The 72,089-nt window shown below is 36.0% G+C and overlaps 1 protein-coding gene across 1 annotated transcript; it reads right to left on the bottom strand.

Moving 5' to 3' along the window:
* Window positions 1-502: 502 nt before the first annotated feature.
* On the bottom strand, window positions 503-29,774 carry LOC129271436 (glycine receptor subunit alpha-4-like). The gene is made up of 8 exons (XM_064094914.1): window positions 29,570-29,774; window positions 22,728-22,795; window positions 18,019-18,245; window positions 10,384-10,466; window positions 9,780-9,920; window positions 7,616-7,851; window positions 5,800-5,937; window positions 503-4,175 (listed from the first exon to the last, which is right to left on the bottom strand). The coding sequence occupies exons 1-8, from the start codon at window positions 29,772-29,774 to the stop codon at window positions 3,663-3,665; spliced, it is 1,611 nt and encodes a 536-aa protein (XP_063950984.1). The 3' UTR covers window positions 503-3,662.
* Between the last annotated feature and the right edge of the window lie 42,315 nt (window positions 29,775-72,089).

Consider the following 72,089-nt stretch of genomic DNA (forward strand, 5'->3'; position numbering starts at 1 on the left):
CAAGAAAATAACTAATGCACTTAATCAGTTGTCAATCCAATTGGTATAGTTCTTGGTTGGAAAATTTTGAATAAACCTAATTTCACATAATAAAGCACAAAAGAACAAGTGGGGATATTCATGAAAACATGCCTAGAACTGTTTCACTGGAATGATGCAAATCTTTAAAATTCAATAATTTCATTATTGGTATCCGTTTTTGATCAAATTTCCAGCATTTTGCTCTGCGAATTATACTATATTTATTGAGATATAAATACCTTCAGCCTGGAGCATATCTTTGATGGAAACCGAACAAAAAATTTTTTTTGAATTTATATATTTTCTATAATATTCTATTTGAATTTTTCCACCATCGTGTTATCGTAATTAAGATACTAAAATGCATTAATCCCTGCAGCATGCCCCCCCCCCTCCTACACACACACACCCTCCCACCGACACTCCATTACTGTCGCAATCACATGCTTCAATACAGAATTACAGATAATACATATCACATGTAGTTGCAAGACTTACGGTTTTTAATCAAACTTAGCACTCCTGCAAGAATTTGGAACAATATTGAAATTAGATAATATTAAAAGAAGGTACAATATTACATGCTTTAATACAGGGGTATAAATCAGATGATAATGCAAATCAAATACAATAACATAATATAATAAAGATAAAACAAATATACACATTCTTTATACAGTATTTTCCCAGTAATTGTGATTTAAGACCATCAAATGCATGCATATCAGTGGAACCAAAATGGTCAGCTGAAAGTTATACTCATAATGGATTTTCGATCATTCATTCAATTTTGATAAAATTATTTTTGTAAGTTTTCTTTATGATTTTGATAACGTAGACTAACGCTACGATCCTTTGCGATTGCATTTCCAAGTTTACAATTTTTATGATAACATCTTGATGTAAAAAACACGGTTGGTTTGAGTAATAGCAAAAATGAATTTATGAAGGTGGAAAGGCCGTCAAATATTTCACAGATTTGTAAAGTTTTGTATAGATTTGGAAAGGTTTTTCGCATGCAAGCATCTACCCCATATGTCATTCAATATAGATTCCATAAAATGCAAATTTCTCAGAAAATCGGATATTGTTTTACCTGCGTTTATCAAACATTATCATCGCATAAGAGAGAAACAAATCAACCATTTTAGGCAAATGCAATTATAAATTTGTGGAATTTATATTAACATGACTTTATGGGAAGATGCGTGAATATATCTAACAAACTTAAGTAGCTATATGTCTTCTTTTTTATGGATTTCCGACAAAGTTCGATATTTTTCTTTAAAGTTTTCTTCTTTCACTAATAACCAACTTCTCATCAGAGGTGATTATTGTACATATTGTAATGTCACAGGAAGTAAAATATAATGTATATAATTACTTTGTGAATTGCCATTTGCATTTCCTTTGTTTAGAATTTTTTTTTCATTATTTTGGACTGGGATTGTGAGGAGGCGTAGTCTTAGAGCCCCATCAACATATTTAATGAATACTGCTGAGATTGAACACGATGAACATGTGGAATAAAAAGTAACGGTTGGCGAAGTATGTTACAAGGGCAGGGGCGATCGCCCTCCCTTTTGAATTTTGAAGGAGTCTTAAAAAACGAGGAAGAGGAGAAAAAGGGAAACAACAGACAAAAAAACAGAAGAAAAGGGAATATCGAAAAGATAGGTTGTGTAACTCTATTAATACCCTTATAATCGGGGGGGGGGGACAGGCTGTCTTGCCCCCCCCCCCGCCCTCTTCCCTTCCAAATACTCTGGTGCCCCCCTAATTGTGTTAAACATAACTTCATTATATTTGGTTAATTTTCAAATTTATGTAAGCCATGAGCATAGTGAGAATGCATAGAATGTAAGATAATGCAGAAGGAAGAAATAGAAAAACATCAATATGATTTACAGCATAAAAATAATATCATCGCAATAATGATATAATGAATATATTTACAAGAATATCTCATATATAGTTACAACTTACTTATCATGTCAATTATGATTTAATCACCGACAATCAGCATGGTCAATAAACAACATTGATCAAGAGATATTGTTGCTTTTCTCTTACTACTCTGTATATTTTTGTTTCCACAAGTTTCAATTTAACAAACTTATATCATAGGATTCCTACCAAAGCGGGGTTATCAAAAAGACATTGATATCGCAAAATTATTTCGAGGTGCCAAAGGCGCCTGAATAGACAAAGTCCTGGGTTCGATTCCCTCCACGGCACCTATGCCCATGACCACGAGCAAGGCGAAATGGATAGTGCTTTTTTATCCTACATTCAAATAAATGGAAATGCTATATGCATTTTTGGTTACTATGCGTGCACTTGTTTTACAGAAATGATATCTTTATTCTCTTCAGTTAAAATTTGAAAAAGGAATGGCGTTTCAATCGGAAATGGACGGTATTATTCTGCAAGCGCCCTTTGTGACAAAATGCAGTCTATTTTATTTGTCGTATGGTTTGCTGAATTTCAAACGATGCACAAAGTATGGAGATATTATTCAATAACGCCCAAAGGAAATACATCTCAATGGTATTAATGTACGTGTTTTCAGAGGACCAGTGTCATTGAAGACATTTTAAAGGGCTAGAAAGGGTTACAGTACAACTTAAATGGTGACAGTGCCATTTTCTGTACACGGTGGGATATTTTAAAAGCATGCGCGCTTTAGAGGAAACTGAATTTATTGGTTGATGAAACTGAGACAATGAAATCAAATCAGTTAGCAATTCATTGGAGAAAATGTACCTGTACAGATGCACCTGTTCACTGGTTTTCCCGATCCAGTCACTACAATATCTAACTTTTTCAAACAATATCCGGTTACAAGATATTTATATGACCCACTTTACACTAATTTAACACTCAAAACCAAAATAAGTGTAAACAAGGTGGTAGAATCTTAACAACTTTATTCTATTCAATAATCACTCTCCGGCCCCTTCTACTAGTATGGTCATTTAATTTGGCTAACCTTTTCATGTGTAATGGTATAAATTTCTCGACAAAATAAAGGAATCAATCTGGTTACAGTTAAATACAACAGATTCTTCGAGTTCAGGTTACAAATTCACATGGACATTTTCCTCTTTATGACATACTCAGGAAAATCAAAGTGGTAGGCCAACAACTGGGATAATAACATCGGGGAGTAAAATCGCTTTGATATTCCGAGTCTTCTAACATCAAATTCGCAGCGCGTGCCAAGGTCATTCCATCGTTTGTGAAGTTTTCCTCATATTACCAAAGTCCTATCATTCAGTTGATTCGATTATGTAGTGTCCTTCCTCTTATTTCGACTATTATCTTGATTATCCTTTCCCACCCTTCCTATGTATCTCTTCAAGAGACAATAGCCTCAGTCAATGACACTTATGCATTTTATCATTCATTAATATCTCAATTGCGAATCCTGATGACACCGTCAAAATCAACTTTTGTTAACATCATCGATCCTACGTCCTCGACTGTGGGAGGGATGTGCGCTGTCAGGTGCTGGAACACATCTGATAGAAGGCGTCTTGAAAGGTTGTACTAAAATGCTCACAATGGTCTAAATAGTCCAGGAACTTTTGCCAGCGCTTAATATAAGTTTGAGCAGCAAACGCACCTATCATACGTCATCATTGTAAAGTAGACACCGAACGCCTGTTTAGATAATACGACCAGTACGCGACGGAAAGGAGGAGGAACGTCAAGGGGAAGAAGACGCGGGCCGTTTGGTCGATTCGCAGTGCCAGCAGTTTGGAACTCCGATGCGAGCCCTGAGAAGGCGAAGATGATGACGAAGAAGACTTGAAGAGCCCAAAGAAAACAGGGTGTTCTTTTTCTCCTGGGACGTGACAGTCTCTGCGGTTGTTCGGGGTGTACGATACTCCATGCTCCACGTCCTCATCGAGAGAATCCATTCTGGCGGCGTCGCCGTCGTAGTTGGCGCGGTATTGGTTATTTCGGACGGGTCGGTAGGTCGGTCCGTAGTTGTAATTGGCGAATCGCGGGTCCGGGTAGGGCTTGTTTTCGTCGATGGCGACGATGTAGTCGGTTGATCGACCACTCGGGGCCGAATGATGGTGACGATGATGGTGGTTTGGAGACTCGTTTTCTTGACGGCCCAAACAGCTGCTTGGAAAATTAAACTGCAGGGATTACAAAAATAAGAAGAAACCAAATAAAAATCAGAAGTTAAAGAATGTAAGCATGACAAGTGTATTATTTTGTATATTCACAGTTTGCAACGTTAATAGAATGAACAAAAGAATTCCTCAAATTACTGATGTGCTTATACTTTGTGGTTGAATTGCCTTATTTTGTTCTCTTATAATTAGTACTAACATCAGCTTGGTACTGATAATTTCTAGTTGCCATAGGCGGCGGAAGCGGGGGGGGGGACAGGGGGGACGTGTCCCCCCTAAATTTTAGGTGGGGGGGCGGTCCCCCCCTAAATTTTTTGTTGATAACCTTTTTTTTTTTTGGCATGTCAAAAAAATTTGGTGGTCCCCCCTAAAATTGTTGGCTTCCGCCGCCAATGCTAGTTGCACATGCTGAATGAATATGTTCTGCTTTTAAAAAGAGATGTAAGTATAATACACTATATCTATAACAAGTTTACAATTAGCAAATCAGATTGAAAGACGTCAATAACTTTAAACTTGTTATTACTGTATTTATTATCGGAACAAATTGTATGAAACGGACCCCGGTGCAATTGGGTAAAGACTTTAGTACAAACGATCGTCATTTACAGATATTTACGAACCGGTTAATTCCCCGAGTTATGTAACACATATTATTTCTAGATATGAAGAGTTTGGTTGCAAAGGGGGTTAGGTCCACTTAGGACCATTCCGAGAAAAATCATGTATTTTATTCTCACTTATTGCAACATTCTTATGAGAAACTAAATTGTCCTCATGTACTACCCTATCATGTGAACATAAAATTGGGTATAAAATAAATCTACCCGTCTTCAACTTTTTATATATATTTTTTTATACATTATAATTGTTTAGACCTAACCCCTTTTGCAAGCAAACTGAAATGAATCAAATCTCTTTTGAATAAAAAAGTGATTTTTCTTTGCCACTTGTATTCACGTTTTAATGTGAATTTCAAATTTTCTTTGGTATCATCAGAGAGACTAAAAATCTATAGGTTTGAGACAGAAAACAATAAAATTTATGAAAAATGGACCTAACACCTTTTGACCAATGAGCTCTTCAGAAGAGTTTGGTTGCAAAAGTGGTTAGGTCCACTCCAAGAAAATCACTTTTTTTTATTCTCCCATATTGCAATATTCTTATGTGAAACTATATTTTCATGATACCTACCATGTGAACATAAAATTGGGTATAAAAGAAATTTACTGTCTTCATATTTTTTAAAATATTTTTTTCCAAAATATTTCTTTGTGGACCTAAACCCTTTTGCAACCAAACTGAAATGGTCCTAACCCCTTATGAAAAAGAAATTATTTTTCTTTGCCATTTTTGTTCACTTTTTAATGGGAATTTCAACTTCTCTTTGGCATCATCTTATAGAGCTACTAAAAATATATACATTGAGACCAAAAAAAAATCAAATGTGATGAAAAATGGACCTAACCCCTTTTGCAAATGAGCTCTTCATATATGGGTGAAACCCTCAAGCATATGGCTCTTCTGTGCCCAAATCCCTATAACCATCATCCTCCCCTGCTTGGTATGACATATAAAGATTCATGATAATTATCCACTGCTTAATAACCACAAAATATACTCCTACCTTTTTGTTACTTTTTCTCAATACTTTTTGTCTTTGTCTCTCTGTTCTGTCCTTTGTCCATAGATAGTGAACGACGGAGTATTCAAATAAGCTGGCTATGGCGAAAGCTAAACAAGCATCAAACCAAATATCGATGGCCTAGAAAAAAACAGAGAGAAAGAAAATAAGCACACAGCATGTTATTCACCATTCACTGCTCATTATACACGTACCGCACTAAAGTACAATTTAGTTTACCTTCCAATCTATTTTTGGCAATACCCATTATCGTTTAATGACCACTTTGTCCAGAACAGCTTAGTCTAAGGATCCTTTTTTTAAATAGTTCAGATAAAATGAAAATGTGCAAAATAATTAGTAAACCAAATAGTGAAAGAGAATTAGCATGAGTCGATCTTAGACCAAGTTTTCTATATACCAAACAACAATTAGATCAGAGTGATAGTAGACCTTATGAGTTTATCTCAAGTGGTATTAGATTATCTCAGTAGTAGACCAAGAGTAATAACCCCCACGACATTTTCTCCTGCAACAATGTTGCTCTTAAAATATGGAAAATATGCATACTAAGCCAACAAGACACCATGCAACCTCAAGCAATGCCCTAACATATATCATAATCCTTACACTATACTAAATCAATAATTAGGCCTTCCCTGCACTACCCTAACCTTATGTCTAAGACTATTAGAGGCGGGAGAAACTGGTCACATGTGCAAAATAATGAAGGATCGCCGTCATCTTCACGTCGTGTTGAACTTGACCGCGGTCAGTTCATATCTACTTTAGAAAGTGCAATTCAAAACACTACCCGTACAATGGCCAATGTAAATTTGTTCTTTTAACTAGTGTCTCTCCATTTGATTTCAAGACAGCTGGTGAACAAAAAGCTTCAAAGTTCTCCGAGTCATGCCAAGCTCATGTCCTTTCAAGACGTTGTCAATTAGCTACAAGATAGATAACTGACTTGATTTGGGTCGTTACAAAACAAAACAAACAATAAAACGAAGTTCGTGTTGCAAGGAGAGCATCTTTCCTATTCAATCTGCCCTAAACCATCAATGCATTCATGGCAGTCATTGAAGATTTTTAGAGAAAATAAGAAAGAGAAGGTTCAACTATGCTACCTTTATTATGCTACCCAATACCATACAAGAAGCACGTTTAAAAGGTACAACATTGTATCTTTCTGGCTTTAGATCACCTTCATAATGGTGCATCTTTGCACCTTTCATACCAAAAAGGTGCCAAATATGGACATGTGGAAGCTGCTCCAAGTGTGAAATTGATAACTGTAACAATCTAAACTTTTTGCTTTGACTTTATTACTGTTTTTTGCAATACCGAAATCAAAACCGGCAAAGGTGTGATGGTGTAGTCCGACCAGACACCGAGCAGAGCGAAAGTGTTCGTCTATAATAATCATAATAACGGTATATTTACCCAGGGTAGCCACTTCAGTTCCGAAAACTGTTCTCACAGCGGGCCCTGCTATTAGTATTACCCGGCTAAAAGGCTACCTATTCAGGTGCACACAGCTTTTTGAGGAATTACTTCCTGCCGGTACCCATTTACCTCACCTGGGTCGAGTGCAGCACACTGTGGATGAATTCATTGCTGAAGGAAATTACGCCATGGCTGGGATTTGAACCCACGACCATCTGTTTCACAGTCCGGAGACTAATCAACTGGGCCACGACGCTCCACACTACATGACTCCCTTCAAATTGTTATCAATATCTAGCTATCTTCTTCTTACACACCAACGTTTAATACCAAAAGGCGAAAAGGGGGATAGTAAATCCGATTCACAAACCTTCGTATAGGAAACTTTAGGCAGGCCGGCGAAGCCAGCGTAACCTGTCGTGGTGGTGGTCATCGTCAGGATAGTAGTGACGCCGAGAGAGACCCGGGCGGCAGCCTGACTGATGTCGATCCAGAAGGATACCCAGGAGATGATGACGAGGAGAGCGGTAGGCATGTAGGCCTGCACCACGTAGAAGGTGAGTTCCCGGATGAGCACGAAAGAGAACTCGATACACGAATAGTTGCCTGCATGATGAGAGGGAGAGATAGTCTTGAGGTGATGGTATTTACAATACCAATGGCAATGATTTCATTGGATCAGAGGCAATAGTCCTCTCAGCCATTGATGCATTGTAATGGCGAAAGTGTGTTATAAAATCAATCAATTAAAATTTGAAAAGATGACTTTTAGGCCTATCCCGAATGGAAAATACACACTGCCTTATAGTGTGTCCACGGTTTGTTCACAGTGTGGAACACAATGTGAAATCACCTTCACACAGTGTGGAACCCAACGTGAAATCAATTTCACATTGTTACATTTGAACATTTTAACAGTGCGAACACACTGAGAATACCCACAATGCCAAGGTGTCCACAGCCGTGTGCATTTGGGTAATTTCAAGTCTGGTGTTGGCATTGGTGTTGGTGTTGGAATTTTGATTGCTTCCCCTAGCTCCAAATTCTATTCTGAGTTTGTAAAACTGATTCAGATCACTTCATTGACATATCAAAAACTAGTGAGTGACTTTTCAGGACCATCTTCGTTTTATGTTTTTTAGTGTTTTACTCGTGTAAAAATTGACTTAACACCAACACCAATAGGTCAACACTGAACTTGAAATCACACATTGTAACAGTGCGAATTCATAGTCCACCATGAGAACACAGCGTTTCATAATTATCTTAGGCCTACTTTAAATTACCAAAAACAAAATAAATACTTGCAAAAATGACAAGAATCTGGAATATTTTCGCCAATAAAATTTTTCCAATTAGACAAGCATTTAGCCATTCTTTGAGGAGTACATTTTGAAATAGGCCTACCCCTCCGATAAGGTATATATTCAAACACACAGAATTGCTTACAGTCACACACTAACTCCACAAGAATCAACCAATTAATTATTTCGAAAGTTTTAGAGTTGGTTTCGTCGGTGTGACTGAAGCATCAGCGTGATGAGAGAGGCCTTGATTTATCGAATCCTCCAGAATTTGTATAATGAATACACCCCTCCACACACCCTCAACCAAACACACCCCTCCCATCCTGGTTTTACCACTTGGCTAATGAAAGGAGTGTGGTCAATTCTTAAAAAGGGGTAGATTCAGGATTTCATGAATAAGGGAGCGCGTGAATTTGGTGACATTTTAAAAATTTACCTTCCAAGGAGGAATTTCTCCTAAATGAGTATGACACTCCCTTTTGCCTTTTTGGAAAGAACAAGGTGTGACACAATGTGAACGCAAACTGACGATGTGGAAGTCCTCTGACATCGAACGGGTGCATTCTCACGCAGCTACTATATGCCACCTATTCTTAATTCAGTTTTAATTTAAACACTGATCGTGGTTTATCTTTGGATAGCCCATTGTGAAACAATTTTTTTTAACTGTACAGGTACAGGTGGAGCGTTGTGGCCCAGTGGATTAGTCTTCTGACTTTGAAATAGTGGGTCGTGGGTTCGAATCCCAGCCATGGCATAATTTCCTTCAGCAAGAAATTTATCCACACTGCTGCACTCAACCCATGTGAGGTGAATGGGTACTCGGCTGCATTAATTCCTTGAATGCATGAGCGCTGAAAGGCAGCTCTAGAATCTAGATAAAGCTGAGGTAATATAATATTTTCTAGATAGATGGCGCTACATAAATGCCTATTATTATTATTTTATCAGCCCATTCGACGCTAAAATCATTCATAGCAGTACAGTCTAGGAATGATAACTTGATGATAATAGTTGCCAGGGGGAAAATGAAAAGTAACATTAGAAACATTTTGACATTTTGGGCTTCCCATCACTTTATACCATGGCCTAAGCCCAGATTTCCGAATACGTTCGAGTGTCACACATTGTGTACTTTCAAGCAGGGCTGTGCAGCCTTTGCGCAGGGGAGGGGTCACAGTCCTGCCCACGTGTCTCCTTCCCATCAAGTGCGCCCCTCCCCCTTACCTGTGGTGTAAAATAGATCGGTGCAAGGTCCATGACTGAGTTCAGGTATAACACTGAACTGAGGCAACATAATGCCTGTGTTGAGGACGACTGCTTCGGGCTCCTTCCATTCGAGCGTTAACTCATTATCTGTACTCTGATCTGGAAGAAGGAAAAAGCAAAAACAAATAACGAAAAGCGTCTCTTTTTTATCACGTCATCACATGCAGGCGTAGCCACGTTACTTTGAATATCATTACAAGCATAATCCCATATGTTTTACTTTTTTTCAAACGTGTGGGGATTTCCCTCTTTTTATTCAGTAAATCCTCTTGGATATTCTGTCTGAAAGCAAGCGTCTAAATCTGAAATGAAATAACCTTATCAAAAAAAAAGCTGAGAAAATTTCCTCATATGGAAAAGATTAACTTGATACATTAGATAGGTAAAATCACCAAAGAAAATCGAATTAAATTTCTGTTTTGAGCTCTTTTAATAAAGTCCTCTTTCCTTGTTGTCTAAATGTCTGTTAAAAGTTGATTAAGCTGTAAAGTTTTTAATGAAAACACTAAGTATTTAAACCATCTGGAATCGATTGTAAATTTAACCACAAAAATATACTCACAACTTTCCACGACAGTTTTGCATCGTTGCATGTCCATGGGAAAAGCTTCAAAATTCATTCGACACGAGAGAACCAATGTCAATCTGGAGAATATATGATAAGTGAATTATAATTGAATCGTTCATAAATATTGGATCAACTATTGACAAAATACACATGTCGATTTTGTGTACAGAGATGCCCTTAAAGGTCAAGTCCACCTCATAAAAATGTTGATTTGAATCAACAAAGAAAAATCAAACAAGCATAAAGCTGAAAATTTCATCAAAATCGGATGTAAAATAAGAAAGCTATGACATTTTAAAGTTTCGCTTATTTTTCTCAAAATAGTTATATGCACAATTTAGTCACATGAAAATGAGAGTATGTCCCTCAATCACTATTTCTTTTGTTTTTTATTGTTTGAATTATACAATATTTCAATTTTTACAGATTTGACATTAAGGACCATCTTGACTGAACCATATAATGTTAAACAATGGTAATTCCACATGTTCAGGGAGAAATAAAACTTTGTTTCACAGGACAATGAGGAGAAAACTAGAAAATATCATATTTCATATAATAAAATACAAAAGAAAAAGTGAGTGAGTGATGTCATCAGTTCCCTCATTTGCATACCGACCGGGATGTGCATATAACTATTATGTGAAATTAAGTGAAACTTTAAAATGTCATAACTTTCTTATTTTACATCCGATTTTGATGAAATTTTCAGTGTTATGCTCGTTGGATTTTTCTTTTTTTATTCAAATCAATATTTTGTTGGAGTGGACTTGTCCTTTAATGGTCAAATTTACATTGGATAAATGATAATTTTTCGTCAAGGTAGTCGGTGTTTCAGAAATATAATTTTCATAATGCAAGGGAGATTGCCAGCACGGTCGTATGTTGGCGAAATTTGCACCGGGGATGGAGAATGCATAAAGTGTTCAGAATTTATGAAGGCCTGTTTGTACTCGTGCCTTTCCATTTTGGGGGTAGAATCTCTTAAATGTCAAGTCCACCCAGAAAAAGTTTATTTGAATCAATAGAGTAAAATCAAATTAGCGTAACGCTGAAAATTTTATCAAAATCAGGTGTAAATTAAGAAAGTCTCGCTTATTTTTCACAAAACAGTTGTATGCACAACTCAGAGACATGCAAATGAGAGAGTGGATGATGTCCCTCACTCACTAATTCTTTTGTTTTTTAATGTTTGACTTGTACAATATTTCATTAATTACAGATTTGACAATACGGACAAACTTGACTAAACCATAAAATAACAATGGTAATTTTTTTAATGCAAAATAACAATGGTAATTTCACATATTCACGAAGGAATAATACTTTGTTCCACAGGACAACGAGGAGAAAATTGGAATAAAATCATATTTCATATAATAAAATACAAAAGAAGTAGTCAGTGGATAATGTCATCAGTCCCGTCATTTGCATACCGACCAGGATGTGCATATATAACTGTTTAGTGAATTTAAGCGAAACTTAAAAATGTCATAACTTTTATTAGTATGCATCTGATTTTAATAAAATTTTCAATATTATGCTTGTTCGATTTTTCTCTTTTTAATCAAATCAGGTTTTTGTTGGGGTGGAATTGTCCTTTAAATACTTGCGATAAAAAAAAAGAATAGAAAGGGGAAGGGTAAAATATGATATCGTTCTTTAAATATTATGTCAAAATCTATCACAACAATAGATTTAAAAGAAATCAAATTCTTGTGCTAGATCGCTGCGCTCGCTCGCAGATTTTTTAAAATTTGCCCCATACGACATTTATGGTCATCTCAAAATGTTTGGCTCATTGCGTCACTGGCACACAAGCTTGCGTTCTCACAAAGTTAAGCTAGTCGAAAGTTGAAAGTAATTTCGGTGTAGAGGTGTTGTGACTCAGTGGATAAGTTTCCGGACTTTGCACCACAAGGTCGGGGGTTCAAATTCCATCGCAGCACTCGCGTCCTTTGGCAAGGCGTTTATCTACATTTGCCACTCTTCATCCAGGTGTAGTAAATAGGTACCCGGTAGGAAGGAATTCCTTGAATGCTCGAGCGCCCGATCAGGGTAGCCATGCTAAAGCCGAGGTATTAGAATGCAGCGCTTTGACAAATTTGTATTAAGCGTAATATGAGTGTTGCATATTATCATGATTACTGCAAATGCAGTTTGATAATTAACCGTCTTAACTTCCTTAGCTTATATCGTTCCCCATTTGAATGATTTCAGCATACTTTGAAAAGTTTTCCAGTGTTCACTTTAGGATAAATCATCCTGAAAAAGAAATATAGCTTCCAACAATAACAGGTGGAATCCAATCGTACGCCAGTGAAAGCAAAAACAATTCCAACCAATGCCAAGTCTTCCCCAAATAGCCTGATATTTTCTTGGGGCACGTAACGAGTCGTACTCATTTATTGATTATTCGCTGCACCTTTTACTGAAGAGGGGCACATGAGAAGAAACGTCTCCCAACCCCACAGGGCAGTCAATTTATTGGGATTACCAAGTTACTGGTTAATTAAAAGAGTTGCTTTTAAAGGTCCCACATCTTAAAGGAGTTTGTTTCATTTTTATTTTATTTTTATATTTTTTAACGTGTCCCAATGATTTGGAATGATGGACGTTATAAATTAACGATGTCTAGGTTGATGATAAAAACAATGATGATAATGATAATAATGATAATGATAATAAACCATTAATTAAAAAAAATAACGGCCTTCCAAACGTCACAATGAACAGATGAAAGAAAATCAAACCATGGTGGTAATAATTTAAACACAATATCTTACATCCGCAACCTTATAAGTTATTTCAAAAGAATCGGTTATGAAATGCTGATTAGCAGATAATTTCCTTTGGGTCCCCCCCCCCCCCACACACACAGACTTTATCTCATTTATCTTGAAAGCATTAATGAACCTGAATACTCGATAGCTTTTGAGAAAAATGGGGGATGGGGGACAATGGCTGCAGAATAAGAAAATCCCATCAAATAAAAGTTTAACCTACATCCTTAAAGAAAGAGGAAACAATTTCAATGAGTTCAATAAAGACGCCTGTGCACCATAAAATTGGGCGCCATGAATGCCAGTCTCCAAGCGGCTAGGATATCGATTACAAGTCATTCAAGTTTCATCGAAATATAAAGAAACCAAACTATCAGCTGAACGTATTAACGTAATATTAAAGTGAAATACTCCCAAGATTTAAGTGATGTGCGGAAGTAAATATTAACTATTTTCAATCAGTAAATGTAGATTCAATTATTATCAAAATTAGTTTTCAAGACGTCAAGACAAGTTGTAGGTGTCTCCAACCAAAACAGGCGACCAAAATGTAGCTATGGTCTTTGTATTGAAAACAAGATAGATTTCGCCCACTTAACTTCTAATTTCATGCGACATTAAAAGTGACGCCGGTATGAAAGAAAATTAATCCTCTTCCAAAATCTAAATTGAAGTAATAGATCAAATATCTGTATCAGGTCAAACAAACAAAAAATGCCGACATTCCAAAAACCTTTCTTCGTGCTATTACGTTCACATGAACACGTCTGCCACCAAAAGAATATTGATCTTCCACATTTCGTGGGACGTTGAATGTCGCTGGTTCGTAACGTTTAATTTCATGCCCAAGATTGGAGAACCAACGCTCAAACAGAATTGTTTGGATTTGCTTGAAATGTTACATTAATCGAGGCAATTTGCAAGGTCAATGACTGTCCTCTTCGAAAAAGGGAACAAGTTAAAGGTTTCTTAATATCGATCGTATTTCCGCATATGGTCGGTACCCACAGCTATATAAACTACGGATTTTTTTCGATAAAGAAAAGCTGAATTAATGAACTCACAGATCATAATATGGCCAGACAAAACTACTGGAAAAATACTAAACCCATTGAGGGCAACATGGTTTACAATTTCGTATTCAGAAGAAGAGCATCAGCTTCACTGAGGAGTCCTCGTTTGAAACAAGAAACATAGGGCCTATATAATTATATTTATATGTGCCGTCTTTCTCTCTGGAGAAACTTCATAATTTTTTTAATCCATTTATTTATTACCAATCATTCCATGGACCCCATGGAAGAACAGTAGAGTCATGTCGACTTAACTGAATAAGGGCTATCCATGGGCTATCCATCCGTTTCGCATTTTTGTGTGTATTTTTTATACGGAAAACAAATACTATACTATACTATAGCCCACACTGTAAAAACTGTGGTGTTAAAAATGACACCAGTTGGTGTTAACAGAGGACCACACCCTGAGGTGTTAAAATTACACCCTCGAGATTTACCATAACACCAAATAGTGTAAATGTAACAACCAAGGTGTTGCAATAACACCTATAGGTGTTAAAATAACACTGTCAATTTAACACCGGTGTAAAATAACTGGTGTGGTCCTCTATGTACACCGGTTAACACCACAGTTTTTGCTGCCCACTAGTAACCACGTTTACTATTCTGTAGTCGAATAAATTTTAGCCTTTGAACTTGTGAACTTGCAGCCAATGGCCACTGAAAATTAAATCCCCCAAATAATTTATTTGATTTCTCTGGCTCGAGTTTGGTTTACTAGACGATTGCTTTATCACTATGTATGCTATGGATCTTGATTGGTGTTAAAACCCTCGGGTCTTTAAACGCCACATACTATACTATTCCTTTAAAGGGGTACTCCGGGCTGAAAATAATGTCTTAATAAGATAGGGCAAGTTCATCGATTAAAACGCTGAAAATAAAAACACTTATATGGATTTCGTTATTAATATTTAATAGATGGGCTGATGGTGCCCTGTCCTTTTTCTTAATTAGATGAAATCACAATTATTTCATAAATGTGTGTGTGTGTGATATGTATCCCTTGTAACATGTTTTTACATGTGGTAGGGATATTAAATTACCAGCTTGCTCATAGCATATTGATGAAGGCATGCATATAACTGCTTCTCCGAAATACTAAAACAAAAACTTCCGATTTTGATTAAGTATTCGGGGGTAGTATCTTGTTTGTCTTATTTTACTTAATAATCTATTTATATCATATTATTTTCAGCCTGAAGTACCCTTTTAAAGATGCTACTTAAGTTTAAACACTCCCGGGGACGATGATGCCAAAGGAGATTTGCTATCTCAGACGACAAGGTGCTTGGTATCGCGATTTTAATCAACCGATTCGCGACGGTAATGATCGATCGTTCAGTCGAGATTTAGATACATCAAAGTGCAAAAACCCGACACTAAATTGGTTGGCGCTTCATCACCTCCTCCTCCACTGAAAATAATTAGACTGCAGATATCGTCTGATTGAACTGATTTCCTACTTTCGAGAAAATTCTGCGCACTTCGGCGCTCAGAACCAAAAGTCATTCCATCATGGATTTTTGAAAGAAACAGATTTACAGTTATATATGAGAGTTCTGGCATACTAGTACGAAGAGCATTTCAGGTTTCATTGATGCAGGCTTCACACTCATGGCCATAAGCAGTGGCGATGGGCACGTATGCCCGCCCCCCCCCCCCCACATCCCTCCCCAACCTAATTTTAGAGCTTACCTTTCTTTAAAATTTCACGAAAATGGACGTGAAGTGCGAACCAAATCCTTCCTTTTCCAACCTATAACTATATTCTTACCACACCTTTCTGATAAGTTCTGTCGCTTTACTGTCTCACTTTATAGTTTAAAAACTTTTACGACCCCCCCCCCCCCTTCCTCCTTGGACACACACAAACATTTGCAGAATGCCTTGTCACGGTAGGGTAGACCAATATTTGTCTCCAAATGGACACAAGAATACGAAGAATTGCATATCATATAGCAATTTGGTCGTTGGTGAGCAATCGTACGGCCACCAATGGGGTTTTGAGGCTTCAACAAGTTGAAGGGTACCTTGGTGAATTGCGGCTAGGTCTTTTGTTTGTTAGAAAAATAAATCGAAGGCTGTGCAAAATGTAAATTTCATCGCATTCAAGTGCCACGGCATCGACATGGGAGCACTATATCGCTGAAGACAACTGAATATTATGAATATCTTCTTCTTGATTTCTTCATCAGATCATTCTATACTTATTACATTTACCCAACAATAAAAAACAAGTGGAGTGCCTCTGGCAGACTCACCTGCATTACGCGATTCAATATAATAGTAGCAGTGCTGATTTTGAAAAATACTATAAAATGATTATTCACAAAAAACACATTTCAAATAATGATACAATATTATGTTCATTGACCCTAAATGACATTTGACCTAGACCATGTGACCTAAGAATTGTCAGGGATACTTGATTACCCCTATGTCCACATTTCCTAAACTATATCCATAAACTTTGAAAGTTATGACAGCTATTTCATAATTACCCCCCCCCCCCCCGGTAGTAAATGCGAAAACTATCTAATGACATCGAAGGGTAACGCCAATGGGCACCATGAACTAAAAACGTGTATAAAATACTTGGTGTAGTCTTCATAAAACATTGTTTTCGCAGTGTGAAGAACTGAGGAGGCAGTCTTTCAAATGCTTTCTTTGCCAGCTATCATTCCAGCTTGGGAAGACATGACCCGGGGCCGATGAGGGTAATCATGTATTCAACCCCTTTTTCCGATTTACGTGATCCAAAGAAACTGAATCTCACATTCACTGCAGGCGACAGTTTGCGACAATGCACGATCCCCTGATAGTAATCGGTTGCCGCATAATAAGCTATATAGAATGGGCAACATTTCCCGCCAAAATCCAAGAGCGCGCCGAGCGGCAGAAGAGGGGGACCTGACGTCGGAAGGACCTGTTATTTCATCAGGGGTTTCAAATTAAAATAAATGGGCCGAATAAGACAGATTGAAACATTATTAAATGGGAGATATGGACACAAATTATCATAATGGGAAAAATAATGAATAAATGTATATACATGAGTAAAAAAAGGAAACTAAAGAATTAGAGAATAAATGTACATGAGTAAAAAAAGGAAACTAAAGAATTAGAGAATAAATGTACATGAGTAAAAAAAAGGAAACTAAAAAATTAGAGAATAAATGTACATGAGTACAAAAAAACACAGGCAACTCAAGAATTAGTGAAAGTAGAAAGCACATTATGGGGAGAAATAATGTACTAATGTGTTTGAGTAATAAAACAATGATTTTTTTAAAGCTGGAGAGAAGTCAAGATAGATGATTGTAGAGAGTGAAAACGATTGAAAGTGAGAATAAAGAGAAAAATCAAGCGTATAATAGGGGAAGGGAAGTGAATGAATTTAGTGAAATATCATATTCAGCGTCAACAGTTACGGGCGGTAATGTGAAAGATCCGATTTTACGAATTCAAGTTCCAATTTCACGAATAGATCAATGTTGATGTTGGTACAATAAAGTTTGAGTTCCTTATTTTGTGCATTTTCTTTCCTTATTTCAATTACTTCCAATTCGGTCTTCATTGGAAATATATCTTTGAACAAATAGCACAAAATAAACAATTTGTAAGTGATGAGATGAGTATTGCAAGAATATTTTACTTTTTTCTTCTTCCTCTGAATTTCATGTTTCTTAGTTGATAAAAATCAAATGCTTGCCTTTATCAATTAATGCTCTATATCCTTCTTATAAAAAGCTAAAGACTCCACTTACTTCATACTATAATAGATGTCTCCATTTGGATAGATGCGAACTAGTCTGTTTGGTTGCGTGACGTCATGATAATTCGCCTGTTTCTCGTTGGCGAAAAATAAATCCGGAGCCCAGATCTGTTCTATCATGTCTTTCCCGGAACCTAGGTAGGGCAAGTCGGATTTATTTCCGTAGGCCAGTCTCGGATCGTTCCAGTATTCTTTCAATAAGATGGTCATTCCGAAATCCTGGAAGAAAACACATTGCTATTCTTAATCGCTTTCTCTATTTTGGTCGATAGTGAACCTATCACTCGTACATGATTATTATAGCATTCATCAGCGTTTCTTCTTCAAACACTAAAGTAAAAGATGAATGTTAATTCCGTTTAACTTTGTTTGCAATTTATTAGTATTAATTTCCACTTTTCAATTTCATAAGCAATATCATAACATTATTCGTTAAGTATTTAACAAGCGTATATAAGCCTACCTATCATATAAACTGACCTATCGTATAAAAAGGGTTCTAGGACAATTACCCCAAGACAAGTACCCCCCGGACAAATATACCCCCGGACAATTACCCCCCGGACAACTAACCCGGACAACTACCCCCGGACAATTACCCCTGAGGACAATTACCCCCCCGAGGACAATTACCCCCCGGATAATTACCCCCCGGACAATTACCCCCGGACAACTACCCCCCGGACAATTACCCCCCGGACAACTACCCCCGGACAATTACCCCCCCCCCCAGACAATGACCCCCCGAGGACAATTACCCCCGAGGACAATTACCCCCTGGACAATTACCCCGAGGACAATTACCCCCCGGACAAATACCCCCAGAAAATCACCCCTTCTCTCCAGCATCAATGTTAGAATTAAGCAGGACCCATTGTAAGTTTAGGTCGGTGGCACAGGTTTTCGAAATATTTTCTACTTTATCTTTCGTTAATAACTTTTTCTTTCTCTTTTATATTGCTCTTTCTCCTGTTCTCTCACCTTTTTTTTTTCTTTTTTTTTTTGTTTAGCGGCGCCTTCTGCATCATGAAAAATGGGGGGGGGGGGGCTTGCACCCGAAACCTCCCGTTTGGCTATGCATATATACATCAGAAAATTGGCCCTCATACTAAGTTTTCATAGAACAATTGAACACGATTAGTCATAATAACACTAACACTGTCAAGTAGGACCTACAAACCTGTTATTCTAAAACAATTCAACTAACAAGAAGCTAAGAATTATGAAACAATTGGTGCACATTCCAGATTAAGTTGTGGCTTTGTAACTTAATACAGTAAGCTAAAAAACCTTATGCAAAGATAATACACACAAGATCACCTTGTAATTTTACCATTTAGGCCCTAAATGGTAAAATTACAAGGTGTTTTTGTGTGTATTATTCTTGGGTGAAAGCAATTAAACATTAAAAAAGGAAATTACTAAATTGTAAACAATATGACATAATCAAATACAGTGTTTTTTCTATACAAATTGGCAATCATGATAGTATACAATTCGTTTAAGGTGCATTTTAAGGACGGTTTGCTGAAAATATTAATATTTAGACCATAAAACGGATATTTTACAGAGCACTTGAACAAATCAATTTGTAAATCAAACAAAATAATGAATAATGTCCGAGCTGAAATATGCTTTGTATATCGACTTCAAAACTTGATATTTTAAGCTACATATCAGCCTTTTTAGCAAGATATGTATCTCATCGAACAGGCTATGCGATCGCGAAGCGCGAGCGAAAAATTTAATATAGTGACATGAAATATATTTTTCATTTTCATTGTTTCATTTTCATAATTTGTGATTATTATGACTAATCGTGTTCAATTGTTCTATGAAAACTTAGTATGAGGGCCAGTTTACACATTTCTGATGTATATATGCATATCCAAACGGGAGGTTTCGGGTGCAACCCCCCCCCCCCCCCCATTTTTCATGATGCAGAAGGCGCCGCTAAACAAACAAAAAAGGAAAAAGAAGAAAGTGAGAGAACAGGAGAAAGAGCAATATAAAAGAGAAAGAAAAAGTTATCAACGTAAGATAAAGTAGAAAATATTTCGAAAACCTGTGCACCGACCATAACTTAAAATAGGTCCCGCTTAATTCTAACATTGATGCTGGAGAGAAGGGGGGATTTTCTGGGGGTAATTGTCCAGGGGGTAATTGTCCTCGGGGGTAACTGTCCGGGGGTAATTGTCCGGGGGTAGTTGTCCGGGAGTAATTGGCCGGGGGGTAATTGTCTGGGTAGTAGTAGTTGTCCGGCGGGTAATTGTCCGGGGGGTAATTGTCCTCGGGGTAATTGTCCAGGGGGTAGTTGTCCGGGGGGTAATTGTCCTCGGGGGTAATTGTCCGGGGTAGTTGTCCGGGGGGTTATTGTCCGGGGGGTTGTTGTCCTGATCCCTATAAAAAGCGGAATTCCCTCATAATGTTCATTATGATGACTGGAGATTATCTCTAGGTGTGAAAACTTGAAGAGCGAAAGAAAATGAGTTCAAACAAGATGAGGCATGTCCATCCATATTGGGAATTAATTTATAGTTCAATATTCGATCGGTAATTTAATCTTCAAATTAACACGTTCTCTAGTTTAATAACACCCAGTGGCGTAATAAGCCATAAAAAAAATTTTGAAGGGCCAAAAGTGGTGTTGGGGGCATACATTTTAACATTTTTGATACAAAAGTCTACTTTTGCAATAGATTTTGACATAACATTCAAAAAATAATATCACATTCCACCCTTTTCTCTCTTTTTTTTTCTTGGTCTCAATGTTTTTGGAGGGTTCCATGGCCCCCGAGCCCCCTCCCCCTCCATCTGTACGCCAGTGATAACCCCCAACCCAGTTGAGGTTCAGATCCCACAGGGAGAGAGGATGGTAAAATAAAAGTTATAGATTACATCTCCCTCTCCCATCGTTGTACACAGAATGGGGTGAGGGCAAATATAATTATGTACACGCGAGAAAGAGGAGTGGTCGAGCTTATTCAGAGAGCAGATTTGATTTTATTTCATTTTTAATTTTACTTTATATTGTTTGGAGGGTATCTTTAATTTTTTATCTGGTGAACATATGGAAAATCCCCTTGTTACCTCTCCGTCTTCCCACGCTGCCCATTATATATAATTTGTAAGAAAAAAACGAATCCTTGTGTTTAGATTAGTTTTCATAGTGCCCTAACAGTCGGAAACTTATAAATTGATGAGAAAAATAAGATCAGACATTTCGTTTTTATTTAAATGGGCCTCTAATGCATGAACATACACACACACAGACTCCAACATCTTAATTACATACATAAAGTTCATCAATAAAACAATCTCTTTGGAGGTTTTTGCATTATTAAAGACAGGTACAACGGAAAGGGCAAATGGGGGTAAGATTAATGAAGGATCGGGACAGATGGTTCTAAAGGATAGGGGAATAACGAAGAAAATGGTTGAGGTTTTGCTTCATGCTCTGCCGGACCTCGTCACGGCTAGATGCGGCGTCCAACGTAGAACAACAACCTCAGCAAAACGGTCATGACATTCAACTCTACAGCAAAATGACGCCACTATACTGTGCAGTGTGCATGTTCATGCTTAAAGACAATTCATTCCGCCTTAACAAAAAAATCTGAGGATTGTAATGAACAGAGGAACATTAGAACCGTTGTTTTGGGGGCATAAACAAACAAATTCATTTGTACATTGTAATTGTTCCTGTGTTGGTATCATTGTTATCCGAAGGGATAACTCGCGGATACGGAGGGAGAATTGGCGTCACTGTGACTTTGGTCGTAACAAACGCTCAGACTATCAAGGAAAAGGTATAAAACAAGATACAAGTACATCTTCTGCATTGCCTTATCGTAACTTTCCTTGTTTGGTCATGGCAGGCAGACAGGGGGATGAGACGCCCCTCTCCACGTATGTATACACAATTCGAATATTGAGGGGGTGAGGGGGACAGGTCACACCAACAGCCCCTCCCGTCTCTCCTCTCTCCAGAATCACCACCCATGTCTTGTACATACCATGAAAATCCTCAAAATACTGAATGACATTTAAATTCACGCAGGGAACTAACCATGCGTAATTTGACGTCATACCGAACATAGATTTCATAAACTTCTCCGCTATGGGGGCGCTTAATATATTCTGGAAATTGATATTGCATCATGAACGTAATAGACCTACTATGATGTGATAACTAAACTATGCTCAACACAAACTACAAGTGCTATACAAGTATGCGTATATTTATTAATATGTTTAATTCAATCAATTTTTAAAAAAGTTTCAAAATGTTCGATTCTGCTGTAACTGAATATTAAATATGTCAAAGAAGGGTTTTTCATCAGTTGGAGAAAACACCCCGAGTCAGGTTCGGTTTATTTGTGCAATGAAATCTAAGCTGAAAAGTGACCACACTGGAGATCTCCAACACAGACAAGCACATGATTGTAAAAGAGTGTACGATAATCGTTCGAAAACAGATATTTGGGTGATATGCCATGCTTTATGTGTCAATTTATCAGCAATGACACATTTTTTTACAAGAATAATATTTTTGAATACATGATTATAAACACTTTTTTGATCGTTTTATTGGATTCTGATCAAATTAATTTAGATCGTTACCAAAAAATGGCATTTACCTGGACTACATGAAATGAGAAAGATAAAACCGATTGATAGATGGTGTAAATAGATTCTTACCATCGTAATTTCAGTGACGGAATCCAAACTAATGATATTGATACTGCAGGCGACATTCGTAGCTGCTCCTGTACAAAGAAAATAAAAGAAGACACAAACAATGATGATCGACCATCCAATCAAAAATAAAAGCCACTCGATTTCAGAAAATATTGTATTGTAATGAGTAATGAACCTTGAACTTGATTCATTCATTCATTGTCATCATGACTTGTGTTCGATAGATATCAACACAGATTTACACTAACCATTAACTGCGAATGATAAGTAGGCCAACTTCATTTTATCATTCTTATTTTTCTACATTTTAAATTCCATTTCCATTTAGTTCAACCATCAATTTTACAAACTGCAAAGGCATAACATAAAAGCAAAATTGTTTGGCACATACGACTAGAAGGAGAGACTTGAGTAAGGAGCCAGCAAAACACAACATTTTGGTGGTTATGCTTCAAGAGCCCACAAATTTGGTCTTCTTTATTACAAATTTGGTCTTCTTTATTACAAATTTGAACAGTTTTGACGGGAATTGTTCTGGAGCCTCCAATTCCCGTGAATCAGTAAAGATATATACTTCTATTGTGTCGCTTGTGTCTCGATAAAAGTTAGTGCATGTAGAATGAGCTTCATTTTGATTATAGGCCTATTTATGCATGTTTGCAGTATGTACCAGTAATATCATCAGGGGGCCGTTTCATAAAGCTGTTCGTAAGTTAAGAGCGACTTTAAGAACGACTGGTGATCCTTTCTTACGCGCTAAACCATCGCCGATTCAATATACCACTTACCGCAAGAAGGGATCACCAGTCGTTCTTAAAGTCGCTCTTATAAACTTACGAACAGCTTTATGAAACACCCACCAGATATAAGTAGATTTTCTTCTAACTGCGATACTTATTTATAAACATTATGGCCCGTATTCTGAAGTCGGGTTTAAATTAAACTCAGGTTTAAAGTTGTGGTTTAAGTATGGACAGCCAATTGTTACATAAATCACTAACGGTAGAGATATCATATTTCAGCTCATTTGGCTCTCATATCATTCATAATTGTCTAGGAAGTATGTATAGATTATTGTCTTCACCATCGATGAATCAGGAAAGAGCACAGTAAACATAAGAAACGCACAACCTAATAAAGAAAATGATACTTTTGGCTTCCCATACTTAAACCACAACTTTAAACCTGAGTCTAAGTTAAACCTGACTTCAGAATACGGGCCAGTATTCTTAAAACTGAGATACACACTTAAAATTGAGCAAATTTGTTACCCAATTGTTATTTTTTATTACCCAAGTTGGGCAGATTTTAGCCAATAGTTGGGTGGATAGTATATGTTTCCCAGGGTTGGTTGAAAGTTGGGCATTTTTGCCCAACTATTTTAAGAGTGTAAAGTCCCTACCCCAAGAATCTTGAAACCTTTAAAACATAACATGTATAGCCCAATTACGGGATTAAATCATTTCAAGCAAATGAAAAGCCTTCGAAATCGTCAAAATAAATTCCGATCCATGTCGTAATGATCACTATATCATAATTATCATATTTAAGGATTATGCGGAAATTTTATATTTCTTGAGAAGAATAATAACCAAGTAAACGAAAAATGAACACCGTTAAACAGATACGGAATCTTCTCTCTCTCTTAATTCGTCCGTTTTTAGTAGAAAAAAATAGCCGTTTAAATTCAATAAGAAAAGTGGACTTCATTCGAGACGGACATCATTGCTAGACTCATCGAAAGGAAAAAGGGTAAGTATCTATTTCATATTTTCGAATATTTATGTAATTACTTTTACGGACATCGCACTGTAAGTGATATGCGTAAAGAGAGTTCAAATATTCAAGCACAAAAGAAAAATCAATCTTATTTTATTATTTTGTTCTTGGATAAAAAGGATATAACCCAGCCAGTAATCAATACTTTAGAGAAAAGAAATAGCATTTTAAAAAGTATATAACCCAATATACTTTTCAATTGCATAAACTAAACAGAACATGAGATAAAAGTTTATATTTCAAGGATGAAGCCTTGGTACAATCAATTTCTGAAAAGTTCAACAATAAAAATGAGCTCGATCAATAATCTCGATGAAATCTTTATCTTTCAATGTTTAAGTGTGATCCTTTTGGAATTGAGAAAAAAAGGAAAGTATACAGTGCGTATCAAAAAAAAGTTTACACTTTGAAAAAGCCCTGGGAATTAAAAGATATAGAAAATGTGGGTAATTTTTTCACATATAATCTTGGGTTTGGGTCTCATCTATTCAATGAAAGTAAACGTTTTGACAGAATGTTACACTTGAGTGAGCACTGTCCATTTTTGTAAAGCTCGCAGAAATCTGTTTGCGCAGAAATGCTCGTTTTCACGCTGTGTCAAGGGGAAAGGGCGAAATCAAACTTACCCTGCGAAACATTTCTCATACATTTCCCTTGCACTGTTGGTCAATTGAAATAAAAAGGATCCATTCAAGCATTTTGTAACAAATTTGCCACCCAAATTGAAATTTCAGCACTTAGTAAACACAAACTTTACCCTTTTTGTGCCAGCTGGATCTGAGGACATGAACTGAATTTGAACAAAAGTTTATATCTGACATCTCCAGCATTTTTTTCACTAAGTTTTTATAATTTAAAGTGGTTTTACATTTCATTTTTTATTAATACTTGTTTCTCCACACTTTTCCCAAGCTTGACAATGATTAACAAAATGAAAGTCAAGCCTAAGCAATTTCATGTAAATCACAGCTCAGTGTAAAGCAAATATCGTCACGATGGCCTCGGTGTGTGGGGGAGTGGGATGGGGCGCAATGCACTCTTCGAAGTTTTTTTGGCAAGGAAACAAGTTAAAAAATGTAAAAGATATCTTCAGATCAATTTTATTAGCTAAATTCAACGTGTTCTTCATGATTAAGGTCTACTTTTATTCGCATAACTATTTCAAAGTTCTGCGCCAATCATTTTTCACTAACTTTTCAAAAGTAAGTGGTGCTCACTCAAGCGGAAATATTTTTCGTCAGTTATATCGTCATTTGTTCAAATGGATCTGTACCAATGTTAAAATGTGGAAAATGTTCAGGATATTACAAATGTATAATTTTACAGGATTCTCTTCTAAGTGTAAACTTTTTTTGATACGCACTGTATAGCTGTACACTGTTAAAAATAATTTTAACAACGCTGTTTGCTATGTGAATCGCACAATAGTTGTTTATACAGTTTAAAGAAGTGTTTATAATCTTAAACAACCATGCTTAAATTATTGATAATTAAATATTTGAATTTACACTTTGTTGTTTAAGACTTTAAACACTTGTTTAAAATGCTTAAACAACTACTGTGCGATTCACATAGTAAACAGCGTTGTTTAAGTTATTTTCAACATTGTAGATTTATGTGCTCAAGATGATTATTATCTTAAAGCTGCTGTGCAGTATAATATTACTTCCATTAAACATAATAAAGATTCCGTACTTTCAATGATATTAAACATTCAACTTCTACAAATGCTTAATATCATTTTCTTTTGAAAAAATTTTTGATTTAAAAATATGAATTTTACCCTAAGGTCAGATTTATTGCCCTTCCGTTTTATTATTCCCCGTATTGATTATGTAGGTCGTCCCAATGTTTATTTGGTATATATAAAACTACCATCTGAAAGTTTTACTCATTTTATCAGGTAGCTATACCTCCGAAACTGAAGCTAGCATCATCTCTGATCAATGTCGACTTTATTTTGTCTATAAACTTCGATGTGTGATTTAAAAAAGTTCGAATGACAAAATAGAGTTACTCATATACCAGACCAATTAAAATTGAACCATGGTTGTGACGTCATGATACCCTTTGCACCCCCCTTCCCGAGTCTGATACATTCAGTTCCGACTTGGAATAAGACAAATATCAGCAGATTTTTCCTAGCTACCTACAGCCCCTTCAAACTCATTATGATTATTACTATAATTTCAAATCCTATCAAGAGGGTGCCAGCACTAATTTAATTGTTACGGAACATTAGATTTCAAAATTGGGTTAAGGGTTGTGACGTCTTTACGTTTTATTTCATCACTTACGCTAATCCAGGCAGCGAGAAAATATAATTTGCTTTCATTTCAATATTTTGTTCACGTCTTCCCATGTTTTATCAAGGAGCTGATCGTATTAAGCAAAAGAATGGTTCGAAGGGGGATTGAGCCAAGTAGGTTGAATATGTTTTGATGGATGATTTCTAAGTCATCAAAAAACTTGAAAGTTAAAAAATTATGATAATATGAATTACTGACGCGTAGAGGCAGATCCAGATTTCCATAATGGACTTCCAAAACAGGCGACCCAGAAAGTAGGAATTCTTTCGCTCTACGTCATTTTCTCTTTCCGTGGAATCTCACAAGCAAAACAAAAAATAAGAGAGAAAGATGAATAATTGGATTCAGGTTTATTTGTGTTGGCAGAAGACGGGGGTGGAAGACGAGGTAAAATTATCGAATGTTTATCAGTTTATTTCACCTGCTTGGGATGAAGTCATTAGTGTTTGGTGATCGACAGTATTGAGACATGGTAGTTGGCAAATAAATCAATGAAAACTCAAGTAGTCTTGACATTTTGTAGAATCTGAATGCCTCATTATTGATCAAAAGGGACCGAAAGGGACCATCTCTTGTACGAATTGATCAGTTGATGATGTGGCGTTTATTGATCTGAAGCGACTGTCGTTGTTCATGCTGTTGTCTGCGGCGATGGTGGTTGTGTGGTTGTTTTTGCTGCTGATGATGTTGACGAGGATGATGATGAGGATGATGATGATGATCATATTAACGAGGATGATGATGATGATGTTGACGAGTATGACGATGATGGTGGTGATGTTGATGATGTTTACGAGGATGATAATGTTGGCGAGGATGATGATGATGATTATGATGATGACGATGATGATGATGATGATGATGATGGTGGTGGTGGTGGTGATGATGCTGACGACGATGACGATTATGACGACGATGATGATGGTGATAGTAGTGGTGATGATGACAATGATGATGTAATTCAATCGTGACTTGTATAACTGTAACTTTGGTGAATTGAATTCAATTGAATTTATTAAAACGTCACTGGCATCGGCCAATATTTTGTTCGAAACAGTAACATAAAGTCGTACAAAACAAATATACAATTTGAGGAATATAAGCAAAACAATATATAATTACAATATTTCATCAAAACCTAGGTCTACTTTTAGCCAATATATTATGGCATAAATAATAGAAAAGATGGATAAGCATGCAGGGAGAGAGAGAGGGGGGGTAGTGAGGGAGAGAGAGAGAATGTGTGTATATAATGTACTTTCATTCTCACCATGGATCATCCATGTTTTACATAGGCATATAATGCACCGTTGCCCCCCTTCTGTAAAGCCACTTTCCCTCATCTGTTTTGCCTTATATTATTTCTTTTCTTTATTCTTCCCACATTCGTAAAGATATTTCCCCTTATTTCTCCTGTCTAATGGGAGTTAAAGGGATGGTCTTGGCTGAAAACATTTGTATCTGAATAAATAGAGTAAAATTCACAGAGCAAAATGCTGAAAATGTCATCAAAATCGGAAAAAAATAACAAAGTTATTGAATTTTAAAGTTTATCGATATTTTGTGAAAACAGTTATATGCACATCGTAATGAATATTCATTATAGGTGGGCTAATGATGTCACATCCCCACTTTCCCTTTTCTTATGTTAATACATGAAATCACATATGTTTCATTATTTCATACATGTGAAATGATGTGTCTCCAATATGATAAAATAAGTTGCGGCAATAAATAACTAATGCACTTAATCAACTGTCAATCCAATTGTTTTAGTTCTTGGTAGAAAATTTTGAATAAACCTAATTTCATATAATAAAATACAAAAGAACAAGTGGGAATATTACATCATCAGCCCACCTAATGAATATTCATAAAGACACGCCTAGAACTGTTTCACCGGAATAATGCAAATCTTTAATTCAATAACTTTGTTATTTTTTATCCGATTTTGATCAAATTTCGAGCATTTTGCTTTTTATGAATTTTACTCTATTTATAGAGATATAACTATCTCCCGCCTGGACCATCCCTTTAAGGAAACGAGGCGCCGGGGTGGATTTCTTTGATTGTATTTCCCCCCATCATGAAAGAGGATTGTGTATTTGATAGTCTTTTCTTTGTCTCCAAGAGCATAGAAATATTATTTCCCCTTGTGTCTCTTACTCGTTCTTTGTAAATATTATCATGTAAATTTTATTAGTTTATATTGATTTATTTTTTATGAAACATGCTCTGTATAATTTCTTTCCATACTAACATGACAGAAACTTATATCAGTCTCTGGACCGAGTCTCCTTGTTCGTTTTTATTTCATTTATTTGAACAAAATTTGGTCATGATAAGACGACGATAGGAAGTTGTCCTTTGGGACGACAAATGCTTCCACGACAGTTGACAACTAATTTTGTGCCGTCTGGTGTAACCATTTCCATTCTGCGAATGAGTCGTTTTGGGTTTTCTTTTCTTCTTATTTTTCTTTTCTTTTCCTTTTTTTTATTTGTACAGGACATACTCGGAGTGGCGTATTAAAAAAAAACGGATCACGTAACCGAAATTCTCTTAATATCACGTCGTTGTTTTCATCAAAACACATTCACAACAGTCGTAAGAACTAGAGGACCGACGAAACCTCAGACTTAACGCATGCGCAGATGGTTCAAACGTCAATGTCATCGTCGTAGAAGCATGATCGTGCAAAAAGAAGCTCCTTACCAACTTCAAAATCAAGAACATCTTTACATGGGCACTTACCCCCATAGTTTGGCCTGACTCTGCTATCATAGGTTTGAAGTATTTCGTGCAAGATGGCGGATGGTCCGCTGAGACCATGACCGCCACCGGAAGGAGGATCGCTCTGCGATGACATCTCGGACATACAATCTAACCCACCACCAGGCTCGCTCATAGACACTGATGAAGGCTGCGAGTCAGGCGATCTCGCCGTGGCTGATTCCATCTTACTGCAGAAAATAAAACAGCAAAGAAAAAATGTCGAGAAAGTTAAATGGTTGATATTCATTTCATTTCGAATAATTTAACGAATTTTTATTAAAAAAAAGTTTATCATGTTCATTGCCAAAGTAGAGGTTATCATAGTTTTTATCACAAATCTGCATGTTTGAAATTGGATAAGCTTATTATCTTCCAGCATAATAGGCCTAGCTATGTATAACCACAAGAAATGTTGAAAGTCAAAATTCTAATGAATCTATTTGTATTTTCATAAAATGCGATAAACATGTACAAGTACAATGATTTCACATTGATATAATAAAGACATAATATCAACGAAAATCATTCGCGGAAGCATTTGGCATGTTAAAGTGTATTGCACCATCAATCTTAGAACGCTACTTGAATACGGGCGATTCCAGCCCCACTTTGGACCTTTAAAATGAAAAAAGAAAATTGAACTGTGTTATAATATGCATCGGACTGACCGCTTTATAATGTTTACTTGATTGGGAACGCATACAACGGGGAAAGAAATTACGATGATTTTGTCCACATTGGCAAACAACACGTGGCTATATATCTTCCATGTTCGGCACACATACTGTGTTACCGCGATGAAAGACAACGAGATAGCTCAACAGAGATAGGAAAAGTAAAGATCATGATATGCCACAGGATTGGTACGTATGTGACACTGGGGGACCAACAGTGAAGCAAGGAATATATTGATATAATTTAATTGCTAAGTATTTAGGATACATTTAAGACCATTCTTTTAAATGAAAGTAAAGTTTTATATATTGCATATATGTATATATATATATATATATATATATATATATATATACTGTATATATATATATATATATATATATATATATTTGTATACAAAGGCCCGTATTCAGAAGTCAGGTTTAAGTTAAACTCCGGTTTAAAGTTGTGGTTTAAGTATGGACAGCCAAAAGTATCAATTTTTTTTTTATCAAGTTGTACGTTTCTTATATTTGCTGTGCTCTTTCCTGATTCATCGATGGTGAAGGCAGTAATCTATATATACTTCCTAGACAATAATTATGAATGATTTGAGAGCCAAATGAGCTGAAATATTATATCCCTATTGTTAGTGATTTATGTAACAATTGGCTGTCCATACTTAAACCACAACTTTAAACCTGAGTTTAAGTTAAACCCGAATTCAGAATACGGGCCAATGAGTACATATTTGAGCAGTAATTCATTCAGTTCCAACAAAAGTTTATTTTCAAGTATTTTTTTATTATTATTTTCGACGCAAACCTCGAGTTTTCGTCCGGGAAACAAAACTCACAATGAAAAGATATTGAAATAATTTGAAAATATGATATCTTTAAGCAATATTTGGTTAAAATTTCCATCATATTGTTTAATCGTGCCGATATTTCTGCTCATGCGCACTGTTTTCAAAACAATAATTTATTTTCAACATCTTCATATTTCCATTCATATCACCATTAATAAAACTCATCTTTTCCTTATTATCATGAGTTTCGAAGGCATATTTCTGCTCGATTAATTGGCGGTAGAATCAACTAACGAGAAAGAAGGTTCTGTGTATCTCCACGTGTGCTTGCTTGCATCCAGAGGGAACCTTGCAGGTGTTTGTGCATCTATAGAGAAATAGGATTGGGAATAAGATAAGTTGATCGGCCCGAGGTTTAATGATACAAGATAGAGGAAGCTCAGATCAGAAAGGAACTAGAAAAGGGAAACCTATAGAGAATTAGACACACGAGATAATGAAGGAAATTCAGAAGAGAGAGAATGCGGTCGAACGAAGAAGCGGAGGAAGTTACACGAGAATCGGAGAAAATGAATTTCAGACGAATGATTAACGGCAAGTGAAACTATTGGAAGATATAACCGGATGTGGTTGGTATTCCATTAAAATAAAGACGTGGATAAGGTGGGTTGAAAGAGGGTATCACAGACTTAACCAAGAAAATATTAAATCAAAGTATTTTTATTTAATAGTAATATCAAATTTTGCATTTGACTTAAGGAGCAGATTATGGGTAGGCAAATCCTTTGACATGTTTAAGATCCCTTCGGATAATGTCTGCAGTTTTTAGGGGGATAGAAAATCAACTACTTATGCATATAGGAGCAGCTGGCGATCTTTCTATCGACGAATCGATTAGCGAGGGCATGGACGATGACAAGCTTGGATATTCGAATCGGATTGAGAGAATCGTGGATATCTTTGGATGTAGAAGGATGAAAGCGTGAATGATGTTGATAATGAAGGGGGTGAGAAGACGAAAAGCCGGAAGAGGGGGAAAAGGAAGAAGGAGAAGGTAAGAGAAAAGGGGGTGACTGAGATCAGGTACATTTGGAATAGGTACGGTGTAAGGATTAAGAAAGGATATTCATTAATGTTATGGGCTTATAGATTAAACCGAATCTATCAGCGGGGTGGGGTTGTTTATTTCCTGTCGACAGTGACCTAGGTTTTTAACGCTTAAAGAGTGCCAAACCTTCTCTCTCTCTCGTTTTTCAGAGCGGGATCTTAAGGAATAGCAACAGATGTATTGGAAAGGGGAATTTAAATAGCTGTTGGCACACTAAACCCCTTTCTATCATGTCAATATCATAATATGCATTTAAGAGCAAAACTTTTAACCCCAAATCAAATCGATTTAGCTGTACCCTACATCATTGTACACCTTCCGGTCGTTTTGGGGGCAGAGAGTCAATTTGCAGACACTCGAAAGATGTTACTTCGTTGTGGCTAGAAGATCGATCTCCCGAGTCAGGTAGGAAATTGCCCTGATTATCGAGGCACGGTAAGTGATATCCATACGACGCATGGTAAACATCACAGAGGAAATGGGGTGGGACTGAGGGGGGAGACCGAAACAGAAACCAGGGGGCCGATCAACTATTTTACTACAAAAGTCCAGGTATTGAATTTATCAACGTTGGTAAAAAATATTTAAAAAACACTCACTAAAAGTCGTTTAGCAACATTAATTCCTAGTGAACGCATGCATTTGTCTCTGCATTCAGATTCAAATCCGTTTCTTCTTTAGGTTTGCTGGATGATATTTATTTTGAAAAGGTGATATATTGGGGAGGAAAAAGAAGAGGGGACATTTCAAATGTCATTTTAAGTAGAAAAGAGCATCCACCACCGCAGCTAAGTGAAGAAACGTTAAGCATGTTATAGTCAAGTCGAACGCATGACAACTTTCGTCTAATTTTGTTCTGCTATGGAAGTAATTGCTCCTTGTTTGTGCACTGGGTGGACAATATCTTCTAAATCCATGACTGATGTCGCCACACCTGATCTTCTTGCCGAGGGCAGGATGAACCGAGAAGGGATCGTTTCTCCAATCAGGAAAAAATAATAATTCGCAATTTTTTCTCCCTCATAAATTCCTCTCCATATTTCATCGAGCCTTTGATAACCTTGGTATTGCATCAGTACATGGCAAAACGAAAGGTCAAATAAAGGGGAATACTGCATTCACGGGTTATTAACCGCCACTTTTCGGCGCATGCGTGAAAATGTGTTGAGGAAGCATTTTTTTTTTAAATCAAGATTTCTGTCATACGTTTGGAACAACAAGACAAAACTGGATAAATAAATATTTCAACCATCTAAAGTAGATATGAACCGGGCACATGCGATAGCATGAACCGAGTACACGCTCTGGAGTCTTTTGCAGGATTACGGCGATGTTTAAATGAAAATGATAATAAACCAAACGGAAATTATCAATGCGTGCTTCTGAGTGCTAGAAAGTGAATTTTTAACTGATTTCGAGGGTGGTTCAGATAGAAATAGTTTGTTTGTTATATTTTGTTTGTTCTATTTTATTCATTATATTTGCTTCATTGGCATACGTTTGAGGGGGAAGCCATTTTTTCTTTGATCAAAAATTATATTGTTCTGATTCATTTTCACACTCAAAATAATGCAATTTGTATAATGCTTTATTGATTCTTCAAAGGTTAAACATGATCAATATACACTGCTTATTTATTAATGACTGAATTCATATTACCGTGATTATATTAAAACTGTAAAGAAATGGAGTGATAGTAAAGCAGAAAAAGAATAATTTGATAAATTGATACCTCATTTCAATACTCGATACAGTTGCATATAAGTCAGGATGCATTATATAGTTTTTCAGCTAAATATTAATGACAAAAAAAGGAAAGACATCATTTAAGGAAACTCTCCAAATCGTCATAGATAAAGAATGGCTCTCATGGTTGTAAATAATATTTTGACTTATTCTATAGCTTTTTTTGTATTTATCTATAATATAACCATATAACACAAACAGGCCGGTGTCACGGTATTTTGATACATAGTCAAGATGACCTAAAGGGTTTTCTAATAATATGAATATTTAAGAGGTGCATGACCAAGATCTCTCTCTCTCTCTCTCTCTATTTACCTCTCTGATACTCGTCATTTTCCCTTTTTTACTTATTCTTCTTCTTTCTTCTTTATTTTTTTTTCTTTTTACTACTTGAATAACCAAGTGCGTTCGCCTCCCACCACCCCCCCCCCCCTTTCCCCACGTCATTGTATCACCGCCCTGCTGGAACGTCAAGTGTAGTGCATCTTTCTATATACGTATACTTTACAAATAATCGAACATTTAAGCGCCCATCCTCTCTGTTCATTTAATTTTGCTTCCAATTATCAGCAATGATTCCGCAAATAGGAAGGTGAAATCACGGAATAGAAGGATTGAAATGCATATTATGTTACCTCTACACCTCGGCTATCTTGTATCTCTCTAAGCGCGATATGAGAAGAGTGAATTTCGATCCCGCGGGAGAAAGAAGTCCCGGTTCATCTTTGCCCGATTTATATTTTGCTACAATCTCAAGCGAGACTTCAGATTATTTTGTGTCTTTCTTTTCTAATTCAACAGTACGACTAATTTGGATACATCTAAAGGTTAAACAAAATGGTGAAGGGTATGGGTAGTGCTCTAATAAACGGGGGATCCACAATTTACAAGCTTTGCTTTTTAGTGGATCCCCCTCATTTCCATTTATGCTCTATATTATACTGTTTTTTCTGGGTTTTTTTTACGAAGTAAGAATGCCCTTCTGTAAAATTGTACTTGATTTGTATTACTTTATATTACTTTGTATTATGTTTTGAATGGAAATGAAATAAAGAATTGAATTTAAAAAAAAACGTTTTAATTTTTATCATCGAAATCGTAAAAAATTAATATCATTTTATTTCATTCAAAGGCTTTCTAAAAAAGGAATATATCAACGAATAACCACGACAAAGGAACGTGTTTTGCAACCATGGTTAAATTAGAACCGATCGATTGTTCATTAATTGGCACCACACAGTCACGAAGTAGAAGCAGTTGTGTTTATTTATTTTCTCGATATTATTGGCAAAGGAATAAGACAGATAAAAAATATAAAGAAACATACACGAATAAAAATATATATAAATGAAATAAAACAAGTAGAAATGAAGGGAATAAGAGGATAGGCAAAGGTAGTCATTCGATTCCAAATGAATTTGGTTATTGTATTACACACCACTTCATATTGATGAGTTAATTCTTTTCTATTTTTAGTCCACTTGTTTTCAAGCATCATATTAAAGATATTTAATGAAGAATAAAACCATTCTGGATCACCTCTGGATCATAAAATGCCAAGGTGACTCCTTTCATTGCCATAGGTACCGTATTGTAACGGTAACGAGAAAACCAGGTGCACGCTTTTCATTCATGTCATTTTAAATGTTGAAATGGATGACATTCACTGTCCATGTTTAAGATTTCTTCGAGATATGCATTGCTCAATTTTTCTCCTCCTTCGATAACTTGCATATTATAAGTATTTAGAGAACAATATATCCGTAATTTTTAGTAATTACAGAATGATACAGATGGATTTTTTGTTATTTATAGGCATGTTTAATCATCACTGCAGACATCATTGTGGTTAGGAGTATATCTCTTGTCATCATGGCAAAATGGAAGCAAGGACGGCGCAAAGGTTTTTAAACGGATGGTGTCCTGAAGCTATTAATACAGAATTTACCCTATAATGAGGCAAAATATATTGTACATAGTGTATCAAACAGTAAGATCCATCAAAACCTATAAAACGTGATTTTTGAAGACATTAATACATTTTTAAACACGCTCTAGAATGTAAACTGACACTTTCCCATCCCGCGGGGATTCTTATTTGCACGATTCATCACAACTTCACTTCCTTTAATACAGACCTTCGAGAACCTTTCAACATCCTCACTAAACATGCTAAAGGCTGTCCTTGACCATGACTGTCGGTTGTGCATCAGTCGTGCCGATTTGAGGGACGGACGTGGCCATGAAATCACCCTCAAAATCTTGGGACGTCAGCGTGCATGCTCGGCGGACTCTCCTGAACAATAATGGCTGTGTTTACCGAGATGAGTACCTCAAATTGAGGAGACCTTTCATTTAGACCCGAACCGCATTGCATTCAAGAAGTGGCGCCAAATTGGTTCTGGAATACAGACATTTGGCAACTTACAAAGAAGTCTTAAACTTTATGATTTTGTCAATATCTTCTTTCAGAATTTCAAGCGTATTTTACAGTCCACGTTTCTCGATTGCAATCCTTGATATTTACCCTACGTAAGTAGAAGTGTTTTGTGAGCTGTTACAATGATTGCAAAATCGCATTTTGCCATTATAGTCAGAAACTCGTTATCTATATTGAGCTTTCTACTTTCAAAAGCAATAGACTCTCTTTAATACATTATATTTGATATGTAGAATGACAGATTAAATCTTCATGTCGTGAACTTCAGATTAATCTTACAATATGATTTAACACTCATCAATCTTTATTACTTTTGTAGGTGTTTTTTTTCGATCGATTTTTACCCGTTGGTTTACCTATACATGTATATACATATATGATGACTTCCTCCGGATGAGTTCGAATTCCTTTAAGCTACAAAGCGGTAAGATGAGATAAAAGTAAAGTGCATGGTTGTCATTTTGATATCAGGACTATTCATACCTATTTCATTTTATTTCATGAAATACCTTGATTACTCGGTTACTGTCAGCTTACAGGTCGCAGGTGTTCATTAAAAGGAATTCTTCTTACACTGTCATCATGGTCATGACAGAATGGTGTTAATTTTGATTTGATTTCCAGTGGCCCATTGCCTAAAAGTTACTATTTTGGTACGCTTTGCCGTCCAATGGTAACCTCCAGTGGATCCTTGATTTTGATTGGCCTGCTGCGCCCCGTTACTATGGTAACTGTTATGCAATGGGGTTATAAATGATTGAGGCAACCATCCGAACCAATGGCATGATGATACAGAACTTGCATCCCGGCTAAACTTTCTGCTTATAGTCTTAATGTGACTTTGATGGATTTGTAAAATGGTTTTGTAATCACCTGATATCTACGTTTATTGAACAATATTAGAAGGTATCTGTGGTGGATATATATTTTACCAAATGCTATAAAATTAGCTATATGAAAGACCATTCAAGCTGGAAGAAGTTCTTCTGATTTTGTATTCAGTTTAAGAGCGAAGAAATTTCCAGAAAATACATATCATGTGTGATTGATTACGGTTTGCAAAGTTTATTGATATCCATTCAAATGGAATAATTTTGGCCTTCTCAACATTCTTTATAAAGTATTATCTTCATTATGGAAAGGTGCTTAGGAGATTTGGGTTTTATTTAAGCGTGCATTTAACGACAAAATCACGAACTTGGCACAAGACTTCTCTTCGTAACGACTGAGGTATACCTTGGAGGTATCTCTTATATCGAATGGTTTAGATTTGCCCTTAGCTATGCATAGATGAATGGCTCCTCTGACAATTAGAGAAAGAAGATTTGAGAAAATCTAATTTGTTTTAGCTTGACTTCTTTCTCGTGTTTGGTCAAGGCCATGCTTCAAGTTTCCGTTGGTGCACTTTCCAGAGGAAGTGAAAAACCTTGCTCGTTATTTACATACTGAATCGAAAATCAACAATCTGTTTGTGACCTTTCTCTCAGAGTTGTGCATCGGCACCATGTGTGTCTGCACTCAGATGGGCAAACTAACTTCCATTTGAATTGCTCTTCAGGTAAAAGGCATAGATGCTTATCATCAATCGTTATCGGCGTTTGAATGTTTGCCACTTTATCGAATAACCAAATGCCAATGAGAGCGCTTGGGATTATATCCAATAAAGATGGGGATCCACTTTATGCTTCAGACACGAAATGATGTTAGAAAGTGGCACTCCGTCAGTTTGTACCTTGATTTGCGATTTCTTGATCTAATATCCGCCAGGAATTCGATATCTTAGCTTAGGATCTTAGACAGAGCCATATTAGTTGGGTGAATTGCAAAGGCAAGTTTGTCTCAGATTCAGAAGTGAGAGAATAGCAATGGTAATTTTAATAAACAGCTAATTAAACCGGAGGGGGATATTACAGAAAAATACAAATGATTGTGGTTACTCAGAGATATCTCGACAGACTGATTTGTATTTTCTCAAGGTAGCTATTGAAGTCAAATAGCTCCCAATATATGTCATTCTAGATTACTATTACAATAGATACAAAATGAGGATAAGGTGGAGGACACCGCATTAAGGTTTTCATTAAATAAAAGAAGGCAATGAATGTGAAAACGGGGGGTGTATGGAATGAAAATGTAAATAAAGATGAAAGTGAGAGAGGGAAAGTGTGTGTGTGAGCGCGCGCGCGTGTGTGTGTGAGTGTGTGTTGGGGTGTGTGTGAAAGGGTGGGTGTGTGGGTGGGTGTGTGTGTGTGTGCACATCATAGACAAATAACAACGTGTAGACATGGGGCCTGTTGCGTGAAAGACACCTGGCTAATGTTTTGCCAGAGTGATTTTAATGTGTTAAGTAGTGTTAAGTGTCAATGGCATAAGTTTGTTTGTCAGAATTTTCGTTTATTTGCCAGAGTTTTTTTATGGAAAAGTTTTATGCAACAGGCCCATGTACACACATTTTTTTTTCTGGTTCCCACTCTCTCTCTTCCCTTCCTTCTACAAAGTAAAAACGCTGTTTAAAATTTGCATACAACGCATAATCATGAACCTGACAGTAGTTATTTAAACGGTTTAAACAAGTATTTAAAATCTTAAACAACAAAGTTTATTTTGCAATATTTAATTGTCAATAAATTAAGCATGGTTGCTTAAACTATTAAACAATTACTGTATGGTTCATATAGTAAACAGTGTTATATAAATTTGTAAACGAAGATTTTACCGTATATCTCTCTCCCCTCTCTCTCTCTCTATGTCTCTCTATCTACATCTCCCCCCCCCCCTTACATTCGCTAATCGATGCGGAAATAATCCTGGACCACACATACTTAGGTTATAAACATATTTGCAATAGAAAAGGTCATACCCGGCTATAGCAACATAGACTTTCTACATTGCCTATTTCCATTCATCAGGTAATATTTTGAAAACAAGAAGAAAATGTATGACACCCAAGGCATTCACTCGAAAAGGTAATTCTTTATCCCCTCATGGTATAACTGTAATTTGAAGCAATTGTGAAACGAACTGTACACTGGTAAAGTCCCCACTGACCGTTGAATTCATATAAATTTGATTTAAACCTGCATGGAGATAAACAAAACTGTTCCTCATAAAATATTCCACAACCTTAACGATAAAAATGTGTTGACTACAGATTTGAGTGTTAAGCTCTTATATTTGCATTTGCATTTTTGGATACTCTCTTAATCTAAAACAGTTTTATCCGAACAGACTTAGGATCACGGTTGCAAGTGGTTTTTGTGTTGAATTATGAAGAATATAATCCTTTCTTCATTTTTTGTCATAAGTTTTAGCTAATATTACAGTTTTATCCTTTCTTACGATATCATAAAAATCATACACACTTTTTCTTAATGTTTTGCTCAATCATTACCACTGAATTAAATATGTTGTATATTATTTTATAAATCGAAAATGAATAGATATATTCAGATTGTTTCTTGTCTTTTAATATCAAACAAAACTTTATGCCTGTGGGTGACGATAAGGTACAATGTCGGGTTTTGTAGAAAATGTATGTTTGTCAGTTGGCACAGAAATACGTAAGATGGTATGATGAATTCAAGCAAGAAAAAAGAAGAGATGGGGAACGGAGGAGAGAGGAGGGAAGAAATAGGTAGATGAAGATGATGGGAGAAAAAAAAATATGATGGGGAGCTGGTGCCTTTAATTTCTTTTTTTACAGATAAATGGCGTCATACAAATGCTGTTCATCATCGTCGAAATAGGAAATGATGATGTATCATTCCTGTGATATACATACTTATTAAAAAAAAACTGAAGATTACTATCTAGGTTAGATGTTAAAGTACCGTAGAAAGAGGTCTATGAAAGAACATAGTATAGGAGGGAGATCAAAAAGAGAGGAGACGTGAAAGGAGAACATGTTAAGTAATTACGCATCATTCATTATATACAGACTTATTCAAAGGTGACACGATATAGGCCCAGGGGACAATTGCTCCGGGCTTTATTTCGTCTAAGATAGCATTAAGGTTGGGGTTGCAAGAGGGTTTTATGTTAGGATTGTGGATACGTAGGATAGGGTATAGTGTTAAATTCAGGGTTGAAGTTATTCATTCCATTACTTAGTGGAATTTACAGCGGAGCACTTGGCGCCGAGGCAAATGACATGGAACCTATTAAACACACCTGAAGATTGCTATCTACATTAGATATTAAAATACCGTATAAAAAGGTGTATGAAAGAAAATAACGGAGAAATGTGAAAGATACCGTATATTGTTGGAGACATCGTTCTCCCTTCCTGACGAATGAATATTGATCAATTAAAGAAAAAAGTAGATAAACTGAAATAAGTGTGGTAAGTAATAATAAATGAAAGTTAGAGAAGGGAATTGTGTAAAAGGACAGGTAAGTGGCATCATTTTGTATGAAATAGATAAAAGAAATACAACAAAGGGAAGATGAATATATACATCAAGGTCCCGTAACACAAAGGTTAGCTATTAATCGTACGCTTGATTTTCACGATTACTTGTATGTTTTAGTCAATGGAATCAATGTTTCGATTCTTGCAAAGCTTTATACGGGCCCCAGATCCAGAAACTGACTTTAATTAAAAAGAGGCGGTTAATGAGATGAATAAAGGAGGACAGAAATGAATCATTCATTTAATGGTTTATTCATTAGCCATGCATCGCAGTAAAATCTGAATTACACATGCTTTACAGGGTATCAATTGAAAATACATGGTAAGAAAAATACAGAGACAATTGAAATTATTCACATTCATTTGCACAGTAAGTTATTGATAAAGATGAATGAATAACAGGAGAATGCATATGATAAATTGATAAAATCATTCATAATAAAACTTTTAAAACACGATAAGTCAATGGTTATTAAAAAGAATTAAAAATTGCTAAGCATGTACATAAATTAAACGTTTAAGAATTATTTCAGTTACGATTTGTAATATTTATTAAGCACACGTACAAGATTAGGGAGGGCACTGTTTCTAAATCTGATGGTCTTGCATTTGAATTTCTGTATATTGTTTTGCATTTCGAAGAAAATTATCATTTCTTTGAGGAGGTAACCAAGACTGACAGTGATTTTTCTTTTCAAAAGAAGTAGCAAAATGTTGAGCAAGATTTTCTCTTCTGGACAATAAATTGTTAAATATTTTGATAATTTATTTTACATGAGCATTCCATTTTAGGTCTGCTTGGATCATGACGCCAAGTATCTTGCCTACATTAACATAATGTAATGTGAAGATAAACTATATTTATGTTGACCTTTTTGGCTAATCGATTATTGGATACTGTACCTATTTAAAACAAAGTTGTGAATACGTGTTCAACGTCCTCTTACCCCCCCCCCCTCTCTCTCTCTCTCTCTCCCTCTCTCTATCTATCTCCCCCTCCCTCTTTCTTTACGGAAAGGTGAGAGTAGACCAATTTAAGAACAAACTAAACACGGAAGTAGACGAATTGGGTTTCTGTGTTAAAGAAACAGGTTAATCTTATCGTGGTCATGGTATCCAGTGTATGCCAACTGAATCAATAAACTTTGCATAAGGCGTGATGAGAATGGGGTACTCGCTTAAAGGGGTAGGGGCTCTGAAATAAAAAGAGGATTGAGATCAAAATAACCGAATGATCTTTATCAATCTTTCATTTATTCTTATCTATCTACTTCTCAAAAATAAGATCTCCCCTCAGACTCTTTACCCCCCCCCTCCCCCCCCCCCCTCTCTCTCTCTCTCTCCTCATTTTCATTTCTCTTCTCACCTTTTTAAAACTTTATCCTGTTGTTACAAATTGACATAAGCCTTCATTACTGACTTTTGGCATATCTGACGGACCATTATATTCTGTCTCTGTACACTTTTGAAATAGTTGGGCAACAACTTTTAACCAACCATGGGCAACATAATGTCCACACAATTATGGGTTAAAATCTGCCCAAATTAGGTAATAAGAACTAATAAATGGGTAATAAATTTGCTCAATTGGATAATAATTGCCCAAAATATATATATATATATATATATATATATATATATATATATATATATATATATATATATATATATATATATATATATATACGTTACCAACATGTATTACCCAACACAGTGGACAGTATGTTGCCTAACATTTTAAGTGTGTAGGTACCACTTATATAGCGAGAAAAGGAAAAATACCCCTCACCTCGACCATGTCAGCCTTTCGCAGGCACATTTTGGCATACGAGCATCTCTCAACATTGAATTCAGACTTTCGAAAAGAAGCGTATGTTTCATTTCGATATCACCACCAGTGACTGTATCCCTCAGTACCCTTGTAAGAACGCTTTGTAGTGGTAATACATGTACAGTAATCCAAAAACTCTCATCACATCACATTATAATTCCTAATATGCGAATTCTTCTATATGCTCTTTGCCAGCTACGCTCTTTCCATCCGAAATGCTGGAATTTTCTGAGCTGATGAAATTTCAGAATATATTCTATGTCTGACTCAGTGAAAGGAAAACGACATGTATGGTATAATTGTCGCTTATCATTAAGACATCTTATAGTTAAAAGATGAGGTTACATCTCTTCGCCTGGTGACAAGTTGGGATTGCGAGAAAATTTGTTGCAATGATGGGAGTGGGAGAAAGGATGGCCATATGGAGTTGTTAAACAGAGAGGCATGGGAAAATATCTGCAGGGGAATTTTGATTAATTGTGAAATATCATCAGTTTTCATCTGCTAGGTGAAAAATTGTGTGCAGTTTGCACGCGTGTTCTCGACTACAAGCTCTCCTGTCATCCTCGTGTACCAGTAAACCTCTCTTACCCTCTCTTCCCCCTCTCTAACTCACTTTCTCTATTTATTTCCTTCTTTCTCTACCTCTCTCTTTTCGCTCTCTCTCATAAGTATAGTGATCCTGATTATCTTTGATCATTAAAAAGATAGCATACCAAAACGAGAAGGACTAGGGGGTACAGAGGTACTACATGAAGTCAATCAGAAAATCCAATTACTTTAAGGCTCAAACGCTATTAAAGCAGATAACGGACCGCAATGATTGATGGTTGTCAAGTGTGTATGCACCTTTTTATCGTTCTCAGTTTCATATTTCTCTTTTTTCCAGTTCAGATTTTTTCCACTCACTAATATGCTGAGTTTTCTGCATATATTAGCAAACATGGCGATTCTGTATTTCTACTTTACGAAATCATACATCCTCCATCCCTCCCTCTCATTCTTCCTACCTTCTTCTTAGCCTTTCTTTCCCCCTCCCTTATCCCTCTCTTATCCCACTATCTTTTCATTTCTTTCCCATCACCATTCAACAATTCATTTAACGCATTCAAATTCAAAATTTATAAAACAAGATCTAGAGGTTTACTGGAAAACCAAAACTTGTTTCATTAGCAATCATATAGACTTTTTTCATCCGACCCCCTTTACGTTCAGAAATGATTGGTTTGTGTTAATTTAATTCATTTAAAAAGTTCTAATACTTTTTTTATCGTGGTTTGGGCAGTTCATGTATGAAAAAGAGCGAAGAAAATTGGGTGTCAGATACGAAAAGATTGATTATTTAATGGAATAGTCCTAATTACTTTCAAAATGTCTAATTTTTTGGTAAGAGAAATGTTTTTGCTCAGTAAGGGAGGGTTCTAGACAGTTTTTGTTTTTAGATAGTCATGCTGTCCCCCCAGACAAGCCACATAATAATATAGAAATGAGAATGTATATGAATCTCCCATCGCTCATTGGGATGCATAATCACATCGGTATATTGGAACCTCATCAAGTCTACATCTCCTTTGTGGTTGCATTCGAAACGTGATCTTACATCTCAAAATAATACCTCGTGTTTAATTGTCTGCGAGATCCTCATTTTATTCGTATAAAACAAATTGTCTGGTTGAAAAATCCCAGTCCCATCAACTTATTTTCCCGTGGGTTTATTCACCATTTTTTTTTTTTTTTTTTGGGGGGGGATAACTGGCAGAGCAAAGGTGTTAATATATATATATATATATATATATAATAATCATAAATGGTTTAGTAAATGCCGTAGAAATAAAATCTATCATATATATATATATATATATATATATATATATATATATATATTATATATAAATGTGTGAAGTTATACATGTACTACAGCTTTGGCAACTCTTTTATTTAAATATTGTGTGAAAGAAATGGATAAAAAGGGTAGATAGCTCTGGGGAACCTTGATTTAAGCTACGCCTACCATTGTTCTCTTCATCCATTTCTTTCACACTATATATTATATGTTTTATATATATATATTTGGCACTTTTATTTATCAATGAGGCAGCACATACGACACTTATCGAAATCTAAATGTTCTTCGTATTCTAACATTTTAAAGGTAAAAGACAGTAGTTGCAGCAAACAATTATTTCATGAAAAGATCTTTTAAATCATAAATTGTCAAAATATATCATACATCTAGATCTGGTACATTCATGTAAACCTATCTTTGTAAAATCATGAAAATTTAGCTCATAATCGTTAATTTTGACGATCACTAACACAGAAAAGCATTTGTTTGACAGTGTAATTAATATTGCTTCGAAAGATATTTGTCATTTGACGGAATTCCGTGCTTTTTTGCTCATTTCTCAGCAATTACACATTTTTCTTCCAGAGCCACTTGGCACATATTTTTTATTTATACATACAAACACTTGGGTGGTCATTTCTTTGGATTCTGTTCGAGCTCATTTTGAGATCGTTACCACAGCTGATATTTATCTTTAAGGAGAATAACCATTACTGATGTAGTTTCTGCTTCATATCTCACCGCGTATAAAGTAAATGATAAAAGCGCTGTTTAAAAAAATATAAAATGCCGCTTACTACATGATTTTCACATTAGTTGTTCAAATAAGAGTAAAAATTTTAACAACCATGCGTGTTTATTGAAGATTGAATATAGAAAAATCCAACTACAACTTGAAAATAAACAGTGTTGTGTCACATTTTAAATGGCTTTTTTTTTTGCTGTGTATCTAAAATTACCATCCATATATATCAAGATGACATTTCTTTCCTGTTTTGGGTTTATAATTCCAGGTTGGATTATTTTCTTACCTTCCAACACGACCATTCCTTAAAGTGTGCACCCTTGAAAATAGGTGTCAAGTGATTTGTCAGCGGGGAAAACATTTGGTTACGCACAATTGGTCAAAGTAGCGGTAAACATGGTAAAATGAAATATTCAGAAGTTTTCCCTTGACCACATCACGCTTAATGGTATCCGGGATGATTTGATATAAAGTAAAATTGTTCAAAATACGGTGGTCGAGGAGACAAAACAAAAATATCCGTAATCTTCATGGAATATTTTTCTAACTCTTTATATTCACAATCAATCTTGAGTATTAGCATTCCATATCTACTCTTAAAGAATAAGCTAATTTTTTATGTTATATTTTCCATACATGAGTATGTTTTCCAATTGGTGAATGCTGAAATACCCAAAATATATATTTGCGTCAAATAACTCATAAATATAACAATAAAATAGAAGAAAAAAAACATTTTCCAAAATTTTAACGGTTGAAACCAAAAAATAATAATAGCACGCAATAACAAACGATTGGCAATTTTTGTAAAGAACGACATAATCTCCGACAGGGGAGATTCGATAATGTATCAACATTTTCATTGAATTCGAAACGATTTATCAATTTGACATTTATCACCGAATGTTTGAGCCATTGTGTTAAATTCAATTAGAAGGACAGTTGATTACCATGGGAATAATAAATAAGTAAGATGGCCTCAGCTAGAATTGATTGACGACTTATACATAATTGCCTTTTCGTGTGTAGAAGGCTGATTAGCTCTCATCGTATTATGTTATACAAGTCATGTATAGAAGTAGTTTTCTTCTACATACTACCTCCTCTACTACTATACTACTGCGACTACTACTTCTACTACTATACCACTACTATTACTACTATTTCTACTACTACTACAAATACTACTACTACCTCATCAACTACTACTACTAATACTACTAATACTACTACTACTACCTCATCTACTACTAGAGGTACTACTACTACTACTATAAAAACTACTGCTGCTACTATTCTATTACTACTATGCAACGACTGCCGCTACTACTATATACTAATACTACTATGCAACTACTGCTGCTACAACTATACTACTACTACTACTACTAATACTAATTCTAATACTGCTGCTCCAAACAGTTCCTCCTGCTGCTTCTTCTATTACTGGAATACGATAATGAAAATGTTCAACTTAAAGATTTAAGATAAAATTGTATCAGCGAAATTGATCACTGAAGTATAGAAAGGGAAAAAATGTAAGAGGACTTTTTTGGTCTTTTTTCTTTCCTTGATTACAGAAATTGACCATATTTTTTTCTTATTTGCGATCGATAGGGGATTACGGTTTGTGAAGAAGACAACGTCCAGTCTAGAATCATGGGAGTAACAGTAGAGAAATAAGCAAAGAAACATCAACGCATTCCATTCTTTTCTACAGACAAATCCTGCCCAGCGGCGCATGATACCGGACATGGAATAAACATAAGGATAAGCATGAGAGATTATTCATACAACTTTCAAAAGTATACTTGCATTGAATACATTCCTTGGAGCAAAATTCAGCGCCATGTCCATGAAGTCAGCAGCCATGGCATTGACCTAAAAGCACCGGGGGTGGTGTAGCTAATGATAATAAGTGATTTACAAGAATCAACTATTCTTTTTTTTAAGGTTTGGCGCAATGCCTATTATGTTTGCTCAAGAAAGAAGTAGTATGAATCAGGCATGATATTTCGTCCACAGTCCGCGGGTAAACGACATCCGACTAACACGGCCAAGTAGGCCTAATTTATATTTCACGTGTACCATATTCTCCAGCCACGTAATTTCAATATAACATTGAGAACACTCTTAAAAAAGTTGGGAACCACAACAATTGGTTAAAACTTTATCCAATTCTGGGTAGTTTTAAACCAATAATGTGTGCTTTGGGTGAAAACTACACACTCATGGTTGAAAACTACCCAGAGTTGGATAATTTTTTTAACCAATTGTTGTGTGGACATGTTGCCCGACATTTTAAGAGTGAATGAATGAAATACATCAAGCATAATTACCCTGATATTTAGATTTAACATGATAACGCATCCGGTAAAGAGTAAAGAAAGAGAGTTTTGATGAAAAACATGCTTAATATGCTAAAGAACACCGATAACAACATTGGAATTGTCAAAAGGTTATTTAAACCTCGAGCCCTTCATAGTTCATACTGTCTTGTATACCTTTTCATGGCCATTGCTCTTGAAATCAGCGCTTCGAGCAATGTTCTTTGCCAATGCTTAACATCATGTATTATTGGGGTAGACACAGTCTCTTATCACTCCTTTTTTTTAGGAAAGCTTATAGAAAAGCAATGAGATAAGTTTCTATTTTGTTTGACTAAATATATGAGTTAAACAGAACAAAATATGTAGCGTACGAAAAAAAAAAACGTCGGTTTAGGAGTGGTATTAGATATATTTCCTAAGATATAAAAACAAATCACCATCCAGATCCAGAGGGCCGCACCCAGTAAAATTTTAATGGTTTATTTATATAAAATGCCTTGATTGGACACTCCGCATTTATTTATCTATTTATTTATTTATTCATCTATTTTGCTTGCTTGCTTGCTTGCTTGTCAAATTTTTTTGACAAATTTGCACCCCGTGTAAAAGTCCGGCTCTGGATCCGCGAATGGGTATAACAGTGACCTTGTTTTAAGTAGGTGAATAATAATATTTTTTTTTAAGTTTCTCTCCAATTAACATGAATACTATTTCCTTATGTGTCTTCAGAGGGTCCAAAACCGTGCAGCCAAGTTGATTTTCAAAGCTCGTAAGCACGATCATGTTACTCCTCTGTTAAGAGAGTTGCATTGGCTTCCAGTGAAGCAACGTATTGTCTTCAAGACTATGACCATTGTTTTCAAGATTGTCCATGATGAAACTTCACACTACATGATCCGCCTACATCAGTCAGAACGTCCCGGGCTTCGCTCGAGTAGGGACATTACTCTACTCCATATTCCACGGACAAATACTAAACCTGGTGACAATGCTTTTCAGACATGTGCCTCAAGACTCTGGAATGACCTTCCAAGATTTATGCGACTTTCTCCTTCTTTGGAAGTATTTAAGAAACATCTCAAGACTCTGCTTTTTAATCAATAATATTTACATGCATGCATTAGTCATTATAATTTTCTATTCCATCATTGTGTAAAGCGCTGTGAAACGATGATATATTGTAAGAGCGCTATATAAATGAACATATTATTATTATGTGTTTTAATGTGGTGGGTGTCTTGCTCTATTGTAAAGTTTGTTTATGTTGGTGTGTAGGGGTGTGTTGGATGCAATAGGTGGATGTGTGCGTGCGTGTGTGTTTGTGTGTTTCATTGAAAGGAATGGAAGGGTGCATCTGTGTTTGGGTGTGCGTGTGTAATAAAAGAGTCCTGAATTAGGAGAGGTTCTTTTCCTTACACTACAGGATACCCCCCATCAGTGTCCACTCTTGCTACGCCTTTGAACACGCTCAAGAAGCAACTTATTGCTCTTTAGAATGCCTCGGTCTGTCCCTTATCTACTGATAAAGACTGTCTGTCCCCTTTGGCGTCAACGAACATGTCCCTCTTAATATGTTCGCCTGCCGCATAAATATGCAGGATAACTCACAACTTTGTTTAGATCGGAAAAAATCTCGAAAACTATTCTTCTCAGATCACCAATCCCATTTTGCCAACTAGATAAAACTGTTAAATTTCACCCATTCAACATGCATATTCAGCGCTTGAAATTGAATTTGAATGTAGAAGCCAATATTGTATTACGAGTTAACAAACATGTAAAACTGACATCCCATGCGTGGTGTCCAATTGTTAGTAATTAATTATTTATAATTGTTATTAATTTTCTTAAGATGATAGTGCGGGCTCGTTTGTGTTTCTAACTTTTAACAGTCATGAAAATGAGATATCATATATAATCGGTCTCTACAGGGATCGGGGCCCCATTGCATAAAAATACAATTTTTGTAGCTTTGCCATCCAATGGTAACTTGTCTGGAATCCTTGATTTTTTATTGGTTGGTGATCAGTGTTACCATGGTAGTTACCACTGGATGGGATAGTTACCATAATAGTAAATTTTATGCAAACGGGGCCTTGGTGATTTTATATTTTGAATTCCATCCGCTGTGATACAGTCACAACTGTGAAGCCCACTCCAAACCGAAGGATGGTATACACAGCAAAAACTGTGGTATTAACCAGTAAATAGAGGACCACACCAGTTATATTAAATACTCCGGTGTCAAATTTTGTGGTGTTAGTTTAACACATAAAGGTGTTATTACAACACCTTTGGTTGTTTCATTTACACTCTATGGTGCTATGTTCAATTTCTAGGGTGTAATTTTAACGCCTCAGTGCGTGGTCCTCTATTAACACCAACTGGTGTCAGTTTAAACACCATATGTCATTGAAAATGATGTGATACTTTTGATCGGTATGGGATCGGTGTCATTGGTTTGTAACTGCGACATTGCAATCTTCATGACCTGGGCTCCGTCTTACAAAGAGTTGCGTTTGATCCAATCATCATCAAATATAGAAAGCCAGCAATGCCAACATCTAAAGTGCATGTTTGTTCCAAAATGTTTTATAGATGATAATTATGTATATTTATACATTTATCATTGTCTTGACGGTGATAAACGTGCTTCCCCTGTTTACAAAGAACATTGTGCAAATTTTTCTGTAGGAAGAATTATGACAATGTTGGATTTCCATATAGTTTAGGATGATTGGATCAATTGTAACTCTTTGTAAGACGGGACCCAGATATCTATGTAGATTAGACGAAGGAGGTGAGACAGCTCTTCAAAACAGTTCATTTATTCAAATAACATGATTAGATTATGTATCTTCCCGTCCTATCCAGAGATCATTATTTAACAGCTCAACGTCAATAACCGATGTGCTGTTTGATTATTTGCATTCATTTGCAGGTAATTAGACTGTCTTGTAATATATATTTTTAAATCTATTTTCTATTTCATGATTTACTCAGAGCTGAGCTGTACCTTGATGGGTCTTGTAAAGAGTTTGATTCATATTCAAAACTTTTACTACATTTTTCAATATATCTTGATCAAGTGTACTTCAAAACTACTAGCGAGTTTTCGCTTAGCAACCTATGCATGGTATGGGGCTTTCAGCGACGCGGGCCGCTTCAGCAAGCCCTTTTAACATTTATCCTCGACATCAAGAATTGAATTCTTGATGCAAAAATTCGATTATTGTTATTAAAGAATATGAATAAAATTGTTAATAGGGCTTGAAATACGATCGAGCCGCTGAAAGCCCCGTACGTCCCTAAACGAGAGCTCGCTAAATATTCATGATTAATGTAAACTTCATTTGCTCTTTCAACTAAATGAGTAAAAAGAAACATTAGAACTATTATATGTTTAAATTTTGAAAAGCATCTTGCATCAAATGCTCTTCCGTGTCACTCCTACGTCACACTCACGGTCATCTCAACTGTTTGACCTAGCTTCTCAACTGTTAACTTAAACCTAAGATAAAGTGAAGTTCTTTTCGTCTTTTACTTGTAATTTGTCTCACAATGCCTGCGGCTTGAAAATGCACATGATCATTGTATCCAGTCGTTCACGCTCACAATACATTCAATCGTTCAAACCAAAATCGTTCGCGGAAAAAACGTCAATTATCGGAGGTGTTCTATCTGAGGGGTGAGTTATGCTACACCTCGAGTTGTTGCAGCTAGCAACCATGCTATATTACTTACAAGAACCTGAGATGATACATAAAACAAATAAAGAAAAGAACATTGCACGTTCTTATTCGTAACGAAGCTTGAGGGCATAATGTGATCGGAAAAGCAGAGAAGTTTTATTCTCTAAATCTACATTTACGCGTTGCAATGCCTGAGAGGGTTCATCCTTTACGCATTGCTTTTGTGTATGTTTCTGATTGTTTTGTTTTATGGATAAATGTATTATAACAGGCTGATACGAAACGAAATCAAGCTGACTAAAATGCGAGGATATCATAAATAGAGGATAGCTAAAGCAGACATTTATCAGAATTATTTTCTCATTTGTAGATCATAGCATTGGTAAAAATCCGTTCACATATCTCCTCTGGAGACACAATGTTGAGAATTTTATATTTCACGTGAGAACATTCCTGCCTAGATCCATTTGAAGAGAAAAAATACTATTCATATTATATTTCAAAATAGATAACCACTTGTTACCCGCACACACACTTCACTCTCGGGCTCAAAATTACCTTTCTTGATACTATCCCATTGACCAAACCCTTATCTCAATGGCTTCCTACTTTAATACAGGGTTTTCTTCAAAAGCATATTGTGGTGAAAGGGATAATTACTCCCTCCCCATCCCCACACTTACATATTTTTTTATGAACAAATAAAGAGAATCCCTTCCTAAATTATTTCCTATTATTCATTTTTAAATAAAATATTTTTTGCCCTTTTCTCACATTCAAATCTTGGACAAACTAAAGTCCTTCCCGAAATGTGCCCCTTCGCGAAATTGAAGTCTTGACACTCAATTGTTAATTTGAAAAGAGCCAAAGGGGTCAAATCTTCAGCACGGAAAGTTTACCTCACTACAAATCTCATAAAAGCTTTTTCAAGTCAAGATGGCTGGCGAAGATCCGTTGAAAGGCTATTCTCATTACATTCCGAGAATTTCTCGTATGACCAGCCCTCTTCATGATTTCCTTTTTTCCTCCTCAACTCACCTTCTTCCCTCCAGTTTTTGCATTTTCGCACTTTAGTCTTTGGTATTCTTACCATTAGTTTAATTTATCGTTCTCTTAAAATTTCCCTTTCTCTCACTCAATATTTCTCCTCCTCCTACTGCTCCTCTATATCTATCCCCCCCCTCTCTTTTTCCCTCCCCCCCCCCTCTTTACAAAGCTTGTATGTATGTGTGTGTGTGTGTGTGTGTGTGTGCGTGTGTGTGTTCCGATCCCTTATCCTGTTCATGGTGAATGACATCTGTCCCTTTTCAGTTTACCTGTGTAAAAATTTCTCTATATTCACAAGATTATTTGCAGAGTACATCCCCCGAACGATTTTTAATGACTTTTTAAGGTGGAACTAGTGAGAATTTTTTTACGGGAAATATCTTCCGAAAGTGGCGGTGACCCGTGACCTCTTTTCGTTTTTAATTTTCAGAAAATATCCCCCACTCCACCCCGACGAAATTTTCCAGGTACACCACTGCTCCCTGTATCCTCTCATATCTCTGGGAGAGACTTCTTGAATTACCTCCCAGTATATCTATGAGAAATAAAATGAAATTCAACGACTATCTGAAAATCTGGAATGTACTTCTCAATAATAATACCGACGGAAGCGTAATGTACCTGACATGATGCTTGCGTAATTTTTGACGATCTTTTTTTTTCCAGAAAAAAACCTCGGAAGAGACAAAAGGTAGGTCTGGTAAAGGTGACACTAGATCATAACTGTTTGATATCACAGACAAATCAAATAGGGGATTAAGATACTGGTAATTATTTAGGGCAATCATTCTACGCGATGCTATCATCAAACTTTAATACCATTCTGCATATGTTATACCTTTTCCGTCTTCATTTCAGTAATGTCAATTTACCTCCCTTCCATTTAAATGCCAATGTGGATTTCACTTCTTAATCCCTCCTCACGACAATGCCGGAAATGTCTCTAGATGTAATATGGAGCGAGAGGCCCATCCTTCATAATCTGCAGTATTACCATGTGCAATTTTCAAAAGAAAGGGAAGGTTAAGAAGGATGATGTGGGGGAAGGAAGACGTAGAAGTACCATGCGAGTGAGAAAAAAAAAGAAATGTAGAGGGAAGTGAAGAAGATGATGATGAAGCAAGGGAAGAAAAAGAAGAAAAGGAGGGGAAGAACTGTAAGAAGGAGGAGAAGAAGAAGAAGAAGATGATGATGATGGTGATGATGATGATGATGATGATGATAATGATGATGATGATGGTGATGATGAAGGAGAAGCAGAAGAAGGAGAAAAATTGGAATAATATGAAGAAGAAAGAAGAAGAAGAAGATGATGATGATGATGATGATGATGATGATAAAGAAAGAAGAAAAAGAGAACAGAAAAATAAGAAAATGAAGAAGAAGAACAAAAGGAAGAGAAGAAGAAAAAGAAGCAGGATGAGGAGGAGACATGCAGAGTGACTTACCTACAGCAAAACTGCAACACCCACTGAGACATTAAGCTTATTTCTCAGGTTATGCATGGCCTTATTTTTCTGCTGTGTTAAAATCAGCAAGGCAGATTCTCCTTAATATTTACTCCCATCAGAGAAAGCTGAAATCTGCTTATGTATTGATTTTAGAGTGAATTTTTTTATGTTAGCATACATTTGAATGCATAGTTTACTCAAATTCGATAGTTCACATCCGACCAACTTCCATCAGGACAAAAATGGAATGGGTCACCCGTAAAATCGTGCGTAACTGACTAACATCTTTTATTAAAAAAAATGAGTATTGCCTCGTTTAATGTAAGTGCCGACATTGCATAATAATATTATCATCATCGTAATGGATAGGAGGATTCTCTTCTATGTTAACATTGTATATATCATTTGTTACCATTGTATAAAGTCTCTAAAAATAAACTTTTTAAAATAAAGACTTACCGAAGTGGGTCATATATTCTTACTAATTCCTTACCATCACTGCTGAATATTTTCACTGCTAAAAGCACTTGAAAATCTGCGACAAGATCATCTTAATTCAGGTCAGAGTTCAATCAAATCGAGTGCTATACCACAACGTCAATATGGCCGGATAAAGTACAAGTAATCATATATGAATGAAAAACAAAAATAGACATCCCTCGGGGGGTTTCTCTGAAAATTAGCCGACTGTACAAATTTATCGCACCATTAGCCCCAAGTATTGATTATCGTGTGGTGAATACTTTGGGAATGCCGATAGGCAAGATAGGCCAGATTATGTTCATCAATGGGAATCTTCCGAAAGTGATGCCGATTATAGAAAGAAAAATTATCACCACATTAGCAAAATCCTGGTCGAAATTCACAATCAAGCCTACCATTTACAGACGTAGGGTAAAGACTCGTCTGCTTTGTTGTGTTTTACCCATGGTGATATTTATATTTCCTTCCGATGTCACTCTAAATCAATTTTGTTTTTTATTATATTTCCTGTTTTTATATCTACTCATTTGGATTAAACCCTCGCATTACTCTAAGATGAAATTGCAGGCATCCAGGGAGCGTTTAGTGATTTGTCATTGATTTTACTCACAACTATTATAGGCCTTAGGAGATCCTATCGTCTTATCGGCTAGGAAAATAAAACTTTCTCTAATGTGATTCCTCAAAAAAATCTTTTATCAAAATCGTCAGCCAAGATTTGATCACGTTTGAACTTAAAATGCGTTCGAATCCAATTTACCGACCATGCTTTTTTGTATCATATTTCATAACATTGGGCAGTGGGCCCGTTTTGATATTAATAAAAATTAAGATGTCCTTAGGATAACCAGTAATATGACGTTCATCAAGTAGTTGCTACTTCGCGGATAACTCTCAAGAGTAGATATGTATGTGCTTACTGGACAATATTTGTTGAATGAAAATAATCTTGCGAGAAATATGGCGCTCAAAGTGATTATGGTAAATAATTGAAACCTTTCGAATTGAATGCATCGTATTATAACATCATTATTGCCTCGCTCACCTATCGGAGCCCTTGAATAGGCACTTAACTTAATTGAATTCACGTTCCCTACATTAAAAGCAAACCGAATCAATATTCTTTAAACATTTGGTTGGAAAAGGCAAATATGAATGATAACTGGTGTGTTATATTGCATATCACGCAGATATAAATTTTGCGAGATGAATACGAAACTCGCGCACGATATTAATCAATTGTACATATATTAGTATTACTCCCCACCCCTCTCTCCCACACACACGCAATTGCAACTCAAAATTTGTAATTCAAAGATAAAGGTTGTTGCCGTTTTAAATCCTTGTCTGCTCAAGGACAAGATTATCATATCATTGCTTTATGAATATATTTTCACTTCGTTTTATCTATAACTCGTATTTAGCATAGTTACCAACAAGAGAAGTCTGTAGAAAAGTTCAGATGAATAAGACCATAGAGCTATGATAAGACGATTATGAAGAATACGTGATGAGGAAGTCGGAATTCACGTGATAGAGACATAAAGTTTAGAGAGAGTGAGGAAGAGTCTGAAGAGTAAATCGGATTACAATAAAAGTAAAGATTTTGACAGAAAATACAGAGAGCAAATAGGGAAGGGAATGGAAGGGAATGGGTAAATTAAATATTTTGTTTAGATGAGAACGAATATGTTTGCATTTTACTTAAATCAAAGCAAATGGGAACCAGGAGCTTTGCATAGTACCACATCCATTCATTAACTACTTAGATCTGGCCAAGTTGGTATCCCATAATGCAACATATTCCGAGCCACTGCCATTTAGTATTGCAAAAACAAAGCAATACACGACCGAATATGGTCATAACGCAATTACAAGTAGATAACAAATTATTTTCCCCTCAAAACATCTTATTTGAATAAAAATTATAGGATAATTTATTCCATTTATTTCATAAGGCAAATTTTAATATTAGCTATTTAAACCACGCAGTCAATGAGAGATTACACTCAGTGTTGGCAAGTTCGCCCCCCCCCCCTTTAGAATTGAAAAGACGCATGCAGGCAAGAAAATAAAATCATATAATTTTCAAGACATACGGGCAGGTTGCTGGAGGCGATGAGTTGTTATTGAGATTGTCAACCCACCTGGTCAATTACATAGCTGCAGAGAGGTGTGGGGGTAATACCCAGGTGTACATTGGTCACCTGGACAATCAAATTTATATCATTTTGGACATAAAATAAAGAAATTCGCACTTTTTTTAATTCCAGATAATATCTAGGTTCAACAAATAGCGGATATTAATCATTTTTATCATAGATTAAATTCCGATAGTATAAATTATACTATCGGAAGATAGTTTTTTCACAATATTACTACTTATCTTGAACTTTTGTTCCTCTGGAAAAAAATGAATACGTTATGCATACGCCTTTCTAACCCTTTTTCTTTAATTTATGATTTAAAACCTAATTTTTACACAATTTCGCGTGTCATTCATCAGGTAAAAATGAAAACAAAAATGTCAAGCAGAAGGGAACGCTACGCTCCAAATATTCATCATGGAAACTAGTTTCAGAAAGGTCATTACACACACGTCTGTTATTTAGTACTGCCCTTTCACTTGAATTATAAAAATAATTAATTGTATGGCCGTATAAGCAGAAAGAGGCAATAGGGAATCGCCCCTGCATTTTCAAACGTCTAACGAAGAAAGGACTAGATATATAGTCAACTTCATGTTTCATAATGCTAATCCGCTTTTGTAACGACAAATTAGACCTGATCCCTTTATTAATAAATTTCTTGCACATTTTCAGCTGTTCGATAGCCTGCATACAATGTAATGGAGTTTAAGGATAGTCACAGAGGATAAAGTAGGGTGACGCTACAGTGGGACAACACCCCATCCCATGATTTTCAATTAGGGAAAGAAGAGGATAAAAAAAGGAAGTACAAATAGAAAGAACAAAGAAAGAAAGAGAGAAAGAAAGAAAGAAAGAAAGAAAGAAAGAAAGAAAGAAAGAAAGAAAGAAAGAAAGAAAGAAAGAAAGAAAGAAAGAAAGAAAGAAAGAAAGAAAGAAAGAAAGAAAGAAAGAAAGAAAGAAAAAAAAAAAAAAAAAAGAAAGAAAAAAAAAAAAAAAAAAAAAGAAAGAAAGAGAGAGAGAGGGAGAGAGAGAGAAAGAAAGAACGAAAGAAAGAACGAAAGAAAGAAAGAAAGAAAGAAAGAAAGAAAGAAAGAAAGAAAGAAAGAAAGAAAGAAAGAAAGAAAGAAAGAAAGAAAGAAAGAAAGAAAGAAAGAAAGAAAAAAAGAAAGAAAAAAAGAAAGAAAGAGAGAAAGAAAGAGAGAAAGAAAGAAATCAAGAAATCAAGATATCAAGAACGTAAAACAGCGAGTTATTGGTCTTCTTCTTTATTAACCTTATAATGAACCTGCTTGAGAAAAAATAACTCGCTTTGCCCCCCCCCCCTATATCAAAGTACCCTGGCCCCGCCCCATGTATTCAGGTGTTAAGTGGAGGGAAGTGCTTGACTAACGATGACTATGACAACAAAATCAGCCCCAACACTATCATCAATCTGAACAACCTTGCTGAAAATCGTAATAGCCACTGATTATACCACAGAAATAGATTACAAGTATGCAACCATAATGCAAGAGAAGAGGTTATGGGCAGGGTAAGCAGCTGTACTTCCAATAATTGATATTTATTTCGACAACGAACGCCACTTACACGATAACATGGGCCCTTAAGCTGACTAATACATACAAATATCGCATTTCGTTTGGAAATTTGCCTGTTTCATTTCTAACTTGCTTGCGAAAACGAAAAAGCTTTAGAGGATTTTTTTTATTTTCTGATCCGAGGTGACATCATTCTGATGTTATATAGCTTTACTTTCCAGCTTATTCATTTCCATATAGTTTTTGAAAGAAAAAAAAAGTGAGGTACGAATGAAAAAACAACCTAAATTTGTTTGCGATGATGTCGCCATTAATCCACTCAAAAAAGGGGAAGACGTGCAGATAAACGCGATAAATATTTGCGTAATTGGTGTTCTTCAACATAAGTGAAAACACCACGGCTTTAGTGGCCAACCACATTGCACAGCGGAAGTGAACAAACGGGCCTACATCTTTGTACCACAAAGCCACAAGCCTTCGATTATTTTCAACCATCTCATTTCATCTTTATATCACGATAGTACACCTATTGCCTATACATACTTAAAGAAACGATCTGTCAATATGGGAATCGAAGACGAGAAACAGAATGTAGTGCAAAACTTATCAAATCATAATAAATGTGTTATATATCCATATTCCCTTTGACGTTACCACGAGTTATCTCATGACCAAGAAAAAGTCGATTAGTACATATCAGTGGCGTATATGGCGCCATTCTGAAGGCCACAACAAGAAGTAGAAGATTAAGGGGGGATAAAGAAGGGAAACGGAAAGGAAGACAAAAATATTCTATATATACTTTTATCTGATATAGAAACAAAAAGAAACCACATCGTGAAGATTTGAGAATAGCTAGGGGTCTTACATCACCGGTTGGCCACCACCCACCCCCCCCCCCTATACAAAAAAAAGAAAACAGGTTTTAGATTCCGAGAGGGTGTGGAAATGTTGCGCAGAATAATTATTGTTACTGTTTTTTACCACCAATGTTAGACAGGATAGAGAACACGAATAGGAACAAAAATTGACCAACGATGATGTAATTGGATGACTATCTAACTTATGGTAGAATCATGAAAAAGTTTAATTTAAAGAAGACACCTTACACCCCCCCCCCCCCTTGTCATTCGACACCATTCATTCATGAATGACACTAATACGATTGCATTCATGCTTCTCCAAGGACATCCAAGTCACCCACACGAACCAATGTGTTAAAATCAATATCCACTGATTACAACGTCCGAACGTCGGTCTGCAGACGTGGTAGAGAAGGTTCTTACTGGCAGGTATGGATCGTCGGGAAACACTTTGAAACATGTAGGGCCTACTTGTACCCATCAAAAATTGCGGTATACAATGTTTCAAAGTCTGTATTTAGTTTCTGGTAAATAGGATCATTATTTATTTTCAAAGATTGAAACCGTTGTCACATAAAATAAAAGAAAATTCAAAACACACAAGATGCGACCTGATCTCAAGGGCAAAACTTCTGCAATTGAATTGTCTGGATTCAAAACGTCGGAACACAGCAGGAATAGACAACTTTTTTTCGCTGACACAACGTAATGTGAAAGCACCATGAAATAACGCATCCCCTGGAGAATGATATGATTTGAAAATAGTGGACAAAAGCCCATTATACATGATCTCTATGTTAATCCGGATATGTCGCTGACGAGCGTCGCCATCATTCATTCATTTTAAAGGATATTACTTGATCCCTATCCCGCAATGTCTTGACATGAATAATTCATTCCGTTTGCATGATCCGATGTTGATACCAAAGCATCACCTCCCCCGTTGGGGATGCAGACTTTGCGCCGTGTCTCAGCGGGTGACAAGGGTGATGTGAAGGAATAAAGATGAGGTAGCGGCTTTAGCAGTTTAAGGTCGCCCATTATCAAGTCTTCTATATTCCTGTCTGCTTCGGCAAAATTCACAAACAGACACGTTTAGAAAGTTCAACCAAAGACTATGCCATAGTCACAAAGACGTATAGATGGGAGGCTTTGGCTCTGTCCCCCACCCCCCCCCCCCCAAAAAAAAATAATAATAATAATGATAATAATAATAATAATAATGATAATGAAAATAAAATAAAATAAAAATAAAAAATGAATACATAAATGAATAAATAAATAAAAAGTAAATAAAAATTATTTTTAAAAAATCTACAAAATAACAATAAAACACAGCAAATAAAAACACGGCTAAATAGGAAATAAGAAAGGAGCGGAAAAAGGGTGAGATATGATCCTAAAATGATATTTTCATTGAACAAAAAAGGAAACTTTTGCTCGCTGACGACTTTGAAAGAAAAAAAAATCTACGCCACGGAGTGCCTCATTTTTTTTATTACGCAACTGCATGGTCACACCGGCAAAGCTGACTCTAGACCAAACCTATATAGTAAGCTATATCCTATGATATGTCATCGATCAGTATGGAGTCGGTTTCATTCTTGAGGCTGCAGCAATATCCCCAACCCCGATCCTAATCCTCATATTAATTATTATCCAACGCTATATCGCACCCCTAAACATTAATATTTCTTACGAGAAATAAATTAACACTGGTACAATTAGTGTTCCACGAGCGAGAGTGGGGTTACCGCCATGCGAACATGTATTACGAGGATACCTGGATAACAGCGATTGATTACATGGACTGATTCCTGTTATCTGCCAGGAATTTAACTTGCTATACAGCATTCCCTGGGTAGAATTTCTGGCGGTCGATGAGCTGAAATCCTCTCGATCTCTCCAATTTAATTGTAAGTTGTGGTAGGGTCGTCATTTTAATAATATTGTCGTACATGTATGATGTGCCGGATTACTGAACTCCTATATCAAGGCACGGTTTCACAAAGAAACAGGAAAGTGGGAACTCCCACTTCCCTAAAAATAGACAGTCTCGTTTTAGTGTCGCGGCAGTGGTATCTCCGCTGGAAGAATATTGGAGAAACGGATTTCAGGTACACTGTAAAAATTGACGTATCCCTTTACAGGGAAATCGTAATTCCTGACCTATTTTAATAGAGTGATATTTTGGAGGAAAAAAATACTCAATTTCACGGTAAACATCATGGAGTTATTACAAACCCATGGTTAACATGGTAAAAATTGTAAAAATTCGTGTTTTTTTTGTTGCTATTTTCACAGTGAAATTTGGCCTTTTTGGAATTTAAGACAATTTTACGTAAAATTTGGCCGGAATTAATGTTTCAATGTAATTTTCTCGTTAAAAAATGTATTTTTTTAGTGAAGTCATAATATTTACATTGTATGTAGTGTTCGGTCCGAGACTGCCAGACAAGACCTTTACAGAGACCAAGAAAAGAGACACGAGACACACCAGCAGTAGAGGACCGGAACCGAAACGTGTCGCGAGACATCCCACTCTGACAGACTGAAGTAAAGAAGTTAGATTAACCCGTCACTGTGTAGCACCATTACATTAAGAAGTCCTGAAAAGGACTGTTGGTAATCTTCCCTGATTAATTTTTAGCTCTGATCTGATGACAACCATAGCAAAACTGGTTGAAACGTCGATCAAAAAGTAGTTTTCGAGAATAATTACCAACAGTCCTTTAAGGACTATAGGACACGATGCTAACCGTTAACCTAATTATTATCTTTCCATAAAAAACAAAGAAAAAAATCATCGTAATCGTCAAAGTTAACAATCTCTTTCAGTGTCCAGGCCTCCGAGACAAAATTTCCCTTTATAGATACCCTGATCAATACATGCGTCCGAGTCTTAGATGAGACACAAGAAACAATCACTGTCTCGACTTGAGACAGGTCTCGAGACAGAAATAATGTATCAAGACGCCTAACATTGATTTTGTGGGATGAAGGATGCAAGAAATAACAAATTATGGTTGATGCAGTCAAAAATGTAATGTGTACTCATTGAATTGTCCTCTCCGTTTAACTTAATACTGAAAAGGAATTTTGTATTGATCTATGCCTAATAAAACTTGCGTTGAAACTATACAACTTTGAAATTATAATTGTAGTGTTGCTCTCAGCGAATAGTATGATTAATAGTTTGAATATCTATTTTTATCGCGTTTTTTTATCTTTGATGCAAGGCGTTATCATATTCCGTAAATAGGGTAAGTGTGTCCGTACATTCCAGAGTATTATCATTCAATCATACATACCATAATGGAAACCATGTAAGCAAAAAGACATATTTTTTAAACTTTAATTTTTGCTTGGCAAATTTGCTTCAGCATCCCCTGTAAAAAAAAACATCCCCAGGGCCCTGCCCCTCTCTCTATCTCATAATATAGAGGAAACAGTTTCGCCATCCCTGAGTTAAAAATCACAGAGAGGTTCGTCCCTCACACAATGTAGGTGTGTCCTAAAGCTTGAAAGTTTTAGTTACACTGTTAGAATAAATAGTTAAGGGCAATCCCAGTGTTTTAATATCTACTTTAGATTTCCATCGAATTCTGGAGGGCGTACACAGCAAAAACTGTGGTGTTAACCGGTGTACATAAAGGACCACACCAGTTATTTTACACCGGTGTTAAATTGACAGTGTTAGTTTGTGTTATTACAACACCTTTGGTTGTCACATCAACACCCTTTGGTGTTATGTTCAATCCCTAGGGTGTAATTTTAACACCTCAGGGTGTGGTCCTCTATTAACACCAACTGGTGTCAGTTTTAACACCTCAGTTTTTACATGAGTGTGTACATGTTTTGGCGCGTGAATTATTGTGCGTGTGTATGGGCGTGTGTATTCATGTTTATGTCTGTCTCGCCGTCTGTCTGTTATTCTCTCTCCTTAGGCATCCTCGTTTTTTCTTTGCCTCCCTTCCTCTTCCTTTCTTTCTCCCTATCCCTTCCTAAATCTCTCCCCTATCCCTCTCCTCTCCCATTCTCTCTCCCTCTTTCCCTGCCTCCTCCCCCTCTCTCTCTCTCTATCTTTCACTCCCACTCTATCCAATAATTCGTTATTTCAATCGTTATTTTTCTTTCTTCCCGATTCTCTCTCCCACCTCCGATGTCAATGCCCTCCATAATCATAATAAAAATAGATGAAATTGTGTAATGTCCCTACAATTACTCTCCTTCCAGCCACTCACTCTAAACCACAATCAATTGATTCACTATTAATCTTCCATACTTGCCTTATTCTTTGTCAGAGTACGACTGAACAATTTATAGTTTGGTCTCACTTAAGGAAGACCATTTTAGTATTTTCTAACATTTTCTCACTTGCCACTTTGCATTTTGTGGTTGTGGTGTTTCAAGTGCTTTGTATTTACATCTACGACGTGTCAACGAGCCAATTTGAAATGAGATTCCATGGGGTAACTTTTTACGAACACTTTCCACTCCCTGGAGATCATTCGGTAGGTTTACAATGCAGTCGTTTCCCAAATTCTCTTTTTTTTTTTTTTAAGTAGGGCATCTATTTGACACTTAGATGGAGAGTGAAAATAGAATCGTCACAAAATCCCCTACTTTCGAACCCCAAACTTATTGTATGTTACTTGTCTTATAAGGTACAGCCAATGTGTCAGGACATATTCATGATGTGCATTGCAATAAAATTCATACACTACCAGTCTTTAAGCGACAATCACAGAAAGAGAGATTGCTGCATTTTATTTCTGTGACGAACTTGGCCCTTTTAAACGAATCTATCTTTGCAAAAAAAAAACATATTCCTTTTCTGTCAGGATCAGAATTTTACATCAACCAAGAATATTCCCAAGTAGCACCTCGTTGAATCAGAAATAACCCTTCTGAAATTCCATACCCCTTGAGCCTTCTTAAAACTAGAGTTCAATGATTCGGGGACAAGTGCCAAAGATGGATTTAGAAACGTGAACGATACATCTTGTATAAGACGAATAATGAAGAAAAGAAAGATGATACAAACAATATTACCGATGATATATTTCTTTTGTATAATTCAGGCAAAACGCGTATGGCAGTATTGTCACACCATTGTTGACGTCTGTCGTCTTTCATCAGTTTCATAATAGAGGAATGATTCCAGGCCGGCAGCTCACGGCGGTCTTTGGGGAGCGATGCCGATAAGCAAATGTCGTCAAATTGCGCGCACAATCAATCTAAATCTATCCGACTAGTGTCTGCCGGGTGAAGTATACTTAGGCCCTATACATTTTTTTAAAGTTTCAGCCCGACCTTTTTTTCCGTGCTCTCTTTTATGTTCTTCAACGTTTCAAGATGTTTTGTTTTACTGTTTAAAAAAAATGCATTTCTTATTTTATTGACTGTATATTTTCAGAGGCTGGTCATTCTACACTGCAAATGCCCGGCGTTAATTTAACACTAGCCTGATATTTATATCTGAATACACTATAAAGAAGTGTTGAAACAACATTGGTTTGGCTTTAGGCTAACACCAGATAGGCATTAAAGCAATACCAATTAGTGTTAAAACAATATCGGTTTGATTCTAAACAGGTGTTGTTTCAACACTTCTCTCGTGTTTTCCGATATAGAAAGCGAGTTGGTGTTAAATTAATAGCGGCGGTTTTGCAGTGTATTTAGATATCATATAATTAGACCATATTGAACCGCCGTGCCGGGCTTCAAAAGATAAACATGTGAATGTAAATTAATGGAATGCAAAACAATGTGATGCAAAAAATATCTGAAATCGTTATAGTTGACATTTGGAGAGAAAAGAAAGGCTAACTTATAAAATATTATACTTCAGAATGCAACTCAAAACTAGTCATGCTCGTGTGGCATAGTAAATATAATGTATGCAGACTTGATTAATTCTTCGTTATAATTTCCCCCTGTAAAACACATCTTTGAATTTGAATATCGTAGCCATGGTAGCCTCAAGAGGTCTATTGTATATCGAAGTAGGAATGTAGGAAGAAGATGGAAAAGGTTCGTAATTGCATCGTTCATTGTCGAAAAATTCTGTCTATGAAAAAAAAAACTATTTAGAAATCAAAGCGACTTCTCCAATTAAGGTTAATGGCAGAAACGTTTTTCGATCAAGAGCTCATTTTCCAAGAAAGATCTGGTTTCACAAATCCATGGCAAAAACTAACTTACTGTGATTTCCATCGTTTAATATGAAAGTTCAAGACAAGTGTTCGGTTCATAATATAGTCGAGTATGTAGGCTCCAATCCAAAATCAAACGCAAGTTCTAATGTGCCTTTCTGGTTGGTTGAACACTTAGTCACCACTGTTGTTTCGTTTTTGTTTTGGGGGAGGCCGGGGGGTTTATTTTTTATTTAATTGTAAATCTTTGTGCAACGTGGCCATGTTATATGCATTTTTAATTCGTCGATTAATATGGAGTGAGTTATACAAAATTGAAAATGAATTGATATTTTAATATTCGAATCATACTGATTTAGCAAATAGGAATGGGGCAGAAGAGAGACCAAAAATAACATGGCGTGTGGTGTGGGAAAGGGGAAATGGAAGTGACAAGAGACAGGAAGAAATGAAGAGAGTTAAAGGGATCGTTTAACTTTGTGAGCAGCTGATTTAAAAAATTCTCAAACTGAGACGAAACATGTGTATGAGTGCCTGTATTTGTCCTCAAAAACCCTGAAACAGACTTCAATATAGGATGAAAAACTGTAATTTAGATACAAGTAGCAATTTATTAGCTTGATTTTGAGAACCGTCTAGTAGACAGGCTCAGCTTATGACCAGTTTTCTCCAATTCAAAAAGTCCGTTGGCTATGTTGACTGCCTTCTGTTGTGTGTATCTCCTATACACACGCTATTAGCTGCACTGTACATTCAGTGTATACCTTGTACACACTGTATGTAGGTCATGCTGTGTTCATCTAGAGTTAATGTGTTGTGTTGCACAGATTCGCTCTATACACATAGTCATTGAAACCAACTCCCAATTATTTTGAAACTTTGGTTTACATCTCCAATGTTTTAAATTGATCCTGTAGATATAATACTTTGAAACTTTTGAGATGGTATTTTTACACTATAAGCCTAATGTTTAGCCCATTTTCAAGAACCAAAATGAGAATTTTTTAAATCAGAACAAAGTGAAATGATCACTTTAAAGGTGAGCGGAGGAATAAAAAGTAAGCAAAACAACTATACCACGCTAACAAATAAAAAATTAAAACGGAAGTATAGATAAATATTTTTTCTGATGAAAAGGTAGTGTACTCTAACTCGGATTTTTCTTTGTTCTGAATCAAGCTTAATTGTAAAACCCATTACATAAACATCAGCGATTGATTATGGGGAATTTTTTTATTAATGATACACAATAATAAATGCTATCAATCGCAGAAATCGGTCTCGCGATCAATTACCAAGCTTTGTGTTACGGGACCCCCATGACAATATAAGAGAGATTATATATAAACAAAACAAGGGTTACCGACATCAAATTATCGTATTTCCTCTTTATAATTAAATTTTCGTGTGATTAGATCATCAACCGATTTCAAACCGATCATTAATTTCCAGGTATATTAAAAATTCCTTAATCTGTTAGCATGGTGAGTCCTCTCGAATATCTAACTGAGATCGAACCACTATCTACGCGCATAAATGTTTAAAAAAACAGACTACACTAGCAACATGAGCAACAATATCTATGAAATCTTATACTTTCTAAATCTGTGATATCTTATACTTTCTAAACAGAACATGTTCCCTTTAACAATTAAAGCCTACAACAAAATGCTTCCAAAAAACAGACTACACTAGCAACATGAGCAACAATATCTATGAAATCTTATACTTTCTAAATCTGTGATATCTTATACTTTCTAAACAGAACATGTTCCCTTTAACAATTAAAGCCTACAACAAAATGCTTCCCTTATTCTTTGCTATCCTCCATCAACTTCAAACCGACCAGTAATTATCTAAAATAATTTGTTTCAGATTCATGAAAGCGGTCAGTCTTCTCGAATATATAAACGGATTTCCTATCAAACACGTCGCTATTATAGCCAATCAGGATGCAAGGACCACCGCATTGCCAAAAAAATCCGTGATATTTATCTTTGTCGCTTAAAGTGCTAGCTTCATACATGGCGATTAAAACAAAGAAATTATGGCTTCTTTTATTCTATGTTTAAATCAATGAAAAAGATATAAACAGCCGGATATTTGTGTATGCTATAGCATGGACCTATTCACGCAAGTCAAAGTTGGTGAGGAAATATTACGAGACCACCTGATTAGTGTGATGAGCTATAATCATATTCATTCGATCTCTTTGAGATTAAAATTCCAAAATTAGAGTAATATTTCAAATGTTGATATCGATTGGTACTAAGTCAAAACAGCATATACACTCTTGCATAACGTGTCAGACGTGACCCCTCTTAACTAACAAATTTCCTCTTCCCAGCTGATAAGGAGCATTTGCATTTAATAAATGACATGCATATTTGAACATGAATTGATTATCGACGTAATCATCGTAGTTTGTACATTTTTTTCAACCACGGTAACCCCCACCAAGCCCTTCCCACCGTCTCCATCAACACCCATTTCAATCCTTCCACGATTGTCACGAGGTTGACGGTTTTAGAAATGTTTCGGCTGTGGACACCTGCCCCGAACCTATCACCGGTCACAGATGTGTGACACGCTTTAGGTTAAAAAATGGTTGAAGCACATATCTAGTTCGCCCTAAACTGTCAAATATCGCGATTTCTTTCGCTATATCTGTCAATATGAATCACTGTTCTAGTAACATTTGTCATTTTTGTCTCGTTTGCATAGCAGAGCGAGACTATAGGCGCCACTTTTACGACGGTGGCGTCAGCAGCGTCAACATTGAAATCTTAACCTATAAGGTTAAGTTTTTGAAATGACATCATTACTTAGAAAGTATATAAACCTAGTGCATAAAACTTGGACACAAGAGTAATCAAGTATCACTAAACATCCCTTGCGAATTTCAGGTCACATGACCAAGGTCAAAAGTCATTTAGGGTCAATGAACTTTGGCCATGTTGGAGGTATTAATTGAATTGCCTTCATAACTTTGAACGTTAATGGATCTAGTTCATAAATCTTGGAAATAAGAGTAATCAAGTATCACTGAGCATCCCGTGCGAGTTTAAGGTCACATGACCAAGGTCAAAGGTCAATGAACTTTGTCCATGTTGGGGGAAATTGTTGAATTGCAATCATAACTTCGGAAGTTTATAGATCTAGTTTAAAAAATCTTGGAAATACGAGTAATCAAGTATCACTGAACATCCCGTGCGAGTTTCAGGTCACATGACCAAGGGTCAATTGTCAAATGAACTTCGGCCGTCATGTTGGGGATAATTGTTGAATTGCCATCGAAACTTCTAAAGTTCGTGGATATAGTTCATGACATGTGAACAGAGGGATGATCAAGTATCACTGATCATCTTGCACCAGTCTTAGGTCACATGATCATGGTCGAATGTCATTTAGGTCAACGAACGCAGTATTCTTTTATCATTATATTAATGTTTTGTGTAAATAATTATTTTATAGTCGTTTTCAAAGTCATGCTATCTTAAATCGCGTAATGCAGGCCAAACTGCTAAGGCGCTCCACTTGTTTATGTTGTTTCTTGTCTCTGACGCTATTTTTCTCAACTCCTTTGAGTTCGTGACTGTGTCTGTAACCAGAGGCGTTTCCAGGACAAACATGGAATGCCCTTACACTGCACCCTTTCTTCCATCCTTCTGACGCCGCAAGAAAGCGCTGAATTCTGCCACTTTCGATTTTTTTTTCATTAGATTTATCATCTTTTAATATCTTTGCTTTTCTTTTTTCGTCAAGCACCTAAAAATAAAACATAGTATAAATGGTTTCGTCGATCTTTAGTTGATACGGTTTGATGTATTCTTTTAAATAAACACGTGAAATAACAGAGAATAATTGGGGTTGATTGAAATACTATAGCTGATTCCATTGTATACTGTTGATTGTGAACTCCAATCAATATTGTGCGATGTTTTTCATCCATTAGAAATGGACTAAACAACATGATTTTGGCAAGTGACATACTGATAAGAATGCGATCAGAGGCCCCTAACACAAAGGTTAGCGATTAATCACTTAATGAAATAGCCTATCAAGACAGTCGTTGCATGCGCATTTCGCTCAGTATAACATGTTAGGAACCAATTAGATTTAGCGATTAATCGCTAACCTTTGTGTTACGGGCCTCATATCTATTACGGTATTTATAAAGGCACACTCATCTCTCGGATTGGAACCGGTTTCATTGCATGGTGTGACTTTCCAAAAGCTCAACTGACAAGGGCATGAAGGATGTGAAGGATGGGTTTCTTTTAAAGACCTAGCGAACGTGAGATGATATCATGCTTACAGGTATGAAGGATATATGCTTCAAGGTTGAAATACATCTACCACTACGCTTCCATCAAATCTATATTGAAATGTCACCCCTAGTATTTTAGCTTCCCCACGCCCCCCCCTCTCTCTCTCTCTCTCTCTCTCTCTGTCACTAATTTCCTAAATTTCTGTTTTAACGATTAACGAATCATATTAAGCCAAAATTTAGCATATATGTGATTCTAAATCCTTCATAATTTTGGATTGAATAGATTCAGTACAGAAGTCATGGTGGATCAATACACTAGCTATGATAATCAAGAACGTAAGCGATTTTAATAGTCAAGCCATATATAACCCTCCCCATCTCCCCCTCCCTCCCCCCCCCCCCTCTCTCTCTCTCTCTCTCTTTATCCCATTTGCTTTATTATATTTTCCTCTCCCCCTCTCCATCTCTCTAATAATCATTATGCGCCCTCATCCATCCCTCTGTATCGCCATTACACTTTGTTTCTTAGATAGAGATGCATCACGGGTATACTTCCATTTAATGAAAAAATAATAATTTCGGAATAGGAAGAATATCCTTGACTGGTTAATGTGATTGAAACCTTGTAAATATGTATCAATTTTCCCTACGATCCTCTTAGTATACTTGCATGGTCGAAAAAAGAAACTCGCGGAGGTAAGAAAATAAGATATCGCATTTCTCGAAAATTGAATATCTGTTTTTAAGGATATTCTCTTTTTTTTTTAAAGGAAAAGTATACCAAGGATACAATGATCAGAGGGGTTTTTCAACCGCGATATTTGTGAAATTAAATCCCCTTTTCCCTGATTATTGCTAGAAGTGTCCTTTAAAAAGTAAAAAGAAAAAACAACATCAACAACCGGTGGGTTTTTTTTTTGTTGCTTGAAATATCGCATTCTTCAAGAAATGCATCACATAATTCAATACATCGAATTGCACAATATCAACTGTTGTTGTTTTGATATTTAAATATAACTCCTACTTTAGCTTCTGTCATACCTGCATGTTGTCATACATATTTTGAACAAAAATTTTAACAAAGGTTTTCCTAATAACGACATATATAAAACATAACAATTAAACTGGTTAAGGGTGGAATAAAAATCAAAGACTACCTTTAACATAAACTTCAAAAAATCAGTTACATAATATATTTCTTACAATAATATAAAGCGACGAGGTGAATAGATTAATCACACTTTTTAAATGTTTTTATTCAATATTCATGATATCGGGTAAAGTAAATGCAATACACGAAATCGTGTATAAGGCTTACACAACATAGCGCATGAAACCTTACTCCAGAAAAATGTTTTTTACCTAATATTTTTACCCAGCAATCAAGCATATATGTTTCCTTTTTTAATAAATATTGGGTTGATTCTAACTCAACTATCTTAGATAATAAAGTCTCATGCAAAACTGTGTTTACCTCAGTAATTCAGCTAAAACATAAATACATTATTTCAAAACTGGTTACAGATTCAATAGACCATGGGGGTTTCAAGAACACAACCTTTGGATTACATTACGATTCTGTATAACATGCATTGTTCAGTTTGATTACTGTTATATTGTTAATTTGTTATATTGTTTTTTAATTATTTGATCATGTAATGTTTATTTTGTTTATATTTATGCATTTTTAATCGTGAATAAAAACCAACCAACCAATGTTCTTTCTTTAAAAGAAGTAAGAAAAAATGCGAAAGCATCAATGACGATGTCAATTATCTGGCATCACTTCCGCAGTAAAGCCTATATTTGGAACCCGAATCGTAGAGAGTGATGATTTATCATACTCGCCGGACCGTTGTTATTATTCGATATACCAACTTCGTGTCCCAAACAGTTGGTGCTACACATGGGTTTGGGTCGTATCCGTTGCTGAGAAATGTCAGACAATACATGAAAATAAGGTAAACAAGAACAAATTAGATTACGTGCCATCAAAAAACAGCTTGTGCGAATGCTATTCTGGCGCCAACAAAAGAGAGCTACTCAAATGTACTGTTAATAATGACTTGCACATGTTGCAGGCCGTATATCGGTGAACTAAAGAGTCTTCATGTTCACTAAGCTTACTTATGTGTAGGAAGAAACTTGGAATTACATATTTGTCAGATTTATTTTTACACTGTTTTACACTTTTATGTTGGAGAACAAAGTGGAATTACTTTATTGAAAATATGATAACTGATTAACTGACGAAACGTGTGCATTGATCTTAATTCTAAATATAGTAATAACGTTAATCTATAAAATGACTATTTTAGCAGGTCTAGTGTGCATTTCTAGCACATTGTACAGGGAGGGATGTCTATTTTCTTTCCAACTAATATGAGTAGTAACAATAGAAATCCTCTTAAAGTCACGGTCTCATAACATTTAAAATACATAAGCCTATATTCTGCGGCCGCATTAACAAAATTAGGTTTGGGGGATTATGGCACTGTTCGTATTTTTTGTAATGAGAAAATCATGCAAATTTGATATTTTCGATTTAGAATATCACTTTTCGATTGCTCGTCACCATGTTTTAGTGCAATAAAGAGAGGGGTGAATGAGATTCATATCGATTGTCAAGACGGGCCGGCCCCACACATCACCAAATCCACTCTAAAAAACTATTGGGTAAAAGTGCTCCATGAGGGTAATTATGTGTCCAACCAACATTGGGCATTTCTTTGGGGCATTTTTATCTATCCAGTGTGATGAAAATTTTGCCCATTATAAAGTAATTGCTGCATATTTTGTTTTAACCTTACTGGAGAACATGCTTCCCGCATTGGGTAAAATACTGCCCAAAATTGGTTGGACACATAATTACCCTCGCGCTGGTAAAACTTTTACCCAATATTTTTTACAGTGTCATGGCAGTGG

This window comes from Lytechinus pictus, chromosome 2 (genome assembly GCF_037042905.1).
Source record: "Lytechinus pictus isolate F3 Inbred chromosome 2, Lp3.0, whole genome shotgun sequence".
NCBI classification, from domain to species: domain Eukaryota; kingdom Metazoa; phylum Echinodermata; class Echinoidea; order Temnopleuroida; family Toxopneustidae; genus Lytechinus; species Lytechinus pictus.

Coding starts and splice junctions, on each gene's coding strand:
- LOC129271436 (XM_064094914.1), bottom strand. CDS start 29,774: ATGGAATCAGCCACGGCGAGATCGCCTGACTCGCAGCCTTCATCAGTG. Junction 18,246..22,727: donor CCGTCACTGAAATTACGATG/GTAAGAATCTAT, acceptor GTTTTCTTCCAG/GATTTCGGAATGACCATCTT. Junction 7,852..9,779: donor CGATCTATTTTACACCACAG/GTAAGGGGGAGG, acceptor CTCATCATGCAG/GCAACTATTCGTGTATCGAG.